The sequence below is a fragment of the Nelumbo lutea genome, chromosome 3, assembly GCF_056320005.1.
Source record: "Nelumbo lutea isolate HS-2025 chromosome 3, American lotus-T2T, whole genome shotgun sequence".
In the NCBI taxonomy this organism is placed as follows: domain Eukaryota; kingdom Viridiplantae; phylum Streptophyta; class Magnoliopsida; order Proteales; family Nelumbonaceae; genus Nelumbo; species Nelumbo lutea.
In genome coordinates, this window is record NC_142686.1 from 12,967,492 (window position 1) to 13,039,580 (window position 72,089).

The 72,089-nt window shown below is 38.4% G+C and overlaps 4 protein-coding genes across 7 annotated transcripts in view; 2 read left to right on the plus strand and 2 right to left on the minus strand.

The window, feature by feature from the left end:
• The first annotated feature begins 3,418 nt into the window (after positions 1-3,418).
• On the plus strand, positions 3,419-14,355 carry LOC148863027 (uncharacterized). 4 transcript variants are annotated; one of them, XR_016109115.1, is made up of 6 exons: positions 3,458-3,785; positions 3,915-4,598; positions 10,242-10,793; positions 10,887-11,172; positions 12,991-13,100; positions 13,925-14,355. XR_016109115.1 is itself a non-coding variant. In XM_088974909.1 (5 exons), the coding sequence occupies exons 2-5, from the start codon at positions 3,957-3,959 to the stop codon at positions 13,002-13,004; spliced, it is 1,494 nt and encodes a 497-aa protein (XP_088831035.1). In that variant the 5' UTR covers positions 3,419-3,785; positions 3,915-3,956; the 3' UTR covers positions 13,005-13,287. The 4 variants fall into 4 exon arrangements, 2 of the variants coding, with proteins under 2 accessions (XP_088831035.1, XP_088831036.1); XR_016109116.1 differs by having other exon boundaries at positions 3,516-3,781; XM_088974909.1 differs by lacking the exon at positions 13,925-14,355 and having other exon boundaries at positions 3,419-3,785; positions 12,991-13,287.
• LOC148863028 (uncharacterized) lies at positions 14,208-47,637 on the minus strand. The gene is given in 16 exon segments (XM_088974908.1): positions 14,208-14,608; positions 14,691-14,777; positions 15,461-15,594; positions 15,692-15,839; positions 15,973-16,248; positions 16,443-16,655; positions 16,778-16,974; positions 26,771-26,884; positions 42,933-43,148; positions 43,264-43,940; positions 44,098-44,147; positions 44,250-44,441; positions 44,525-44,653; positions 44,757-45,560; positions 45,699-46,036; positions 46,039-47,637. Coding segments are annotated over 16 exon segments (5,082 nt in total). The 5' UTR covers positions 47,459-47,637; the 3' UTR covers positions 14,208-14,521.
• Positions 47,638-54,727: 7,090 nt separating this feature from the next.
• On the minus strand, positions 54,728-56,000 carry LOC148863029 (pentatricopeptide repeat-containing protein At1g59720, chloroplastic/mitochondrial-like). Its single transcript, XM_088976248.1, has 2 exons — positions 55,755-56,000; positions 54,728-55,646 (listed from the first exon to the last, which is right to left on the minus strand). Exons 1-2 carry the CDS (start codon positions 55,934-55,936, stop codon positions 54,728-54,730), a joined length of 1,101 nt encoding a protein of 366 aa, XP_088832374.1. The 5' UTR covers positions 55,937-56,000.
• A 12,505-nt stretch (positions 56,001-68,505) lies between these two features.
• LOC148863030 (calcium-dependent protein kinase 10-like) overlaps positions 68,506-72,089 on the plus strand; it is a 7,303-nt gene continuing 3,719 nt past the window's right edge. Inside the window, exons 1-5 of the mRNA XM_088981386.1 lie at positions 68,506-69,392; positions 69,475-69,618; positions 69,723-69,875; positions 71,353-71,468; positions 71,587-71,754. Of these exons, the coding sequence (XP_088837512.1) occupies positions 68,729-69,392; positions 69,475-69,618; positions 69,723-69,875; positions 71,353-71,468; positions 71,587-71,754 (1,245 nt within the window). The 5' untranslated portion in view covers positions 68,506-68,728. The remainder of the gene's footprint in view (positions 69,393-69,474; positions 69,619-69,722; positions 69,876-71,352; positions 71,469-71,586; positions 71,755-72,089) is intronic.

Consider the following 72,089-nt stretch of genomic DNA (forward strand, 5'->3'; position numbering starts at 1 on the left):
CTTTTCTGCATAGATTTTTCCTTTTTCAAGGGACCAAGGCTGACGATCAAATCTAACTTCTGTCCTATGTCCTAAATCTACAAATAAGGCGTCTAGAACGGGCGAGTTCAAATCAGCCCATTATCCCCTACAACGTCCCACGTTACATTCTAGTTGTTTATTGGAACATCTCCCGATCATCATTTCAGAAATGATGATATCATCGGGAGATGTAGGACATTGTGAGGGTCAATGTTGTGGAGGACTGATTTGGTCTCAAGTTACCTAATCCAATCATAGATGGATACGTCAGTAATTATACACTGTGCAGATGTACCTATAGCTGACGTGTTTACTTCCTTTCAGACCATGTAGCCCGTTGTACACTTCACGCCTTGTTTGAAGTGGGTTCGGAGCCGAATTTGGTGCCACTGAATGTGCCCAAGTAGAAGATGCCTTGAAGCAATAACACGTTCAAAGAATTACGATTCCGATATTTTACATAGTACAACTAATTCTAGATGATCCGTCCTTCTCAGGACTGACTTTGTAGGGAGAAATCTAGCTCCATCCCAGGGGTGGATTGAACTATAAAAACCCCTAAATTAAAGGGAAATTACTGATAAAGATATTTTAATTTTTAGTTATAAGATGGGTATTTTAGACATTTAATGGTTTTGTATTAGTTGTTATCAAAGTTTTTAAAATCAGACCGGATAGGGAACTGTTTTTGGAACCGATTCCTGGGTCTAATGGTCTAATTGTGCAATTTGAATAGATGGTCTGTTTTGATAAAAATTTAAAAAGCAAATTCAAAAACAAAAAAAATGGCCAAAACCGTTATTGGGGTCTATGGTTTGACCACCCAGGTCAGCAATTCACTGATCAAATCAATAGTTTTTGCCCAAAAAGCGATTTTGAGGTGAAACAGAATCAATCAGGTGATCGGTTCCCAGTTTTTCCAATCTGACCGTCCAATCCAGTCCGGTTTTGAAAACATTGATTGTTATTGTTGTTTGGGGAACATCGAAGATGAATTAGTTGTTATTATTTCTCTTCATTTCTTTTTTATTTAATTAATTAATAATTTATCCATTTGGGTTTTTAACAAAGTAATTCTAAAATACTGGTTAAAAAAGCATGATTCTAAAAGGACTGAGTTTGAATCATAAGAACACAGAATATAAAGAAACATATTTTATTTTCTCCAATGAAATATGAAATTAATACAAGTGGGTTTGCAACTGGTTTGTGATGACTCCAAAAATCACGAATGAACATGAGGTTCTGTTTAGTTTGTGGGAATAGGGGTTTAGAATCTGAATCGGAATGGGCTATTTCAATTTTTACTGTTTGGTTGAGTGGAATTGAAATTTCATTTCCATTCTTGGTGGAATGGTATTTTCCCATTTAAGATAATGGCAATTCCTTGTCTCTCCCTTGGAAATGAAATTTTATTCCTACTAATTTTTTTTTTTATTTTCATCCCTGAACCAAACAGGAATGGAAATATTCTTGATGGTGTTCCTATCACTGCCACTTGTTCTTGATCATGCACTTTTCTCATTGGAACCGAGATAAATCTGTGCTCATACCATTCTAACAGTCTTTTACAATTTTGTATTGAAAATATCTCTTCATAAAATAAAGCACACAAGTATGGAGATATTCTTGATGCAAGGCATTAAAAGTTGCCTGAATGAGTTTTGCCCTAACTGAAACTGAACTCCACTGAACCGTGGTGCCCAAGGAAGCTAAGGTGATCTGATTGGTGTAGAGTAGGTGACTAATGTGGATGAGAGGTTCAACCAAGCTGAGGTGTCAAGTATACATGTCGGGTTCTAATTGGCTCTGGCTCTCAATTACAACCGTATCAATTTAGAGATCACAGTGCCCCACATGCACATCTCAGGTGCATTGAGAATATTTTTCATATTTGTTATTGGGAAATGTTCTCAGTACATGATTGGGATGTTACTGTATGGACGTAGATGTCATCATGTGAACTTGTCAATTTGTATCCTTTGCCAGGGCTTGAGCTTTAGTTGAGTAGTTAAGTTGCTTTAAAGAAATCACCACTAAAAGTTTCAATGGAGTGTCTTGTAATGAAAGTATGATAGCAAGTATGGACTCTTACCAGGCTTTTCAGATGGACACTTAGGACTTGTGGAATTAACTTCAGAAATGAAGAAAATTGTATAGAAAGTTGAGATTTTTTACTAATAAAACATGTTCCAATCCTCTACTAATTTTATCTAACATGAGACTGGGATGCAATGAAGCATCATAAAAGTGGAATCCATCATATATGAAATGTGTGATGTAAGATTATATTAATAAAGGATTGAAATCTGTTTTGTTGGCAGGTAACCCGGACTTGTTTTCTACATCATTAATTTGGATTAACTGAATGCCATAGATGTTCTGTAATCTATGAATGCAATGGTTGTCACAGCAGGCTTGTGATACAATACATGAACCCACAGTGAAAAATTAAATTTATGGTTGGGGTTCATATAATTTTTATTAGTGGTGTGGAAAATTATCATCCGTTCCACAGCAGGCTGAACAGCTATTGGGGTTCAGTTAATCAACTTTTGACTCTTAATATCAATAAAAATAAAATTTTTAATATAATCTCTAGAATAATTATCTTTTTTGAAAAAATATGAAATAAGGACAAACATATTGTTCACCTCTTTACTCCTACAAATTGTGAAATGGTGGCAAATCTCTCCTACCTCTCTCTCTCTCCTTCTTCTTTATTTTCTTCTTCTTCTTCTTCTCCCTCTCTGCATCTGAGAATAGTGTAGAGATTCCCTCTTCTCTGATCACAACCTATTTGTTCTATTTGACTCAATTCATCGTAGATGGTAATTCAACAAACCCGACGCACTCAGGTACGAAAAATGTCCTGCAGAGTGAAGTGGAGAGGAATCTCACCGTTCTGCTCTGCTCTGTGTTTAGAACAACCTAAATATGAAGAAGAGAGAGAAAGAGAGAGAAGTAGGGGAGATCGAAAGTGGAAAAGGTTTGCCGCCGTTGTTCACCATTCGTAGGAGGGAGGGAGGAAGGAGATATACAGTATGCTAATTAGTCAACGTTTGACAATCTGTGACAAGGAAGCACTCACACCAAAATCAGTGGAGGATACAGCGAAGTTAACGATTTAACGAGTGGCGGGGAACCGGCGACACTACACAACCAATGATGTCCTTGCTGCTGACTGCTGTAGTGTAGAAGACTGGAAGTATATTATTGGATGAGGATTAAACCGGGATCGAGTCGGTTCAACCGAACAGACCATGGGAGTATTTTCTCAATATTTGAATGCTCTTGACCCGACTTCGTCAAAACGTCCATCATGTGTTGGATTCGCAGTTGACGGTGCCCGTGCTTACCACGTATTAAATATCAATCACACCCATTGGACAAATCTGCAGTGGCTACGACTAATATCCTCCGTTGGATTGCAAATTGGGTGAAGACGAATGAACAATGGGTCCTTCATACGTATGGTTTGGGTATGGCGCACTGAGATGAAGTGACCGAACCGAGATGATGCAGCTCCGAAGTTTCGTCGTCAACTTACCAAAGTCGTTCTCTGAATCCGATTGAGTGCATACATGCATCCTGTTTCCCATTTTCTTATTCTCCAGTTAGAAGGGTTACAAAGCCAAAACGCCAAAACCCCTCTTAATCAGACCTCTTTCCATAAAGAAACAAACAATCAGAAGAGAGAGAAGCAAGAAGATCAACCAAACACGTCATCTTCCTTCAGCTTAAGTTTCAGCTTCATTTGGTAGGTAAGAAACAACAATTCCGCCTTTTTTAGTCTTTCATCCTCTTCTCCTTGTTTATATCTCGTTTCTTAAACCCTAAATGTTCAGATTTCGTAATTAATTTCCTGGTCTTGTTGTATTTGGTATCTTCAGACTTCAGATTAATAAATATTTTATATATGAGATATATACGCTATGGAGTTCTTTAACAAAGCCCAGGCCGTTAGACTCCGAAGCCACCTCGGGAAGTATCTATTCGCCGACGACGATGAAGAAACAGTTCGACAAAGCCGTAACAGCTCCACTCGCAGAGCAAGGTGGATGGTGGAGATAGTCCAAGGGAACAAACAGCTGGTGCGCCTCAAGAGTTTCTTCGGCCGATATCTAACCGTCTCCGACGTGCCCTTCCTCCTAGGAATAACCGGGAAGAGAGTATTACAGACCGTGCCGGGAGCAACACCGGAGGCGGCAATCGAGTGGGAGCCTATCAGGGACGGGTTTCAGGTGAAGCTCAGAACCCGTGGCCGGAAATACTTGCGCGCAAACGGAGGTACTCCGCCATGGAGGAACTCGGTGACTTATGACGTCCCTTGTAGTACTGCTACACAGGATTGGGTGTTGTGGGACGTTGAGGTGGTTGAAGTACCAGAGTACGAAGCTCGGTCATTCTCCGACTATCAGTCCCAGTTATCAAGTTTTTCTTCTCTGTCTCTATCGGAGGATTTGGTGGATTCCGAACCAGATTCACCCTGGTCGACGTCCTCAGGAGCTCTGACCCCTAAATTAACCAGCTCGTGGTCGAAGGTTTCGGCCGCTATTTCCCTCCCTTCAAAGAAGGTAATCCATTCTGTCTCTTTCCTAGTTTTTGTTTATCTGAATTCTGAGGCCAATTTCTGTGGTACCGAAAAGGTACGGTACCTACAAGAATCAAACAAACCAGAATCCGAGGTGAGTTTTGAGAGAAAAGACCGGTTCATTGGCCATTAATTTGTTAGGTACAGACTACAGTAGCTTTTCAGCATTATAAGTTATAACCTGAAAATTTGCAATCAAATCTTAGAAGGGACTGTGAAAATTACCTTAATGTTGACGATTTGCGGTTTGATGCGTATTTAACTGTATAACTGGAATATTCTTGGGACCCAGCTGGATTGACAGATGGGTCCCACTTCAACTGAAACAATGGTCCGGATGAATGGTGTACAATGCATGCATTTGTAAGGGATTGCAGTAATGCTACAAAGGAGTAATGCGCAACGCACACACATTCGCAACTTTCCACCCTTAAAATGAAAAGGGGAAAAAAAAAATAAAAAAAAAAACAAAAGTTAAAATTTAAAACGGAAAAGAAGCTTTCTTCATAAAGGTAAGACCACTATAGTCTTTGTATATGGGAACAAAAATAGTTATCTACTTCAACAATTTTTTTATCCTTTAGTTAAATAAACGTGGACTTTACTAGCAAAAGTATTAAAAATTCCATTGGCTGTGTTTGGTTGCAATGCAAATTTATTTGTGGTGATGCAAAATCATAAAAGTGCAAATGATTTTAATGTAAATTATAATTCATTTTTATTTTAAAGTTTACTTTATTTTGTTTTGATTGCAGTACAAACAAAGTAAAGATAGATTTGAAGTAAAGTAAAGTAAAATTCAAAACAAAATTAAACTAGATTTTACATTATTTTCATTTGCACTCCCAAGCATCTGTACTAATACAAGTAAAATTACACTGCAACCAAACACAGCCTTTGGGTTACAGGAGGAATATCCATTTGGGTGATCATATTGTAGATGGAAGAGTTAACAAATTGATTTTCAAAAGAATAGAAGAAAAGATAAAAGCCAAAGTGAGTGGGTGGAAGCAATAAAACCTTATCTCTTGCAAGTAGTGGAGGAGGTAGAAATTTTCTTTTGGGCGAAGTTAAATAATAAAATGAGATAGGGAATAGATAAAGTAGGGTTTGGAGAGAAAGGGGGCAGAAATGCTTGGACCTATTACAGATTTAAAAAAATAAACATTTTTTTTTATTTTAGAAATTGGAGGAATATTACATAGTGATCCTCTTGACAAGTTTTTGGGGGACCGGGGGGGGGGGGGGGGGGGGGGGGGGGGCAATGCACTTTGCTCAAAGCAACAATGTCTAGATGCAAGGAAATCCATCGTTGTGCAAACCAAAACCCTATGGAGGATGGGGCATGAAAATCTAAGTGGTTGAATATGCTTGTTTGGCAACTAAGTTGTAATGTTTTAAATGACCCCTCAAGTTAGTAGGTTCAAGTACTAAAATAAAATTATTTAAAAAATGAAGATTTTTTAAAGTAAAAAAAAAAAAGAAAATTGGTATCTCTTGGGTTTAGAAAGATATTCTAGAATAAATAGATTTATGGAGAGAGAGCCTGCTACAATCTCAGCTGAATGATGTTATTATTCCAAAATCCAAATGCAAAAGTAGAAGAAATTGTTGATTCAGCAAATAATATTGGGATGAGATTAAAACAAGATCTAAATGAGAATATTTTGAATAAAACAAAAGCAGGTGTCACCCAAATGGAAGAAGAAGAAAGAAGATAAAGATGATTTGGAGATTTGAGCCAAAAGGTGTTCTCTCTGTTACCTCGAGATCACATTTCCTGCAAACACCTATTCAGGACAAGCCTGAGACCCCAATGATTTTTGACACGCCAGTGCTATAATTGGATACCGAGTTGATGTGATATTTTGTCTTTTTCAGAGGGCCTCAGGCTTGTCCTGCAACGAGGTCGCAGGAAATGTGCCCTCAATTAACTCAGCACATAGACTCTTAGCAACAATTCAGATGTAGCAATGATGAGGAAAGTAGGGAGGTAAATCCCCCTCCCCCTCTCCATATGTGGAGACCTAGAAGATTGCAGCCATATTTTCCTAACTTGTGCATATACAAAACAAGTTTCGGACCTTATTGACAATTCTATTCGACCACACCCTCATCAGTCTCGTCCCATTTTGGAATTGAAGTAAATTGACAATGGCCAAAATGTGGATGTGGGTAGGCTAAAGGAAGTTTAGGTTTTTATTCTTTGGAGAGTTTGGAAATCAAAACTGATAAGGATTTTAATAATAATATTCTTCCTTCAATTCTCTTAAAAAGGGCTAGAATGGAAGCTAGAGTATGTGGACTATAGTGGTGCAAAGAATGATTCAGATGGAAATGTATATATCAATAACGTGGTTAAATGCGGTCTTGTTTGTAGAAGAATACTCAACCTCCAATATTCCCATGTCTTTAAAAAGCAAACTTCGGCATATTGGTTAGTTACAGCTGGTGTTTTGACATCTTTGTAGTTTTTCTCCTTTATTTGTTTTTGTGATTCATGGTTACCTCATCTTGCGTTCAACCGTATACTCTATTCTAAGTATGTAACTTTTGTTTGATTAAAATATACAAATTTTTAAGTTTTGACCCTTTTCTCTAGTTATAAGAACATAAATGAAATTTAAACAAACACTTTTCTATTCATTTAAATCACTCTCATTGAGTGTTATATTTAAAGTATTAACTCAAATTAGCATTTATTAATTCTTACGTTGACTAGAATACCTTTATTTTTAAATTTGATGACTCTTTAATTGTGAGGCTCAAAATGTAATTTGAATTACTATATTTCTCCTCGTTCAATTATTTTTCATAAACTCTTATGTTTAGGGTATTAGCTCCATTCATTCATCGAATCATATATTAATTAGCCATATTAAAAAAAATAAGTGTGATAAATAATAGCTATTTTTATTGACGATGTAAATAAAATACAAATTTAAAACCAACTTAAAAATGGAATTGTTTTCCTATTTGGTGACAAGTTAAAATAACAACCTTTTGGGTTAAATGTGTCAACTCTCGATGTCATAATTAAATAATAATAAAAATAAAAAAAATAAAAACACACAAAGGTATAAAAATATAAAAAAAAATGTACAAAACATTTTGGGAACATCTCTAATATTGTATAATCATCATATTAAACAAAAAAAGTGTAATAAATAAGAATAATTTTCAGAAATAAAAATATAAAAGATTGTAAATTTTTTTTAAAAAACACATTATTTGTGACTATCATCATAAAAAAAAATTGACATGTGCAAAGCTCATGCAAACTTACTAATTCTATAAAAAAAATGAAAAGAAACATGACCTTCTTTTTCCGTATATGCCCAATGCCCTTCTCTCTCTCTCATTATAATTCCTCTAATTAAATTAAGGGTAAAATATAACTATCTACCCTAAAGTTTCAGTGTAACAAAAATCTCCCCTATAATTAAAAAAAGAAAAAGACATGGGGTTATCTCTCTTTCATCTTTGTCCGTGGTAATGGAGACTTTAAAGTTCCAATATTGCCCTTACAACTTATTAGGACATCTTTCAATGTAATTCAAAGTACCATATTTGTCCTTCTAGACTTCATTAGACTTGACATTTTTGTAGAGTAAAACTAATTTACTACTCTTTTCAATTTAAAAGTTGTTTTGGGGGTATTTTATTAAATTTCCATATAAGGATAAAATAGGTACTTTTGAAATACTAATGCATTACGCCAACATTTTCAATCCGAGACAATAAGATAAAGGGAGGTAATTATAGGTTTTTTGAAAACTATAGGCGAGGTTTTTATGATTGTGAGAAACATCAAGAAGGTGTTTATATTCTACCTTTAGGCCCCATTTGCTTTTGCGTAAGTTAATTACCCGAGTAAATATTCTACCCTCAGGCCCCATGTTCTTTTATTTCTTTGATAAATATGACAATGACCATTTTTAGCCATAAAAATACATAATTAAAAGAGGTATTTTTGTTTCATTCAAGTGTTGATAACTTTCCCCCAAGTGAGAAAGTTATTTACCCACTTGAAAAATAAATTTTTCATGATCCCCACATAAATTTGAAAAAAAAAAAAAGAGCATGGGTTTCTTGATCTATGGGATTCAAATTTCCTCGTCTAAAATCCAAAAAATGAACACCCCCTTAAAGTAAAACAAAATTTTTAGGTGACACTTGGAAAATTGATTAATACATGTCAGCACACTTAGTAGAAAAAGAACCACTTCTCATCAAGTGGTAGAACCCAATGTTTTAAAAAGTGACACAAAATTAGAACTGTTCTGGCCATTGATTTTCAGGTTGATGGTTTGATCGTCCGATTCAAACGAACAATCCATTTTGATAAAAAAAATTAAAAATAATTAAAATAAAAAAACGACTATAAATTATTGAATGGGTTGAACAAATCAATTGCCTGACTCAATGGGTCATTGACCAATTCAACAACTTTTGCCCAATTATCGGGTTTAGAGTAATACGGAACCGGTTTCCTAGACAGTTCTTGGGTTGAACAGTCCGACTATCCATATCAACGGTCGTTTGAAAACATTGATAAAAACCAAATCAAAGTAAAATAACTTTGGTTGTTGTGGACCAACAGCCTTCACAGCATTTTTGGGCTGAAAACTTGAAAAGTGAACGGAGGCTTGTTTGATTCTAAGAAAAATAAAAAATAAAAGAAAAAGATTAGTCAGTCAGCCCAATGAACGAGACCGAATCTCACACGCATCCCACCGTGCATTGAGAGCATTTTCCGTAATTATTCAAAAAAACTACATTAAATCTATCCGTACTTTTTCTTAACGCCCTCGAGTGTGTGAGGAGTATATCCCAATTCGTAACAAATAAGGGCAGCCTTTGTATTATTATTACGAGACCGGATCTGCTCCTCACAGCTGACGTGTCACAAGTACATCCCATTATGTGTTGGGAACATCTCTCGTTACTTGTTGGTTATTATTAACGGGAGATGTTCCCGGTTGTAGTTATGAGGCGCCCATTTGATCATAATTCAGCGTATGAGTTCATCTTATCATCGGGAGATGTTCTCGATACACGACGAGAATGTACTGTTGTAGTACGTTGTGGGGCTCCCCTTATGGGGCGCAGATCTGAACCCATGAACGTTAGGCACCACCCAATTTTTTATCAAAATTAATTTATTTATTTTTAACTTCCGAAACCGCAACTCCGCAGGTATAAGAACGGTTGGAGGGCAAACCGGGAAGAGTGAGGACATTCCTCCCTCGAGGCGGACGGAGCTCCTCCTTCCTTCCTCCTCATTTCTCTTCCTTTTGAGTCTGGGACTGGGGCCCTGCCTCCCTCGACCGGCGCGATTCCTTGTCATTGTATTTGTACGCATTTTCTATTACATCGCCATTTCGCATTTACATGCAATAATCAACCGAAACAATCTCTCATTTCGCTCCTTTTGATCCATTTCTGAACATTGGCACTTTACTTCCTCCTGCTTCACTCGCTTCTTCTTTTCTAGGTTCGAATGATTAATTTGATTGGAAAATGAGGACTGGTGGTCCTTGCAATTTCTTTATTTCCTTGTTTTGTTAGTTCATCTTCGTATCTTGGATCTCACACTCTATAATTCCGATTGTTTTGGTACCAGAGTGGAGGAATGGAATTCTTCCATAGAGCGAAGACCGTCCGCCTTCGGAGTCACCACGAGAAGTACCTTCTTGCCGATGAAGACGAGGAGTCGGTGTGCCAAGACCGCAATGGTTCGTGTCGGAACGCCAAGTGGGCCGTCGAGTTTGTCGATGTGGGGAACTATGTCCGTCTCAAGAGCTGCTACGGTAAATATCTTACCGCCACTAACGATCACGTCCTTCTTGGGGTGACCGGAAAGAAGGTTCTTCAGACTGCACCTAAGAGACTGGATTCCTCAGTCGAGTGGGAACCCATCAGGGAAGGCTTTCAGGTCAAGCTCAAGACTCGGTACGGCAACTTCCTGCGCGCCAATGGTGGTCTGCCGCCTTGGAGGAATTCCGTCACTCATGATATTCCTCATACATCGTCACATCAAGATTGGGTGTTTTGGGAAGTTGATATTATCGAGATACAAGAACCGCCCTTTCATCCGCCTCGAAACGATTCGGATTCCGAACCTCTTTCGCCTTCCTCTATCCTCATCAAATCTAACAAATTAACAAAACTAGAGGTTGGTTTTGATTTGTTTCCTGCGCGACTTGAGTTTTATATAGAGTAAATTTTGGTAATTGCGGCTTTTTATTTTATTTTTTTTTGTTTGCAGTCGAGTGATTGCTTTGACACTTCACCCAAGCCTGATGGTCGGGTAATCTACTTCCATGTGATGGATGAGAAAGGAAAAGTTGACGATAGAACTGAAGGCGCTTCCTTCATTTTCAAGGGCACTGGGGTACATGAGTTGACTAGCAAGTTGGAGGAAGAGACAGGGCTCCAGGATATCATTGTCTGCTCTCGTAATCGGTTGAATGGAAAACTTTATCCCCTACGCTTGCATCTTCCCCCCAACAATGCAACTATGCATATCGTTGTGGTTCCATCCACATTAAAGGGTGAGTTTGCTGCTTTCTCTCTTGAGATGCATTGAGTTGGTGTGGTAATTTATGGCTTCCACTCTGATTCTTTGAGATCTATTTTGCCCACAAAGCAATAGTTTTGTAATGCCTTCTAGGAGACTAGCCCAGACAATCCTTGTACGATACAGCTTTTTGTTTCATTTGATTTTCCTTAGGGTCTGATGCATGGAATTAGAACTACCAAATTCAGAACCCCATGGATGAGACACAGAGTTGCAAAGAGAGAATAAAAACCAATGTCAAATAGTTGAACTACATGAACATAAAGTCAGATGTTGTGTTCTAGCTCGTTCTTTATTTTTTGTCAAAAAGAACTTGAAGTGTTCATAACAAGTTTTACAAAGCCATTTGAATTAAGTGCTATGGTTTTGCATTACCCGTCTTACCCATTGTATATTCTACAATATATTAGATTTGGCATTTCTATTAGATACTGTAACTTAACTCTTTTGCTTGATTATAATTTGATTTTGATAGTGGTGTTTCTACTATCTTGTGTCTGCATGGCGGGTGATTCTACCTGTTCCATCTGGTGAGAGAAAAATCTGCAGCTGTTAAAATCATTGAAACCTAAATCTGTCTTCATGGACTAGGAATTGGGGAACTGGACATCCACAGGGATTCTTACTAAAAGTGGCCCTTAAATGGCTTAGGGTTCATTTGGTTTGCAGGAATAGGGGTCTGGAATCGGAATGACATCCACAGGGATTCTTACTAAAAGTGGCTCTTAAATGACTTAGGGTCCATTTGGTTTGCAGGAATAGGGGTCTGGAATCGGAATGGAATGGGCTATTCCGATTCCAACTGTTTGGTTGGGTGGAATTGAAATCCCATTCCCATTCCTACTGAAATGGTATTCCTCCATTTGAGGGAATGACCATTCCCTGCCCCTCCCTTGGGAATGAAATCCCATTCCTGATGATTTTAATTTCCATTCCCATTTCTGTTTGAACCAAACAGACTATGGGAATGGATCATTCGGTTCCGATTCCGACTATAAAACGGACCCTTGGTCATTACTAAAATGATGGCTGATTAATGAATAATCTAGGTCATACAGATGATGTTATTCAAATAATCTTGATACTAGAATCTTATGGCTAATCAACTTATTGTGGGATTTCTGTTTTTTTTTTTTTTATTATTTCACTTCATAAGTAGGATTTCTGTTTTCTGAAGTGAACGTGCAACAATGCCTTCTGCTGGTCTACATTATAGATGTTTTAGAATAAGAAACCTTAACTGGCTCTTTGATTAGTTGCAGATTTGAAAGTGGTCCACAAGTGATTCGTATGGGTAAGAAACAACCCATGGACACAATATTCTTGCAACATTCTAGAGAAGAAAGGGCAAGTTATTAGTGGTATTGTTATGCAAATACTCTTTGCAAGGTGATGAGTTCCTTTGCATGACTCCAATAATGTAGAAAATGTTTAGTCCCTTTGCCATGGTTGCTTTGTTCGTAAGCAAAGTGCTGCTCATCCATATTCTTCAATTTATTAATTTTATTGGCAATTTCAATGTGCCGGAAAGGTATGGCACCCAAAATAGTTCAACCAAACAGAAACACGTGTGAATTTGGATGAATACCAGTTGATTTGTTATCAGTTTTATACTTTTTTAGATACCATACCTGGGACTCTTCCTTTTTTTACCTTTTCTTTTCCTTTTTGGGATGAAGCATTCCACCGCTCCAACTCAATTTGATACTTCCCGTGCTTCATTTTTCATACCAGTCTGAAATTTTGAATTCCATCCATCTGCTTAACATGCTTATATTTTGCTTTTTATCAGGAACAACAGATTAGGGGCAGGAAATCCAAAATGAGCTGCGCTGGACATTGCCTCCTCATGCACAAACAAATGTGTGCACATGTTCTATACATCTTGCTTCAGGATATCTGGTATGTTTGCTGAAAGACAGCAGAATCAACTTCATGGATGTCACTCAGTTTTTGAATTAAAAACAAACAATCTTCCATGATTGCTGGTATGTTTGGGCAGAAGCTTAACTTTATTCAAGGAAGTAGCAACTTGTCCTTGATTAAAAACAAACAATCTTCCATTATAACCCGGACAGAGATTATTTTCCGACTTTGAATCACTCCATTTCTTTCTGGCGCTTCCAAAACGTTGTATTTGAGAACATCAAATACAGTGTGAAGGGCATGACTGTTAGCACTTAGCAGTATGCAGTAGGCTTTGAAGGATCCTTCTTCAAAACTTTGCACCACTTGCAACACATTTTATTGTCTTGATTCCGCCTTTTGTCAAGGTTAGCCTTGCATGTGAAATTCGGCTTCGCCCTCCCCATATCATGATTCCTAAAAGCCAACGCCTATGGAACACAGAATACCAAACGAATCTCATCTAGGTTAAAGCCTAAAACTTAACGTGCTCAGATGATTCTAATCATCCCCTTTACCCCGGAAATTTCATTCTGACTCAGTTCAGGTCCATATGATCAAGCCGGTAAAAATCAATCTAGAATCTACATTTGTCCCATGGAAGCAAAATGCGGGGGCACATGGAATAGTTTTTCAACCCTTTTGGTTTTGAACCACTTGTAGTTCAAAAATGAATCCGGATTAGCTGTGCTTGATGGCCGTGTTAGGGGCCTATTTAATCAATAATAACGCCCCACGTCAGCTGTGCATGCCAAGTAAGAGATTGTAGTGGTTGTGGGGCACACTTGATGGCTGACGTGGTTCTGAATTTTTTTTGACAGGCAATGTGGATCTGTTTACCAAGGAACATGAAGAAAGCCCACAGTACCACCATTAAGTAATATTTCAGAGATTGAAACGAGAGCACAAGGAAACCACTTTTTTTTCTCTTGCCCGATTTACCATATTCATATACGATGAATGTAATAACTGTACGGTACAGAATTGAGACCCAAAGGGTTGTAATATTCTCTATGCACAAGTGACAGAACTCCTCCAACTTTGGAAACAAACTCCATCTCTGAAAAATCTAGTCCAATAGACTGATAGAATGAACTTCCTGACTAGGACAATGCTGAATCCTCTAAACAATCAGCTAAAGACCTAATATCCCAAGTACACTGTTTCTTCAATCATCTGATTTGCTCATTTCGAAATAAAATCTCTTTTCCTACACTGTTTCTCCGAGGGGACAGTGTAGTTGCTACAAAAATTCTGGTTGCTACAAATTCTTTCGAACTCGCTTCAAAACTTTGGTTGCTACAAAAATTTAAGCTTCGCTGCCGCAATTGCAGGGACGACTATGAATAGCTATGCAGCACTATCGACTGAGAATGTAGGCCAAGTAGCCAAGTATTGACATATTCTCCCGGTAAAAGTTAATTTACAGCTTCGAAGAAAAGAACTTGAGGTTGTAAATGCCCTCTTTCACACATGGTAAGAACATCGTGCCAACTGCCAATTACCTACATGAATTTAACTCAATCATACAACATAGCTCAGGGGCATAATTGATTGGAAGAAATAATAATGCTTCATGAGTTCTACCTTGACAGCTTTGTCATCATACATAACCCATCGTTCAAGCTCATGACTGTAGACAAAACAGTGATAATGTTGCCCATAATAGCAAACCTACAAATTACAGCAACAACAATCAGGGAACAGAAAGACAAGTTCAATTGATTAAATTCAAAATATATAGAAATAACAAAGCACAAAGCAAGGGTAAGGTTAAACAGTTTGCTACGTCTTTACTTTCAGAGGTCATAACAGTTGGGAATTGGGATGTCAAAGATATAGTCCAGTAATGGTGTTTAAGTGAACTCTCAGCTCCTATTGATTTCAACATGCACAAGTAAGGATTCCAACAGTTAAATGGGTAACCCACCACGCCACTTTTGGGATGGGATTGGTAGCATCTAATTGGGTTAGGGTCGGTTTCATGTTGCAGAACACCAAACGATGTTGGTTTCAGTTTTTTCTAGATTTCAATTTTCAAGTTTCTTCACACCTTTTTTGATAGGTAAATCTTACCGTTTTTTCCCTATTAGTCTTTTTTTTTTTTCCATTCATTCGTGTTGCAGAATGCCCAAAGGAAATGCTCCTCATAATCTATTTGGAGAAAAATCATAAGGCAGGACCAGAAGATGGAAATGCTCCTCATAATTACCTAAGTTTCCATTTCAGAATTTAGAACTAGTAGAGACATGCACCTAATGGCTAAAACACATTTTTGTTTGTTGCTTGCAACACACACAAGAAATTCAAACTCATCTTAACCAATGGCTGAAATTAACTTTAGTGTCCAAACTTACCACTGAAACTAGGGAATGTCGGTTCCCTGGATCCAGGCCTCGGTACAAGATGCCAATATCTAACTCAGTGGTAAGAGCTGCCAATGTCGCAGATATGTCATCTGCATTTTCACAGGTATTCTGCCAACCTAGAACTGCAAGATGCAAACAAGACATTTGCATATTTCCAAGCAAGAAAACCATCACTTACCATGAAGAAAATAGGCATGTTTCCCAAAACATGACTATTACCTGTTGTAAAAACATGTGGAGGGCTTGAAAGAATATGATGGATATAGTTGAGTTTACCACAGCCACCTGCCTCTGGGTCACAAGCTAACTGGTGATTCATCTCTACAAACTTCAGAAGCTCGTCAAAAGAGCTATCTGCACACAAAATCTGGGGAATATGGTGTTATGTGGCTCACTGTTAAATAGGCTTAAAACATGGCAATTTTCCAAAACATGAATCGTAATCACTTTCAAGTTTGAAGTGAAACTTTTCAAAATTCAAGGATATCATATGAACATGCCTTCATTGTTCGAAGTGCACTGGCATTGATGTTGTGAAAAAATGATGTGTACTTTAACTGTCTGGACTCCACACCGCAGCTGTAGCAGTTCATTCGTTCAAAAATGTCCATCCCAAAAAGTGTATGCACTATACAAGCATTGTTTACACAATCCCAAGAGCCCAAGCAAATGCTTTCCTCTGATTCAGCATCATAAACACCTGAACCAGAAGTAAATGACCGATGAAGGCAGTCAAAGATTACTGCCAACACCTCAGAAGCATCATTCATTTGTCCCTGTCAATTTGAACACATTTTTCAGCAATTATTAAAATAAAAAACTTTTAACATGTATGAATTTTATGGCTTTTAAGCAAAGGTTGATGACGCAAATTGAAGTCAGAATTAGATATACAGCAAGAGATGCCACTATAGTCCTCTGAGAGTTATTATCCTGCAAGAGGAACCACCAAAGTCCCCTGTGGATTTACCTCTTGGAAGAAATTGCTATCGGGATACAAGTTGCTCAGAGCAATCCTCAGACAAGTAGGAGCAACTTCTTTTCGTGTATCTGTAGAAGTCATGCTCAAGGCAGTAAAAATATCATATAGTGCACAGACAACACAAGGATCACCGACATGCACATGGACTGATTCTGATCTCTTCAAGAATCCATATCTAAACCGCCTTAAATGCCATAATGACTGTATTTTTCACAGAAAGAGTAACCATTTCAGGCTGTAGGGATAAAAACGCAGAAGAGAAACAAATTTACTCTCACATGCAATAGAAATGAAAAGTGACTAGTTAACAATCTAAAGCTAACCTGTATAATTACATTTAAAAAGCAATTGTATTCACCAACTTCATTTTTCAGCCCTGTTCCAAACACATCAATTCCATTTATGTTCTCAACCATGACTGCATCAGGTGAAGCTCCATAATCACCTGCTTCTGGAGAAGTCCTTTGAGGCACCCTTTGCCTTGGAACTGGTGGTGAACCTTTATGTGCTTGGAATGTGTCTGGAAATAAAATAATGAGAATACAAGATATTAATTTTGACTTCACGAAACAAGAAGTGACGATACAAGTACTCAGTGACATGGTCACTACTGTTCTGACAAAATAAGTGCTTATCAATCAGAACATCAAACATATCATGTTCTTTTATTTGAGTTTGAAGATTGAACAGTTGGAAAAATTAACCAGAAAAAAAGAACTAAACAGTTTAATACAACTAATTACATGTACAAACCAAATGCAGCAGCAAGGGTGACTAATACTTTTCTCAGTCAGATGCTACTTTTTTGTATCAAAAGGAGGGAGGAATCTCTTTCCTCTGTAATTGTACAGAGGACCAAGCTATAAGTAGTTTTTTATCTTCCAATTCAAATATCAATTTTTCACTGATAATCCCATTTAAGAAGTTTTCTCCACATGCCACAGTTTTTCTTCTTACACAATTGACCAGGTAAGAGCTAGTCAGTTTTATTTTCCTATAGCTCACTAATGCCCACATGTACTTGACAAACACACACACACACACGTATAAGAGAAGTAATTACAGGAGACCTGCACAGTAAGACACTGAGCTGGAAAACAAAGGAAACTTTATACATCCCAAGGGTTCTATTCAGCTAGATACAAAAATATTGCAGTTCTCAAAAAAAAGTATTGTATGGAGTGTTCTTGAATAATTTGTAAGAAGCCACCCAAGAGTAAATTCTTCCCCAAAATTTTTAGTACTGAATCATCCGAATTGTACTTGTCCTCAAAAGGGCCTATTATTCCTCTCTGTCCACACTGTCCACAACACTGCTGGTGGAATTACTCCCTAGGGGTGCTCACGGTTCGTTTAACCGAACCGTGGGCCCTTTTTTGTGAACCGAACCGGTAGTACCAGTTTTTGGAAAACCGGTAGCCGGAACTAAACCCGAAACCAGTCGGTTAACCGGTTCGGTTAACTAACGGTTTGGTTCATCGGTTTTTCGGTTTTTTTTACTTTATAATATTTATTATAAAAAATACATATAATAAAAAATTATAAATATATAAAATATTATATTTATATATAATGCGTATTTATTAATTTATAATATATATAATATATATAAATATATAGAAAATATATAGAAAAATATGTATATCGGTTAGTTTGGTTAACCGCCGATTTTTTAAATTGGTTAACTGAAACTGAACCGGTACCTTCGGTTTTTTAAAAACACCAAACTGACTGGTTCAGTTAACCGATTTTTCGGTTAGGTTTTGGTCGGTTTGATTTTTCAGTTTTTTTTGCTCACCCCTATTACTCCCCAGATGGCTCTTCCTGTTTTAGATAAGCCAGCTAGGTTCCAGCTCCAAAGTAACTCCGAAAGACCTTTTGGGAAGCACAAGGACACCTCGAAGCATCTCAAAGCCTTCAACCAAAGCTCCCTTGCAAACTTGCAATGTAGAAAGAAATGTTCCATGTCTTCACTTGAAGTTACTGCAGTTAGTATAACTTCTGGGTACAAAACAAAACAGAAATCAAAGAAGAAGAAGAGAGAAGAAGAGAAGAGGAGAAGAGGAAGAAAGAAAGGAGAAGAGAGAGCAGAGGAAGAGCAAGAGACTGATGGGCTAAAAATCACTTACTGCCACCCAAGGCAGTATTATTTATATGTTCAACATAACATTAGGTAAAAGGACAAAAATGCCATGCTACTTACAATAGTACAAGTAAGCAAGCATAAATGCAAGAAATAAGAAATAAAAACTGAACTTATGGGACCACATAAACAAGGAACATCATGTCCGGTCCACTGTATCACTACACTCCCCCTCAAGTTGGGAATAAATATTTATCATTCCCAACTTGCACAAGTCTGATTCCAATTTGACTCTGGTGACTGCTTTGGTGAAGAGATCAGCAAGCTGCATATCAGAGACGACATAGGGCAAACAAACATCTTGAGAAGCAACTTTCTTGTGGATGAAATGACGGTCGACTTCAATATGTTTAGTTATGTCATGCTGGATGGGATTATGAGCAATATTGATAGCAGCTTGGTTATCATAATACAACCTCAACGGTTTCTCATACTCAATCCCTAGTTCCTCGAGAAGAGATCTCAGCCATAACACTTCAGCCACACCATGGGCCATAGACCTGTATTCTGCCTTAGCACTTGAATGGGCAACAACATTCTGCTTCTTACTACACCATGACACAAGGTTACCTCCAACAAAAGCACAATATCCAGAAGTCAATTTTCTATCATTAACACAGCCAGCACAATCAGCATCAGTATACACCTCAATTTTCATATGACCATTATTTTTAAAAAGTATTCCCCGACCTAGACATTTCTTCAAGTAAGCAAAGATTCTTTCCACAGCCAATAGATGAGTGGTTCGAGGAGAATGCATGTATTGGCTGACCACACTGACAGCATAAGAGATGTACATTGCTTTGTCTTCAAGAGGCTCACCCCTTTCAGGACTTATCTTATGATTAAGCTCAATGGGTGTGTTTACGGGTTTAACCCCTCGTTTCCCAGTGTCCTCAAGAAAATCGAGGACATATTTCCTCCGGGAAATAAAGATACCATGTCTAGAGCGGGCCACATCAATTCCCAAGAAATAGCATAGATCACGAAGGTCTTTCACTTCAAATTCCGCATGAAAGAATTGTTTGAGAGAATCAATCTCATCAACATCACAACCAGTCACAACAATGTCATCAACATACATTGCAAGAAGGGTGAGAGAAGCACCATTTCTCTTAATGAAAAGAGTATGATTGGAGTGGGCCTGTACATAGCCAAACCTTTCAAGAGCCAATCTAAATATGTCCAACCAGGCTCTTGGAGATTGCTTTAAACCATATAAAGCCTTTTGCAATTTGCAAACTTTCTCCATTAAGGAAAGCATTCTTGACATCGAGTTGAAACAGAGGCTAGGAGATATTTTCTACAAGGGATAGTAGAACTCTAATAGTATTCATCTTGGCAACAGGTGCAAAGGTTTCAAAGTAGTCAATGCCATAAGTCTGAGTATACCCCTTTGCCACCAGCCGAACTTTATACCTCTCAACTGAGCCATCTGCATTATGCTTCACAGTGAACACCCAACTGGTTTTTTTCCTTCTGGCTTGTCAATTAGCTCACAAGTCTTATTTTTAATGAGAACACCCATCTCTTCTTTCATTGCATTCTTCCGCTCATGTATTGCAAGAGCTTCTTGTAGAGATCTAGGAATAGGTATAGCAGAGATAGATGCCAAGAAGGACCTATAGGATGGAGAAAGATGATCATAGGTGATAAACTGAGATATGCATGAGCAGTAGATGAAGTGCACCGACGCTTTCCCTTGTGGACTGCAATGGGAAGGTCAAGATCATCTAGAGGGGGTAGAGGATCAAAAGATAAGGGTAATACATCAACAGGCAAGGGGGGAGAAGTACCTGAATCTGGAACCGCATAGGAGAGAGGAACTGGCCTAGACTGATTATGAGCACCTAAATCAACCTGCCTCCACCTCCTGTGGTAAATTCTCAACTCCCCACACCTCTGACAAGTACCCTCATTACACAACTCTCCTTCAAGAATAGGGATAGGTAAAGGAACTCCAGGACAGGGACAATCCTTCTCATTATTCTCCCCTTGATAAGAAACACCTGGGTAATAGGGGACATCCTCAAAAAAGGTAACATCCATGGATACAAATCAAGAACCAAAACTAGGATCATAGTAGCAATATCCCTTTTGATTCTGTGCATAGCCAAGAAATATACATTTAGTAGCTTTAGGATCAAACTTAGAACGATGGGGTACACAATTGTATTAATAGCGCCCCCCCCCCCAAAAAAAAAAAAAAAAAACGGATGGAAACATGAGAATGCAGCATAATACTTCTTGCAACTTCCAAGATATGCCTATTTTTCCTCTCAGCTACCCCATTTTGCTGAGGTATATGAGGACAAGTACTTTGATGAACAACCCAATACTCAAGAAGATATGAATTCAGATGTTTAGTGAAATATTCTTTGGCATTATCATATCTGAAAATTTTGATTCTAACTTCAAATTGAGTGAGAACCATTTGATGGAAGGCACGGGTTAAGGTAAGAACCTCATCTCGAGAACGCATAAGATAAACCCATGAGAAGAGAGAGTAATCATCAACAAACAATAAGAAATACTTGTACCCCCCTAGCAGTAATACGATATGGCCCCCATACATCAATATGCACAATTTCAAAAGGAATATTGCTTCTTTTATTACTCAAAAAATATGAAGATCTACAATGTTTTGCAAGTTCACAACTCTCACACTTCAAAAAGGACATCCGAACTGACTTAAACAAAGTAGGAAACAAGTTTTTCAAAGACCCAAAAGACAAATGACCTAAACAATTATGCCAAAGCATAATTTGACTCATAGACTGAGAAACAAAAGACTTCGCAACTCCTTTATCACTTTCAGGGAGCTCAAGCAGGTAGATTCCATTCATCTCATGGCCAGTCCCAATCACCTTCCTTGTCATTAGATCCTGGAAAATACAATGGTCAAGAAAGAAGGTTATTGAGCAATTTTGGCTTTTTGTAAGGTTATTGAATGAAAGTAGATTAGTGCTAAGCTTAGGTACATGCAAAATTGAGGATAAAGTAATGGCATCAGAGATTTTGATATTTCCCTTGCCATAAATGGGAACAAGGGAACCATCAACTATGGATACTTTATCCCTGCCTGAAGAAAAGTTGTAAGAAGTAAATAATGAAGACAAACTTGTCATATGAACTGATGCACCAAAGTCTATAATTCAAATAGGGTTAATGTTACCTGGAGTAGTGGCATGAAAAGCAATGGCTCTTGTACCTGAGTGGGCAAATGCTGATGTGGATGAAGGAGGTGTAGTAGTAGTAGAGACAGACTGAGATGATCCTGCAAGCCCAACTTCATTCTCCAAGAGATTGGCTTCAATTAGTGTAAGGTCCATTCGAACAGTCTTTACAACCTTGCATTGGGAAGATCTCTGTATTTATATACTTAATTTCATGGGGAGATATTCCCAATGCAAGGCCAAAAAGACTGTTCAAACGGGTTGTGCACTGACTGAAGCCGGGTTCATTCTCCAACTGAGTCAATGCTGCCCTAAATGCAGCAATGGCCTCTAAAGAAATGGATTGAGGCCCTTGATGGGGAGAACCATCTGATGTAACAGCAGCATTTGCATTCCCTTTCTGATTCCTGAGTCTTTTCGGTACAAGATTCGGGTGAAGCTTCCAACAGGTGTCTTTTGTGTGCCTAGGTTTCTTGCAATACTCACAAAACACACCCTTCTTTCCTTCATTCTTCATCTCTTTCTCCCTCTTACCACTATACTTGTGTCTTGCAGCTGCTAATGCCACTTCCGTCTGAGAATTTTGAAGCATAACCTTCCTCCTACTCTCTTCACTATGTACTAGAGAGTAGGCTTGAGACAAGGTAACGTTTTCCTTAGTGAAAAGCTGTTGTCTAACAATGTCAAAATCAGAATTCAGACCCGCAAGAAATTCAAAAACTCTATTTCTTTCAACCAACTTGTTAAAGGTTGCTGCATCTTTATTACTCTCCCACTCGGTTGTTTCAAGGTGATCTATCTCATGCCATAGGGATTTCAGAGTGGAGTAATAAATTGATACGGGTTTCACCCCCTACTTCAGATTGTTAACTTCCATCAAATCTGATTGTGGTAACCTGGAAAGGGTTGTTATCAGTCATACTAACAGCCCTTTCAGCACCCTCTCCAGTAGGTTTCTGTTCACCCCCAAAGAACTCCGTACTGAAACCAACACAAAGAAGAACAAAACCACACTCGGCTCCCCTTCGGAAACAAAAAATAGATAGAATAGAGGAGAAGCAACTATTTGGTCCAGGAAAAAACTTCAGAAAAAAATGGGCACACTGCTCAGAGGTATCAGAAACCCTAATCAGTTCGCACACCGCTCAGAGATATCAGAAACCCTAACCAGTCCAGTGAACTCCAAAAAACAGCCGCACTTTCAGAGGTTTCAGAAAAGAGCAACCTTCAGAACCCTAATCAGTCCAGTAAACTCCAAAAGGTAGCTGCACCTCTCAGAGATTTCAGAAGAGAACACCCTTCAATAATAGTCCTTTGGAGGGTTAAGGAGAAAGAAAACTACCCAGAAATTTTTGGGTGGCACCTTCAAACTGAGATTTAAACCCTAAATCTCACCTCAAAAACTTTTCTCTGATTCTTCCTGACTGCTGGGCAAACTCCAAGAACAGAAACGTCCTAGGCAAGGCTTCGAACTCCACCAATCTCCAAGAATCAGGCCACGAACAGAACTAGAACTCCAGCCCTATTTAACACTCATGTAGCCAGCTGGGAAGAGCCTACATGAGATTCACGAGCAGACCTAAACCTGCTCTGATACCAACTTGAAGTTACTGCAGTTAGCAGAACTTCTGGGTACAAAACAAACAGAAATCAAAGAAGAAGAGAGAAGAGAAGAGGAGAAGAGGAAGACAGAAAGGAGAAGAGAGAGCAGAGGAAGAGCAAGAGAGTGATGGGCTAAAAATCACTTACTGCTGTCCAAGGCAGTATTATTTATATGTTCAACATAAATAAATGCAAGAAATAAGAAATAAGTTCAGTATTATTAGGTAAAAGGACAAAAATGCTGCTACCTACAATAGTACAAGTAAGCAAGAATAAATGCAAGAAATAAGAAATAAAAACTGAACTTATGGGACCACATAAACAAGGAACATCATGTCTGGTCCATTGTATCACTACATCTTCAAAGCTTTCTCCACACATTAAACACTTGCTAGGTTCCACCAGTCTTCCTCTTTTCGTCAAGTTCTCAGGAGTCAAATATTTTCCTAGAGAAGCTACCCATGTGAAAAAGGCAACTTAGGTGGGGCTGCAGTTTTCCAAACTTTATTCGAAGGAAAGCTAGTCCCCTCTTCAGAGAAAAGTCTGTTGTAGAAAGATTTAATGAGAAAGAATCCGAGTTCTCCCACGCCCAAACTCTTTTGTCATGTCTTGAACTGTCCAACCTGATAGTACTCAGAAGATGCATCAAAACCAGCCATTGCTCTATTTCTCAGTCATTTAGATTCCTTCTGAAGAAGGGGCTTCAAACTCCAGCCCCTTGATCCTGCGAGAATGTCTCTGAAACTAGGCAGTCTTTGTTGTGTGATATCTTGAAAAGGGTCCGAAAGCTCTCTTTGAGACATCTGCTGCCACACAAGATATCATGCCAAAATCTGATTCTTGTTCCATCTCCTGCAACCAGTTTTATTCCTTTCTTGAAATCTGATTCTGATTTTTGAATGCCTCTCCAGACTGCGCATCCATAGGACAAGCTGGATTCTCCCAGCTCCCAACCATGATTCCTTGAGCCGTATGTAGCCAAGATGGTTCTTGTTCATTCCATCTCCAGTACCATTTGCCAAGGCAAGTCAGGTTGAAAGTTCTAACTTTTCTTATCCCTAATCCCCCCAATTTTCCTGGTCTGCACACTTTGTTCCAATTGACCGAGCGGAATTTGAAATCCTCTTTCCACCCTTGGCTATGCTGGCCGGAATAGGGAAGAAAGATGAAAGGTAAGTAGGAAAAGAAGAAAGCACACCTTTTAACAAGGTTAATTTTCCACCCTTTGACAGGTATTTTGGCTTCCAAGTAGCTAACTTCCTTTCAATTCTTTCCACCACAGGCTCCCATATCAAAGTCGCATACTTATGCAGTAGGGCTGGAATAAACTATCACAAGAGAGAGAGAGAGAGAGAAGAAAGGGTAGAGAAAGAAAGACAAAAATCCCAAGGAATCACTCCAAGGATCCTGGAATCACACTAGGGTTTGTAGGAATCACTCCATACAGCAAACTTGCAAGAGAGCTCTAAAGAAATATTCATTCATTCATTCATTAGCTTTAAAAGGAAGAGAATACATCTATTTATAGAGTGACGTGTGGCTCGGAATACCGTTCACCATAATTACAAGAACACAACTTTCTATCTAATAAAGCAAACAAACTGAAAATTGAAAGACAAGCACTAGTAAGCTAGAGGAACATGATGCTATAGCCCAAGCCCACATGGGACTGGTAAAATGACGAAAATACCCCTGACCAGATCAATCCAAGTCCCAGGAGTCTTCCCCATGCCAAATCAGAATCTGTTTGTTGGCCTTCTTACGAGAATATATCTTATAATGCCTGGGCCAATCCCCATCGCATACTTTTCTGAAATTGTAATATGATATTGTTACCTTTATTATTTGATGATAAGGGTGTCATGCATCACAGTAAACAGTAAAATAAGGAAACTTAAAAGCTAGAATCCGGAAAGTAATTCCCATTTCATCCCAATTTAAATTTTGTTTATTGATGCAAACATTCATCGAAGATCCTTATAGGGACTGTGATTATCAATGGTGCTGCTTCAAGAAGAAGTTTATGTGTATCATCTCCAGATAAGAAAGGCAATCAATCAGCCACATAACTTTGATTTTCATTTTGACATTATTTTTTTTTCCTTCTGGCACAGGCAGGTTGGGTGATAGCTAATAATTTGGGCATAATAGGGCTTGGATGGAATTTATAACAATGTTTCTTTTAATGTTAATCACTTTTACGGTAAAGGGAAGAAAAAACTGCTTGGCAAACCCAGATTCCAAGGTAAACTTATATGGTAAGAAGAAACTTTGTAGCCACGCAGATGCTATCTACCCCAAAACATTTTATACATCAGATTCCCCTTGGAACCTGTCCCTAAAATAGATCTGATATGTCTACCCTTGCTGGCTAAGGCATCAACCATGTTTGTTTGCACATCTAGGGACCTATTGGTAGGTGGCCATCGGTTCTGCCAATGATCTGACTTCCCTTAATATCTATATGTCCATGTTCCCAGGGCAATATTTCTCAACCACCTCACAACTACCTTGGAACTCCCCTCCACTATTATATTTCTGTCGTTTAGGTTCCTGCAATCTAAACCCATGTAACACTGCAATCAGTACTGCCCTAGTTGAACCTCCATGAGCACTGGATCCTGAGTAGAGTTCCATTACAGTCCCATCAAATCATCTAAGTATTACTCTAATACTTTAACCACCTGATTTCCCTAAACTATAGCCATCAAAGTTCATTTTGACATTCTGTAAGGCTGGTGGCAGTCAAAGGATGCTTATTCTCAATCTTGCTGTAGAGGAGTTGGCAATGATTTGCCAATTTAAAGCAATATCATCAGAAGATGCATGAGCAAGACTGGATAAAGTTTTGACCCAACGCACCATCCATGCCAGGATTGTTTTCATCACTGCTTCCTCTAGCATTTATCATCAAAGATCCTCTTATTTCGTTCTTCCCATGCTGGTACAGAGATGAGTTGCTGACAGTATAGCACCTACCAAATTAAGCCAAACGCCAAAGCTTATGGAGAATGATACACTTTATGACAGGTGGAGAGGGAGGAAATAAAAAAATATAAAATATTAAGTTTTGGCCTATCACAAAAATTAGTATGTACATTCACCAATGTGTATGTCTGCATGTCAGCACATGTATTGACTGGCTTCTTTAGTTTTACATTTTTAAAGAGACATTTTTCATTAACAATTAAAAACAAAAACAAAAATTAAAGTATACAGGTAGAATGAGTAAAAAATGCAAAACTATATCAAATAGTGTAACCAGTCAACCAGCTAAAGAACTAAGCCGAATCTCACAAAATCCCAAAGAGAACTGCATATAGAATCTCATTCTACAGAATCTACACAAATAGGTAAAAGTGCAAAATCAAATAACAAGAATAAAATAGCATTACCAAGACTTTGGCGTACAGCCTTTTGAAGGTCAGCCTGGAACCTTTCCTCGGCATCCTCATTCACATGTAGTTGTCTCAATGTTTTGGTTGTGATGTCTCCTATACATGGGTCAACTAATTTTACCATAAAAAAACCATGTCAATTCATACTCCATAGATATTATATAAATCACTAATATAATGCATGAGAACAATCTCTTAAAAACACATGGCAAATCTAAGTGACACATAAAACACAGCATTAAAGAGAACCAGTGTTTTAAAAGTGCAAGGGGCAATTTGTGCCTGAGGTGCAAGGTGCAAGGCGAGGTGCATGCCTTTTTTAGGCAAGGTGCAAAAATACAAAACAAAAGGCCAAAAAAATCAAAAAGAAAGGTGCGGCCCTTTTTTTCTTTTTTCTCTTCTCCTTTTTTTTGAACAAAAATAGGGGCTGTCCCTTCTTTTTTTTTGGAACAAAAACAGGAGCTCCACCCCTTCTTTTTCTTTTTTTTTTTTTGGAACAAAAACAGGGGCTCCACCTTCTTCCTTTTCTTTTCTTTTTTTTTTTTCGAACAAAAACAGAGGCTCTGCCCCTTCTTTTCTTCTGGAGCAAAAACAGAGGCTCAGCTCCACCCCTGGGACAAAACAGGGTCTCCGCCCCTTCTTTTTATTTTGTTTTTGGAACAAAAACAGGGAGGAGCCTCTTCTTTTTCTTCTTCTAGAACAAAAACAGGGGCTCCATCCTTTCCTCTTCATCATTTCTAAGGATTATATTCATGCTTTCTTTTTTCCATGACAAAAACAAGGGCTACACCTCTTCTTTTACTAATATTTCTATGACAAAAACAGAGGCTCAGCTCTTTATTGTTCTGCCCTTTTCTGAACATTAAGTGGCGCTTAGGCAGGCACCTAGGAGACTAAGTGCTCTCTTGTCACCTAGGTTTGCCTTGGCGCCTTGAAAACTATGGTGCCCCTTCATTTTTCACATCCTGCTCTAATTCTATGGGCAACATCCTCAATCTCTCCTTCTAATGGATTATTGAAAAGTCACATCGAGTAATCTATTCATCTCCAATCCTAAATGTACCTTGATTTGAACTCCTATTGTTGTTAAATTTAGAAAGCATATATTCTGATTTAGCCCTACTTATTCTAAAACCTCTCAAGGAATGTCCATAAATTTAATTTTGCATTTAATCATTCATTAGTTTCATCAATTAATAATATTTGAGAAAATTTAACCAGAATTTATTAAGAAAAAGGGGGGGGGGGAACAAGGGGAGATATACAAAGCAGGGGGAGAACCCCTACAAGTTACAAAGGAGGAAGCTTGTCGCTATACAAATGCTCCAAGTACACACCAAATTTAGCTAGGCCATATGCAGTATGATTGTGTTCCCTAGGAATTCAAACTAAATTTACATTCAAACAATCCAAAGAATCCCAAGCATCAGTCAGATAATGATTCAGTCTCCAGGGCCCCCCTCTTTGTCTCTTAACCATTTTATTGTATTTGCTGAATCACCTGCAATGATCAAATTCTGAATTCCCAAATTTTTTATTATCCTGATTCCGGTGAGAGAAGCCATCACTTCAGCCTTTGTGGAGTCAGCCCAGCCAATTGGACCACTAAAAGTCCAGCATATATTGCCCCTTTCGTCGTACCTCCAATACCAACAAGGCCAGGATTACCTAAGGCACACCCGTCAAAAATAAGGGTTATCACTCCTTCACTGATGGGTACGGGATGCCTCAAGGATGTTTGCTGGGGATGAGGAAGAAACAGAAAAAGGTGAACATTTCTGATAAGATCATTGACTGAAAGTCCTTTGAACAGAGCTGAATTCACCATCCAAAGGATGCAAAGGTAGGTAAAATCTGAGATTAATTCCTCCAAGGTTCTGCTTTTATTGCCAAAGAGGCGGTTGTTTCTTTCATCCCAAACAACCCACAACACTGCATGTAGCACTGATTGCCAAAATACTTTACCCCTAATGCTTAGCCCTGTTCCTTGCCATTGATTCAATATGTCCATAATGTGTTTTGGAAAAGCCCAGCTATAACCTGCCATTTTCAAGAAGTGGGACCATATCCTCTGAGTGAAATTGCAGTGAAGGATGTGATCTGCAGATTCACCCTCGCTGAGGCATAAAATACAAACATGAGGAGATATGGAGCGTCTTCCCAAAAGTTTTTTTCTATAGGAGATCACAAGTATTAACTTTCTAGAGACAAGCTTCCCAAACAAAGAAGCCAATTCTTGAAGGGATGTGGCTACACCAGATTTTCTTGCAAGGAAAAGAGGAATGCTTTTCATCAGCAATCAAAGCACTGAACATAGACTTGGAAGAGAATTCGCCATTTGGGTGAAGGGTCCATATTCGGGTGTCAGAATGAGAAGGGGATATGTAGGCATCTTTGAGGGTTTGAATTAGGGCTATTAAATCAGAAATATCCGAGTCCCTTAGGGGTCTTCTGAGGTGGAGGATTAAAGAATTCTCGATAATTTGGTTTGGGAGACAGGAAGAAATAGTGGCTTCTTGATCAAGGGTAAGGTTAAACAGCCTAGGGAAAGAGGCTTCTAGGGTAGATCCCCCCCACCAAAGATCTTTCCAGAATTTAATTTTAGAACCATTTCCCACCTTGTAACTTATAAAAGGAAAGAAAGAAGTATGAATGGAACAAATACCTTTCCAAGGATTTGTGGCCTTTATCCTATTCAAATGGAGATTGCAATCCCACCCGTTTGTATTTCGTCCATATTTACTTGAGATGACAGCTGTCCAAAGAGCATTGGGTTCTTTCGGAAATCTCCAAAGCCATTTTCCTAGGAGAGGAAGAATTTTTCTCTTTAAGCTGTCCAATACCCAAACCGCCTTCCTCTTTAGGTCTACATACTTGTTTTCAGCTGACTAAATGGTTTCTCTTATCTCCACCACCTTCCCAAAGAAAGTTCCTTTGAAGCTTCTCAATCTGATTTCTAACCTAGGTTGGAATCTAGAATACTGAAAGAAAGTATACTGGCAGATTTGATAAGGAGGCCTTTAAGAGAGTAAGCCTACCCCCTTTTGAGAGATAACACTTTTTCCAAGTCGATAGTTTCTTCTCACATTTCTCCATCACTGGTCTCTAGAAGTTGAGGGATTTCGGATTCCCTCCAAGAGGCATCCCAAGGTAGGTAATGGGGAGATTCTCCTCTTTGCACCCCAACAAAGATTTGAAAGTTTCTAGTGGTTCCACTTCCACTGAGTTAATAGCAACAATAATACTTTTGCAGAAATTAACTGTCAAACTAGTGCGAAGTTCGAAACATTCAATTACCATTTTAGTGTTTGTGATGTTGGTTGTGGAGGCATCCAAGAATAGGATTGTCATCGGCAAACTGTAAGTGAGAGATGTGAATCTTATCCCTACCCACTTCAAATCCTTTCACCAAGTTGAGAAGAATTGACTTGTCAAAAAGATAGTTAAATATATCCATCACCAAAGTGAATGAATAGTGTTGAAATAATTTAGTCATTTGTGTTAGGGTCTGTTTGGCTAGTTAAAGCCTTTTTTTATTTTCTGTTATCGTACTTCACTTATAGCAGGGGCACAAGAGTCTTTTCCCTTCTTATTTCTGCCACCCTATATAATATAATAGAAGTTGGCGCCACCAGCACTGTTCCAATGCTCCAAACCTTTTCTTCTTCCCTTCTCTTCTCTACTTCCTCATATTTCAATCGGATTTATTGCCAAGATGGTATCAGAACAAGGCTGTTGAATCTGGGCGACCAAGTTTTCTCTTCAAGTTGCTGAATCTAGGCGGAACAGAGGATTGAATCTGGGCTGATCAAATCAGATCTGCAACTGGTACAATCCTAAAGTTTTCTTTCTTTTATTTCTTTCCTTGGTCGTGTACCAAGTGGAGAACAAACGAATCAAAACCAAGTCGGTAGAATCAGAAAAAGTATAACTCAACTAATATGGCATCTCAAGAGACTGGTCCATTGGTAACTCGGGAGAGGCATCCCAATTCTGACCCTAAGGAAGAAATTATCAACTCCTTTTGTGACCATTTGGAATTGTATGGTAGGACTCTCCACCAGATGGATTCTGGTCCTACTCCCTCTACCTCTTTCACATCTACATCAAGTAACGCTGCCACTGCCTTCCATGTGTCATCTCATACCACTGATTCTCCTTGGGTTATTGACTCCGGAGCCTCAAACCACATGACTGGTAAGTCAAATTTTTTTCAGACATATAACCTTCTCCCTGGGAGAGATAAGTGAGACTAGCTGATGGTTCTTTCTCTACCATAGCTGGCCAAGGTACCATATCTCTCCCACTCGGCCTCACCCTTTCTAATGTAATGTTGTTCAAGACTGCTATCAGTCTTGAGCACTAAGAAACTTCAGGTTCGAAAAGAAGAGAAAGTGAAGAAGAAAGAGGAGAAGAAAGAGGAGAAAGAGTAGTGAGAGAGCAGTAGAACACAGATTTTGAAAGGAAGGACTGAATCTCAATATTCTGCCACCCCCACTTCAATTTAATATTTATATGTTATGCTAGTTACATAAAAGGACACATCTGCCCTTGGTGTTTACATCATAACACATAACAATATAAAACTGAAAAGTAAATAACAACTAGAATAACAGAATAACAGATTGACCATCAGCTATGACTGGATACATTCTACCCTACGGATAGAGTGGGACCACAGCTGTGGGGCCCACATCAGTGTTCTCTACACTCACCCTCAAGTTGGGAATAAATGTTCATCATTCCCAACTTGGATAGATCCGCTTCTAACTTCTTTCTTGATACGGCTTTAGTGAGGATGTCTGCTAGTTGCATACTGGATGTGATATAAGGGAGGCATACTTCTTGAGATGAGACCCTCTCTCGTATAAAATGGCGGTCAACTACAATGTGTTTGGTCCTGTCATGCTGCACTGGATTATGTGTTATATTAATAGCTGCCTGATTATCACAATACAGCATCAAGGGCTTCTCATACTCTATACCCAACTCCTCAAGTAGTGATCTCAGCCATAAGATTTCAACCACTCCATTAGCCATTGACCTGTATTCCGCTTCAGCACTGGAGCGGGAAACAACACTCTGCTTCTTACTCCAAGAGACAAGGTTACCTCCCACAAGAGCACAATATCCGGAGGTAGACCTTCTATCATCAACACTCCCAACCCAGTCGGCATCCGTATAGACCTCCACCTTCATGTGGTTATTGTTCTGGAACAGTCTACACCTACCCGGGCATCTCTTCAAGTATGCTAATATTCTTTATACCGCAAGAAGATCTGTGGTTCGAGGAGAATGCATGTACTGACTGACAACACTAACAGCATAAGTAATATTTGGCCGAGTGAGGCAGAGATAATAGAAGCTTCCCTACCAATCGCTAGAACATAACCTTGTCTTCAAGAGGCTCCCCACTCTCTGCACTAATCATGTGGTTCTATTCAATGGGTGTATCCGCAGGCTTGACACCTAACTTTCCAGTTTCTACTAGCAGATCTAGGACATACTTCTTCTGCAAGATAAAGATCCCCTGTTTGGATCTAGCAACCTCAATACCCAAGAAATACCGAAGTGCACCAAGATCTTTCACCTCAAACTCTTGATGGAGGAGCTGTTTGAAAGTCTCAATTTCATGGCTGGCATTTCCTGTCACCACAATATTATCAACATATACTGCAAGTAGTGTCAGAGAGGACTCCACCCTCTTGATGAACAGTGTGTGATCTGACTGGGCCTACACATAACCGAACTTCCCAAGGGCTAGTCTGAATCTGTTGAACCAAGCTCTAGGTGACTGCTTCAAACCATACAATGCCTTATTGAGCCAGAGACCTTCTTACTTGTCTCTGTATCATAGAATCCAGGAGGCAACTGCATGTAAACCTCTTCCTGCAGGTCTCCATTCAGAAAAGCATTTTTAACGTCCATTTGGTACAAAGGCCAATTGTGGCTTGCTGCAAGGGATAATAGAACTCGAATGGTGGTCATCTTGGCTACCGGGGCAAATGTCTCCAAGTAATCAATACCATAAGTCTGGGTGAACCCTTTTGTAACTAGTCGAGCTTTGTACCTCTCAATTGAGTCGTCTGCATTGTGCTTCACAGTAAATACCCATCTGCATCCAACTGGTTTCTTTTCTTTGGGCAAATCAACTAGCTCCCATGTATTATTTTTCAACAAGGCATCCATTTCAACTTGCATTGCACCTCTCCACTCCGGGACTGATAGGGCTTCTTGCACTGTTATTGGGATAGGGGCATTAGCAACGAATGTAAGATAGGATCCATAGGAAGGAGATAGGCGATCATAGGATAAAAACTGGGAAATGCAATGGGCTGTAGATGTGGTGCAGTGCCGTTTTCCTTTACGGATGGCAATGGAAAGGTCAAGGTTGTCTGCAGGGGGTGAAGTGGGAACAATGGAAGAGGTCTTTGTGGACCTTGGGACTGTAATACCTGGACTTGGAGCCGCAGAAGAGGTTGGAGCTAGCCTGGACTGCCGATGACCGGGATCAACCTGCCTGCATCGTTTGTGGTAAACCCTCAACTCTTGATCCCTCTGACCACCCTCACTATGGTAGCCCTCATCACCCAATGGAATAGGTAAGGGAACAACCCCAAAAGTATGAACCCTACCCTCACTGCGGTCCCCCTGAAGAAAGTGACCCAAATCCCGACTCGCACTGCTCTCCCCCTGAAGAAAGTGACCCAAATCCCGACTCACACTGCTCTCCCCCTGAGGAGAAACCCAAGAATAATAGGGTGTCTCCTCAAAGAAAGTGACATCCATGGGGACAAATCTTTTCCCTGAGACAGGATCATAGCAGCGATAACCCTTTTGAGTTTGTGCATAACCAAGAAAAATGCATTTGGAGGCTTTTGGTTCGAACTTGGGGTGATGGGGTCCAAGAAGCTGAATAAAACAGGTACAACCAAATGTTTTAAGGGGAACAGTGAACAACTCCTCATCTGGGTAAATAAGGGAAAAAGGAGATGACATATCAAGAACCCGAGAAGGAACCCGATTAATAAGATATACCGTCGTGAGGATAGCATCACCCCAGAAGCAAATAAGGACATTGGAGGTAAACATAATACTTCTATTCTTCCTTTCTGCAACCCCATTCTGCTGAGGTGTATGAGGGCAAGTGCTCTGGTGAATAACCCCATGATTAAGAAGGTAAGATGCAAATGGCTTAGCAAAGAATTCCTTTGCATTATCAGATCTAAAAACTTTGATCTTGGCATCAAACTGGGTAAGGATCATTTGGTGAAAGTTTTGGGTCAGGGCGAGAACCTCATCTCGTGAACGCATAAGATAAACCCAAGAAAACCGGGTATGGTCATCAACAAATAACAGAAAATATCTGTACCCACCCATGGAAGGAATGTGATATGGCCCCCAAACATCCGTATGCACAAGATCAAAAGGACGATTGCTCCTTTTATTGCTCAACGAATAAGAGTGTCTACAATGTTTAGCAAACTCACAACTTTCACATTGCAACTGGGACAACTCAACAGACTCAAACAAATTAGGAAACAGACTCTTAAAGACCGAAAAGACAAATGATCCAATCGGTTATGCCAAAGCATAACCGAACTCACACTCTAGGAAACAAGTGACTTCTTATCCCTTGACTCTTTCCGACAAGAACTCTCCCCGAGCAGATAGATCCCATTCGTCTCATGGCCAGTCCCAATCACCTTCTTTGTCTTCAGGTCCTAAAAAACACACCGGTCAGGGAAGAAGGTTACTGAGCAGTTCATGTGTTTGGTAATACTACTGACCAAAAGAAGGTTAGTATCAAGCTTAGGGACATGTAAGACAAAAGACAAGGAGATGGTATCCGATAGCTTGATGTCACCCTTGCCAGAAATGGGGACAAGAGAGCCTTCAGCAATAGATACTTTGTCCCTACCAGAAGATAAATGATAAGTGGTAAACAATGAAGGCAAGCTAGTCATATGGTCGGATGCACCTGAATCTATTACCCAACAGGGTTCAGTGGTACCTGGAGCTGAGGCATGGTAGGCTGAGGCTCGAGTACCTGAATGTGCGAAAGCAAATGTGGCAGGAGCTAATGGTGACTACAGTGGCTGAGCTGAGTTCCCCACTTCCCCTTCCAACTGTATAAGAGCAGCCTGAACTACGGCTAAGGTCTCTAAGAAAGTGCCAGACGAGGATGTTGAATTAGTATTCACTGCCACATGAACATTACCCTTCTTGCTTCTTAACTTTGACGGGACCAAATGAAGATGTAGCTTCCAACATGTTTCTTTTGTGTGTTTGGGTTTCTTACAATGCCCACATACCACATAACTATTGTTCCCAAAACTGCCTTCGGCCTGATTTTTAAACTCCATTTCGGTCAAGTCTCAAAAAAGCACTTGGACTACCAATCACAATCAAAAAAAGTATAGGCCTGATCTGTATTCACAGTGTATGTGCACAAAACTGGGATAATTCTGATCTGAAACCAACTAGCCAACACAACAGTAGCTGTTCGTAGAGCTCTAACCCCTTAAGAGAGTTCGAAAACCCCAAAAAGACTCCGAAAAACAGCTTAAAAGTAGGTCTGATATGCTTGGCAGAATTAGGGTTTTAATCAGTCCTTAAAGTGAACAATTCAGTTGCACAATCCAATAAGTACCATATAGATAGACTTGCAGTAAGGTTAATATGAAACCCTAGAATCTGATCAATGCTAACAATAAACTTGAGGACAGCTCTAGGTAGATCGCAAGGCTCAATCTAACACTAGAGCTTGCCGCAAGATCACTTTGAAACCCTAGAGCAGGCAGAAACAAAGCTGAAACAGTTCGGCCCAATAGTAGGGTTTGCTGTAAAACCCTAGAGAATCGAAGAGAGAAAAACCCTAGAATGGTTCGGCCTCCCTCTCCAGATAGGTCCAACCTATCTTCTCTGATAGAACTTCTCTTAGAAAATAAATAACTTACAAGGAAGAGTTGTTCGCTGCCTTCTAAGGTTACCCAAACCCTAGTCTTCTCTGATCCTTCCTAACTACCAACACTCTGCAACCGTAACAAGCTTCCAACAGCTGCTAGCACTTCTGGCAATCTCCAATAATCAGTCTTCAAACTCCTCCTTTTCAGCTTCCAGTCTTAGGAGATTCTCATGTGGTCGGCCGGTATTAAACTCACATGAAAAAACCCTAACTTGGTTCTGATACCATGATGTTGTTCAAGACTGCTATCAGTCTTGAGCACTAAGAAACTTCAGGTTCGAAAAGAAGAGAAAGTGAAGAAGAAAGAGGAGAACGAGTAGCGAGAGAGCAGTAGAACACAGGTTTTGAAAGGAAGGACAGAATCTCAATATTTTGCCACTGCCACTTACAATTTAATATTTATATGTTATGCTAGTTACATGAAAAGACACATCTGCCCTTGGTGTTTACATCATAACACATAACAATATAAAACTGAAAAGTAAATAACAACTAGAATAACAGAATAACAGATTGACCATCAGCTATGACTAGATATATTCTACCCTACGGACAAAGTGGGACCACAGCTGTGGGGCCCACATCAGTGTTCTCTACATAATGTATTGTGTGTTCTGAAATTACCTATAAAATTGTTGTTCATTAGTAGTATTACTCACTCCTTGAACTGTTCAGTCACTTTCTTTCCGTCTTCATGTGTGTTTCAAGATTTGGCCCCGAGGAAGACGATTGGTAGAGGAAGCATGGTGGATGGTCTCTACGTGTTGGAGAATAAAGATGGTCTTGTGGCTACAGAGTCCATAAGTTCGTACAATGAGAGTCAAGCCTATTTATGGCACAGTCATCTTGGTCATCTTTCTTTTGAGTCATTAAAAGTAATGTCCCCAAAGTTGTTTAAGTCCTTGCCAGTGAGTCAATTACAGTGTCAGACATGTCAATTACAATGTCAAACATGTCAACTGAGTAAACATTGTAGAAGTTCTTTTCCTTTGAGAAAATAAAAGATCTGAATTTCCATTTCATATTGTTTATTCTGATGTTTGGGGCCCTGTTACTCTACCTACTGAGGCTGAATATAAGTACTTCACTACATTGATTGATGATTACTCTAGATACACTTGGGTTTACCCTATGCGATCTAGAGATAAAGTGCCAAAAATTGTGAAAGACTTTCAACGCATGGTGTTCACTCAGTTCCAAATTGAAATCCATATCTTCTACTCAGACAATGCGAAGGAATACTTCCATAGTGATCTCACGGAGTTTTTTGCTTCGAGTGGGTCACTTCAACGAAGCTCTTGTGCTAGGACACCCCAACAAAACGGTGTTGATGAACGAAAGAATCGTCACTTTCTCGAAGTAGCTTGTTAGAGTTAGCCGAATAAGGGTAGATTAGTCATCTCACCTTGGTTAAGTTATGAGCTTATGTGGCAGTCTTATTAGAGGTTCTTTGTCCCATACTTAAGTAGGGGCAGTTTAGTCCTTGTACATTTAATTAGAAGCCTAATCACTATTGAGAGGTCGACTGATAAGGTTTAGCTATCAAGTTCGATAGTTCTTTCATCTTCTTCTCTTCTCTTTCTTCTTCTCCTTACTGGTTCGGACTACTGTAGCTACAGTAGCTACAGTAAAAACATGGTATCAGAGCGTGACAACTTCAATTCGTGACCTGTTTCAGTTCGTGACAACTTCAGTTCGTGCTTCAGTTCTCTCCTTTTCTTCTCTGGGCTGTCAATGGAGAAAAGTGGTTCGTCCCAGGCCTGAAACATCACAGCTCTTTTTTTTCTGGTGCACAGAACCTTCTTTCCTAAGAAAACAACTTCAGTAGTGAATGGTTGGCTGAAGCTCTCAAACGAAGGTTGGTTATCTCTCCTCTGTGTGTTGTTGGTATTTCTGGGTTGAAAATCTTCAAGAACTTGAGAGGACTGATCAGAACCTAGAGAACTAGGTTGGTTGTTGCCCTGGTTCTTGGAAAAATTCCAAGAACAGGTTGTGTTTACAGTGACCAAATGGTGTAAAGGCTGCTACTGTAGGTGGCCGAATGGTGCAAGGTGTAATGCAATGGTACTAGTTGAGTTTTTGTTGGTCTTGTGGTGCCCTCTTAAAAGCGTTAAAGCAGGTCTGTATTGTGGGTGACAGCTATGGCTGTGTGGTGGTGCTTGTAATGCACAAACTCTTGACAGCAGTAGTGGTGTGGCAGCTAGTTGAGTTTTTGTTGAGTAGTTGTAAGAGAGCTTGCATGTGGTTAGTAAGTGCTGAATTAATGTCAGTGTAGTCTGTGTTTTTTTTTTTTTTTGAAATCAGAAGTGGTGTGGATAAGAACAAAGGCGCGTGTATCTATCATTGTGTTTAGGAACTGCTATAGGTTCTAGAACATCAAACTCTTGACAGCAGCACTTAGTTGGTGATTGGGAATTCAGATTAGAGGCAGCATTGAAAGAGTATCATGGCAGCAATGGGAGATGGTTGTAGTGATCAGAAACCTAGTGTGGTGGTTTCCTCTGACTATCTAGGTGTACAGATGACCTCAATTAAACTGAATGGTGAGAACTATGTTCCATGGGACAAGTCGGTGGAAGTTTTTCTCAAGGCAAAGAGAAAAGTGAAGCATGTGAAAGAAGATCAACCACCGGCTGACTCTCCAGGGTTTGATGATTGGGAACAGGAGGATGCTCAAATCATGACATGGCTATGGAACAGTATGGAACCCAAAATAAGTGCCAACTTCATGTTCTTAGATACAGCTAAGGACATATGGGAACATGCCAAGAAGCTGTATTCTGGGCAAGATAATACTACAAGGGTATATCAGCTCTATCAGGAGTACTTTGGTCTGCAACAAGGAAATAAAACCCTGGAAGAGTACTATGCCAGTATGAAGAACCTCAGAAATGAACTCAATGTCTATCATCCTCTCACTCCAGATGTTAAGGTTCAGCAACAACAGAGGGAACAACTAGATGTCACAAGGTTCTTAGTGGGGTTGAAATCAGAGTATGAACCAGTTAGAGCCCAAATATTGGGGGGCTCTACCCTTCCTACACTCGAGGAAGTGTTTGCTCGGCTTCGCAGGATTTCTTTGGGACAGATAGAGAATCCCACACAATCTGATAGATTAGCTTTTGTAATAGCCAGAGGAGGTGGACGTGGTACGAAAGGGGGAGGACATGCCTCCCGAGGAGGTCGTGGTGGTTCCATATTTGGCCGTGGTGGTGGTCGTGACTCAGGGGGAGACCGTGGCAAAGAAAAAGGTAGCTCTACAAGGAAATGTACCCACTGTCGCAGGGAAGGACATTCCGTAAATTTCTGTTATGATCTTCATGGCCGCCCTCCCTCTAAATGGGCCAATCATGCTATTGTTGGTGGGGTTGATGTCAGTGATAATCAATAGGCAGACCTAACTCCTTCCACATCTACATCTGTTTCCGGAAGGGAGATGGTGAGTGTACCGCGTGATGAGTATAAGTGGTTCCTTCAGTCCACTTCACAACACACTACTGCTACTCTTGCCCACTCAGGTATAGTTTGCCTGTCATCTAAAACCTCTCATTGGATTATTGACTCTAGAGCCTCTGCTCACATGACTGGGACTCCAGGTGTGTTCTCTTCTGTCTCTGAAACTTCCACATCTCAAACTGTTACCCTTGCCAATGGTTCCTCATCTCCCATCTGTGGTGTTGGCAATGTTGACATGGCTTCTCTTTCTTTATCATCTTTTCTATGTCCCTAAGTTTCCATTCAATCTTATGTCTGTTAATAAATTAACCAAGACTCTTAACTGCTCTGTTACTTTTTTCTCTTCCTCTTGTGTTTTTCAGGATTTCTGGACGGGGAAGACGATTGGTGGGGGGCATGCAGCTGGTGGATTGTATTATCTTGACGGTGGTGGATCGTCAGTTGCACTTCAGACTTCACTCACTCCTCTACAGTGGCATTGTCAACTGGGACATCCTTCTCTCAAGGCACTCAAGATACTAGTTCTGTCTTTGAGTCATTTGTCAGTGTTACAGTGTGAGTCGTGTCAGTTTGGGAAACATCGTCGTGTTTCCTTCAGTCCTAGAGTTGAAAGTCGTATGTTGAGTCCTTTTGCTTTGGTTCATTCAGATGTTTGGAGCCCGATCAAAATAGAGTCTTATAATGGTTACAAGTATTTTGTCACTTTTATTGATGATTGTTCAAGAATGACATGGATTTATTTAATGAAAGAAAGGAGTGAATTATTTTCCATTTTTCAAAAATTCCATGCTAAAATACGTACACAATTTGGTGTTCCAATCAAAGTTCTTCGTTCAGATAATGGTCGTGAATATTTTCTAACTTCCTTTCAACAGTATTTAGAACAACATGGCATCATTCATCAAACTTCTTGTGCATCCACTCCTCAACAAAATGGGGTGGCTGAATGGAAGAACCGTCATCTCCTTGAAACAGCTCGGTCTATTCTTCATCATATGAGTGTTCCTAAACGGTTTTGGAGTGATGCTATACTTACTGCGTGTTTCCTCATTAATCGGATGCCCTCCTTTATTCTTCATGGTCGGTCTCCCTTCTCTATCTTGTTTCCCACGTTGTCTCCCTTTCCATTAACACCCCGTATCTTTGGCTGTGTGTGCTTTGTTCACAATCTGAGTCCTGGAATAGACAAGTTGAATGCACGCTCCATTAAGTGTGTCTTTCTTGGTTACTCTCGGACTCAAAAAGGGTACAAGTGCTACAATCCCATTACTCGGAAGTGTTATATCTGTCCTAATATCACCTTTTTTGAGTTTGTTCCCTTCTTCTCAGGAACCGAAGCATCTTCGTCTCCACCTCTACTTCCTCTTCCTCTTCCGGTCAGTGATCCCGTTCCGGGTGTTCCTATTGGAGTTGACTCGTCATCTCATCCAATGCAGATCCCTATTGAACGACCACCAATTCGGCAAGTGTATACACGTCGAACGACACCGGCCCCTCCTCCAGCTTCTACCTTGTCCGCGGATCCTGTCGTTGCTCCTATTGCTGAACCTTCAGGACTTGACCTACCCATTGTCTTACGGAAAGGTAAACGTAGTTCTACTCTCCATCCCATTTCCAATTTTGTTTCAGTATCTCGCATTTCCGCTTCACATTGCCAGTTTGTTTCACTATTGTCATCTATTTCCATACCTAACAATGTCCAAGAGGTTCTTAGTTCACCTGGGTGGAGGCAAGCAATGGAGGAGGAACTCTCTGCTCTTCAGCATACTCACACGTGGGAGCTCACTACTCTTCCCCCTGGTAAGCATGTTGTGGGTTGTAAATGGGTGTATACTATTAAATACTTGCCAGATGGTAGTGTGGAGCGTCTGAAAGCCAGACTTGTTGCTAAAGGGTATTTACAGTTGTATGGAGTGGACTATATGGAGACCTTCTCTCCAATGGCTAAGATTAGCTATGTCTGTGTGTTAATTTCCCTGGCAGTTATGTATGATTGGCCCTTATTTCAACTTGACATAAAAAATGCCTTCCTTCATGGTGACCTTATGGATGAGGTATATATGGAGCAACCACCTGGGTTTGTTGCTCAGGGGGGGGCTGGTAAGGTGTGCAGATTGAAAAAGGCAATTTATGGGTTGAAACAATCGCCTCGTGCTTGGTTCGGGAAGTTTAGTGAAGTGGTGAAGAATTTTGGAATGAAACAATGTCAGGTTGATCACTTAGTGTTCAGCTATGACTCAAAAGCTGGAAAGATTTTATTAGTGGTCTATGTGGATGATATTGTCATAACTGGCAGTGACAAATTGGGGATCGACAAACTCAAGGTCTTTCTACAAAATCATTTTCAAACAAAAGACCTTGGGACATTGAAGTATTTCTTGGATATAGAAGTTGCTAGATCAAGACAAGGTGTAAACCTATGTCAAAGAAAATATGTTCTCGATCTATTGGACGAAACAGGACTGTTAGGTGCAAAACCGGCTGAGACTCCTATGGAACCAAATGTTAAGTTGAGCGGTGATACAGGGGAAATATTTGATGATCCTGGAAGGTATAGACAACTAGTGGGGAAGCTGAACTATTTGACTATCACGAAACCAGACATCTCCTTTGCAGTCAGTGTGGTGAGCCAATTTATGCAGAACCCTCGTATATCTCACTGGGATGCAGTTCTTAGAATTGTAAGATATTTGAAGGGAGCTCCAGGCCGTGGGCTATTATATAAACCAGGAGGAAAACTTGAAGTAGTTGGGTACACGGATGCAGATTGGGCGGGCTCTGTGTCTGATAGAAGATCTACTACAGGTTACTACACATTTCTTGGAGGAAATCTTGTGACGTGGAAAAGTAAAAAGCAGACGGTTGTGGCTAGAAGCAGTGCTGAAGCCGAGTACAGAGCCATGGCACACACTACATGTGAATTAGTGTGGTTGAGGAATCTCCTATAATAAATCGGGTTCCACATGGATAAACCTATGAAGTTGTACTGTAACAATCAAGCTGCGCTCCATATCTCATCCAACCCTGTTTTTCATGAGAGAACAAAGCACATAGAGATTGATTGCCACTTTATGAGGGAGAAGGTTTTTACTGGAGAGATAAGCACAGAACATGTAAGCTCAGGTGATCAGTGGGCAGATTTGTTTACAAAATCCTTAAGCTCGGGGAGAGTGAACTATATATGTAACAAGCTGGGATTATATGATATATATATATATATGATATATATTCTCCAGCTTGAGGGGGAGTGTTAGAGTTATCCGAATAAGGGTAGATTAGTCATCTCACTTTGGTTAAGTTATGAGCTTATGTGGCAATCTTATTAGAGGTTCTCTGTCCCATACTTAATTAGGGGCAATTTAGTCCTTGTACATTTAATTAGAAGCCTAATCACTATTAAGAGGTCGACTGATAGGGTTTAGCTATCAAGTTCGACAGTTCTTTCATCTTCTTCTTCTTCTCTTCTCTTTCTTCTTCTCCTTACTGGTTCGGACTACTGTAGCTACAGTAGCTACAGTAAAAACAAGATGTAACATTTGTCATTTGCTGTTTATCAAATGAAAGACAAAATTGTTCGAGTTTTTCTTTAAATCGTGTCTTTCACACATTTAGAGATGTAGATCAATATTAACAGAATACATGGTACCCAAAAATTTTGATGGCAATATACTCCACTGAGGCAAGGAAAGAGAGACGAGAGAACATATCTACAACAACAAACATGGTCGTACTTACTGTTTCCATCATGAAGATTATTCTGAACCCTGACTTGTGTTTTGGTGCAGCTCCCAGTTTGCAAACTCAATTCTTCATTATTTTCTTTCCCAAATGGCAAACCTCGATGATTTCCACCCAACATTTTGGTAGAACTACTACGCCGTTTACCTTGCCTCCCTGTCCATTGATCAGAAGGCAATGAACAATTGCCTTGAATTCCTAGGTCAGGTAAGCCTGCAAAAAATAGATAATAGAGGAAACATCTTATCAACAAGGAACCAAATCAAAACATGCACTAAAATTTAACCAGTTCCAGTTAAAATTGGAGCTTGATTAAAGGAGTGCTAACCTTGACTAACTTGGCTATGAGAATAATTATGTGTTTTTTGAGTCTTTTGGTCCCTAGAGTTGGTTGAAGGTTTGCCAGGCACCACATTTCCCTCAGTATTTGTTGTAGGCATTCTTGATAAATCGATTAGCACCCCAGATGCCAATGAATCCTGATCAGTACAAGGCTCATGAAGCTCCTCTTGATAACTAATTGAAATCTTCTCATGTTCATTCAGTTTCATGTCATGCCTAGAGTGTTTTGTGGAGTTATCCAATTCAGCAGTTTGGTCTTCCATATGGACATTAATTTGAGAATAAGAACCACCAGAGTCTAACCCATTCCAGCTAGCTGAAGAGCCATGATTGCTAGGCAAAGACACTGGCTTACAAGATCTCAGCTGCCCATGCACATCTCTAGCATCAGGATTGCACTTTGAGCCTAGAACTGATAATCCCTCTGTTACATTATCTAGAGTTATCCCATTAGCCTCCCTATGTTGCTCTGCAAGGTGCTTCTGTTTTGCCTCATTCTCAATTCGCCTTTGATACTCCAATGTTTCTTCTAGCTTTCTTTCCTCGGCTCCAAGCTCTATCCTACGTCGAAAGTCCTCTTCCTGTTGTTGCAGAACATCACAACTTACAGAACCAACAGCCACGGAATCAAGATGGTTTTTGTCCAATAAAACTGAAGAGTAACTGCAGCATAACATTAATTTCAATTATGCATAAATATGGTGGATGGTACAATTTATCAAAAAAAAATGTTGGATGGTACTAATAAAAAGCAGAAAAAGATCAAATATGTTCAATAGTTCACATGCATGTGTCAAGCAAGAGAACAAGAAGGACATACGTCTGTTCCTCAGATTCCTGACAGAGAATCTGCTCACTAACACCAGCAACCTGCAAAACTCTAAAAATATTAGCCCTACTTAATGGAATTTGTATGCAACATAACTATGGCTCTAATGAAAGAAACAGAACCAGACCCAACACAGTTAAAACCTTTAAATCCTTTGCTTTTCTGTAATCCTTGTTCTTTTTCCTATCTTTCGATTTCTCCTGTATCTGTTTCAAATGATCACCTCCTCTACTAACACTTTTCTTGGCATCAAGTGCAAGTTCAGCTAAAAATGCTTCTCTTGCAGCATCAGACTTTTCCATAGCATCTTTATCAACCAGATTCTCTAAGTATGCCTGGAGAAGAGAGATAACAATGAAGTATAAAAATCACTTATGCAATGATGGGGAATATAAACTTAAATCCTTAAAATACAGACCCGCATGAATGACTTTAAAAGAGGTAACATAATTGCCCGGTAGTCATGAGCCAATAAGGGCCCCAGCTTAAGCTCCAACTGTTGCATGCCACTGACATTCCGCATGATTCTTGCATCAGTTTTACTGAGCTGCAAGACCAATATGGTCATATATAAGGAAAGCTGGGAAGGGAAACCATATTAATACTTCTGTTTTAAACATACAACAAGAAACCAGAACCAACAGACTTACCTCCACAGATAACTGATCTTTCTGTTTCTGGATTGTCACTTCTATGCATGTGTCTGCCTGATGCAGGTAGTCCTGCATTCGCCAAACATCATCTTCACCATAGTCCAAGTCACATAAACGAGAAGTCATACCATTCATAGGTTCATCATACCCGAACTGATTAGCATTCAGACTCTTTGCTTCTTTAAGAATATTGGATATTGCATCCAACTCAAACCTACTGCTGATGAACATAACATCATTGTCCATCTGAACAAGTTCTTCTTGCCGCTTCCTCAGGGCTGTTTCATAACTTTGAGTGACAAGTTCTGTGACATGTTCCCTTCTCTTAAGTTCTTTAAGACAGAGGCTCTCAACTGCCTGTAATGCTTCCTCATAGCTCAAATGCTCACATTTCCTATCACATAAGCTCTGTAGGAGGTAGAATTCCTTCTCAAGCATCTGGAGAACTCCCATTCCTTTACGTGTTTTCTCTTCTCTCAGATGTGTCCATGACGACAGTTGCTCCACACTTGATGGACCTGTAAACATCCAGGACAACAGAGCATCATTCTCAGGCAGTACCCCGTTCTCATGATCAACAAGAACAGAATTTGTTGCAGAACCATCATCCGCATGAGCACTATCATAGGTAAGTGGAGTAAGTGTCCCCCGTAGTAAACGCTCATCCAAAAGGAGACAAGAGGAATCATTAGTAAAAACAATCCTCTCTTTGATTTTGAAACCTGGAGAAACAGTATGTGCATCATTTGTAGAGGAGCTCTTCTCAGAATATCTGCCTAAACCACATGAATGAGAAATCTCCTGCAAGAATTTGACGATTTTTCTAAGCTGGGAGGCCCCTAAGAAGCATATGCACAATGGTGTTTGGTCCAAACCATGGTTCAGAAGTTGTGAACCTGAAGCAAGACTCTGAAGTTCATTCATTGTGTATTGAATTACCTTGTTAAGATGGCTCACAGCAAGACATTTATGTCTCAGAAGCAATTGGAGCATGCCATGGATTCTTTCTAGGAGCTTTGCACGCTCAGAATCATCTGACAATGGCCAATTCTGGGCATGGTAACATCCCCTTGATAACCGGTTCCCACTATATTCCCTCGACTGGAAATTGGAAATGTAATCATGGCTTGTGTTTTCCAGAGCATTTTCATTGCCAATATCCCCTGCTTTGAACTCTTCATCCAGTGGTTGTACCTTACCCTCATCGGGGGAAGAATCCGATGGATCTTTGGAGCACCAATCATCAACTAGACATTCCTTATTCTTGTCCCTGTGGTTCCTGATGATTCATTGAAGAGCTTAGGAGATTGGCATCTCAACTGATTTTCAAGCATACTTAGTGCAGCAGAAGCATCGACAGGTTTCCATGAACCATTAACAAGCATCTCTGCCCAATCAGTATCAACTTCTTGAGGCAAGACTGACTGCAATTTTGGAGATAAGTTTCCCATGTGCTCCCGCACAATATGCTGCATGTATGAACTGCAATCAGTAAATTTCTCGTTGCAACGGCAGCACAACCAAAACTTCCATGTTTTATGGGACTCCGCAAAAGATAGAGTTTCTGATAAGACCTCCGTCGCTAAGCCATCCTTAGATGAACTGAAATGAGCCTTGAGATCGTGAACACTTACTTCAAGCAAGCTTTGCTTCTTATCGAGACTCATAGAATTCCAATAAGATCGAACCTGATCCATTCTGTCAACCGAAGAGGCAACTTTCCGTACATTTGCATACTTGCGACGCTCTCCCAGTCGATGTGACCCAGAAGATGACTCCGAAGCCTTCTCTTCGTCTTTTGGGGATTGGGGAGAACCAGATTTCTGCTGCAATAGCCTGGCAGCAGCAACGCGCAACTCAATCTCCTTCCTTCTTTCTTCAGGCGTCTTCGTCGCCTTCTTGATTTCATTGGGCCGCCTAGTTTGAGCCAGCCTGACCTCCATGGGGTCTTCCGATAGCCTCCTCATCGGAATCAAACGAAACCTCTCCTCCCCAGTCCCACCTCCGAGATTCTTCATCCACGTAGAAATGGAAGCAATGTTGGCTTTCTGGATGAGCGAACGGAGTTCCTGCTGCACATGAGAGATTCGTGCCTCGGGCGTGGACAGCTTCTGCTGGTTCTCATCCTGCAAGCTCTCTATGGCAGGATCGACAGGGTTCTGAATCAAGAACGCTCGCTCACATTCCTGAACAACCTCCTCGTAGCCCTTGCCATCATTGGCTGCCTCATAGAGCAGATTCGCATAGAAGTGGGCGAACTCAATTGAATTGGGAGAGAGCGCAACCGCACGTCGAGCAGACTCAATTGCGTTCCTAAGGTGTCGCTGCTTGGCATTGGGGTCATCAATCAGGGAAGCCACCTTAACACAGACAGTACCCTGGACGCGGTGGAGGAGAGCAGAGCTCTCGTGGCGGAAGCAGGACTCCTTCATCAGTCTCAAAGCCTTGGAGTGGTTTCCCCGCCGAAGAGCAATGAGGGCTCGCTCGCATTCGATCTTGACCGCGGAGTACGACGAAACATCCGATTGAACAGCAGCTTCGATCTTGCTCTGCTCTTGCCTGGAGTCATCGGAGTGACCAAGATTCGGCGTCTTTTCATATTCGACGGAGCCCAGACCGTCGAGATTATCGGCGGGAACCACCGTAGCAAGTGCAGAAGGTCTAGAGCGGGGAGCAACATTCCGCTTCTTATGCCCCATTAATCAATTCAGTTTGAACGCATACCAACAACATCAGAAACAGAGGCAACACAGCAGATAGAAAAAATGGATAGTTTCTTGAAGAAACTAACGGACAGACAGATTTAAATGGATGGAAACGCATTCAAGAACGATGGATAGAGGAAGAGATGGTGAAGAACGAAGTTGGAATTCTCGCCTGCAGCGACAGCAATTTACGAGTTCTGATATTTATATCCCAGCAGCAGAAGCAGCAGCGTGTGTATGTTTCTGTCGAGCTCTCATCGAACACGTCGTCTTTTTACAAATTTGTTTAAAACTAACAATCAGTTTTCAACATTTCCCTCACATAAGACTTTTTAAAATGTATAAAATTCATCATGTAAGTAAATATTTATTTTTAAAAACTCACTTTTCTTTAGTACACCGTTAATATTTCTTAATAGAGATGTCCATATCAGCATAAATAATAATTTTTATGACTAAATTACCCTTGAATAATGAGTTAGAAGGAAAATGGTCTTTTAAGTTTTTAATTTTCTTTTTCTTTTTTTTGCACTTTTAATGTTTTGTTATAATTTTCAATGTTTTTTATAATTTTTGTTTTTTTACATTTTTCTATTTTCTACAATTTATAAATTTTCTTGTATTTTTTGTTATTTATTTATTATTTCTTTGATTTTTTTTATAATTTTTTTGTGTTTTTTCTACAATTTTTATTTTCTGATTTTATTTTTCAATTTCTATAGTTTCTATAATTTGAAAATATTTTTTTTTTTGCAATTTCTATAATTTTTTACTTTTTATAATTTCTATGTTTTATGTATTTTATATTTGAAAATATTTATTGAACTTTTTCCTTTTTTTTAATGTCTAAATATTAAAATGGTATAATATTAACAGCAGTTAATTTATTTTGTATATATTTTATATTTTTCTGTGAATGTTAAAATGGCAATATATTAACACCGTTAGTCTGTTTAATGTCAAGTTACTGACATGGTGATATATAACACTAGTGAAAATATTTTTTTGAACTTTTTCCTTTTTTTCATCTCTAGATATTAAAATGGTAATATATTAACACATGTTAGTTGTTTAATGTCAAGTTAAAGATATGGTGAGTTTTAAACATTTTAAAAAATTGTGATGAATTTAAGAGAAATGCTGAAAACTCGATATGAGTTTTAGACAGTTTCGCTTTTGTAAATTTTATAATTAACGGAGTCCATACTTTAACAACAGTCCGGACTCCAAAGACTTGTCAATTTTGGTTAAACAGCCCCCATAGCCAGTAAGAGTGTTCTGAGCTACATCGAACCAATTCAGCATAGTGAGACTCGCAAGACTATCCGACAATCCGCCGTGGAATAGATTGTTGAAGACTTGAAGAGCTCAATCTATTGTGTGCTCTTCAATCCTCCAATGCTCTCCGGTATTTTGTCGGAAAGATGGTTGTTGGAAAGATCGAGATTTTTGAGCAAGATGAGATTTCCAAAAAACTGGTGTCTCTCTATTGAGATTACATTTAGGAAGCCACTTGGTGAGGTTTCCAATATGTAATGGCAAGGGACCTGGGGTGAAAGGGTTGTAGGTCAGTTCGAATCTAGTGAGCGGGGTGAGATTGGTAAAGAAGGAAGGGATGACAGTGTCTTCTATAAGAGAGGTGGCTGGAAAACAAGGGAGGAGGAAGAGGAGCAAAACAGGGAAGAGAAGCAAAAGGGAGCGATGATGTGTCATTTTTTAGGAGAAAAGAAAGAGAGATAGAAAGACAGAGAGTATATTAAAGTTTAAATCAAAATGGGATTTAGTTTCTGTGAAAGAAAAGTTCACTGAGAAATAGAGAAAGAGGATATGGGTTCAGGAAAATGGAAAATCTTCCAATGAGGCAACAAATGATAAACAGTAGCCGGTTTTCTGCTTCTGCTACTGGGGAATACAGTCCCAGGCTTTGGGCGGAGGGAAGGCTCGATAAATGAAAAGAGAATAATTGCGTGGGGGATTTGGACTGAGTGAATGCTCTGTTTTTCTCTCTAATGAAAGAAAAGGTCTGAGTGAGAGTGAGAGCACGAGAAAATAATGGTTTCAGTGTGGTTAATGAACAACGAAGGTATTCTTTGCCTTATTGTTTTTGCTGATTTTTTATTAGTATTTTTTTTGATAATTGACAGGGTAGGTAATGAATGGCGAGTTATTTGTAGTCTTTGCCGGGGACATGGTCGAAGATCCACCTACTAGAGTCATACTTGGAATTATATCTGACATAGGATTTACCATGGTCATCTTTAAAGCTCCATCTATAAGAATCCGGACCTCTGCTGTTTTTTAAACGCTACTCTATTTTAAATTAATAGTGGAATTGAACATCAACGATTGAGTGAGAGAGGGGAAGGGGGAGATGGCGGACGAGAGAGATGAAAACGAAAATGAAAAAGAGTGAAAATGAATGAGGAATGGAGTTGGGCGCCTAATTCAAAATTAAAAAGAAGTTTGGAGCCCAGGCTAATACATTGGCGGGATGTGCTGTGGGACACTGGGGTGCCCCACATGGGCGCCCCCTTGTGGGGCACAGATCTAAACTCCAAGAATCCACGTCAATTGATGAATGAAGTAGCCTAAACGGCCCGTGGGTCGTCCAGATTTCTTTTTTTAGAAATCCATCATTCCATCTAATATCAAAAAAAAAAAAAAAGGGAACTAGGATAGGATCATTGCAGATTTCTGAATCTCACTTCAGAATTATTAACTTTCAAACTATCAAATACCCCCATTTTATGCATCAATGCCCTTCCCTAATTGGCATCAATTCCGAATTGTCACCTATTCCAACTATACTTTTGGCTTAAAAATTCTGATCCTGGACTAAACCATAATTCTCTCAAAAAAATTAAACTGTTTTATACAGTACACCAATACACACTACTATCCGATCCCAACTCCTGAAATATTTTTGCTCTATCGGTTGCATTTGTTTGGAACTCAAAATAATTTACTAACAGAATTCGGGTCAGATTGAGTATTTATTATTAGAAAATTTCTTTTATTTATACTTTTTAAAAGTCATTTTTCTGGTTTTTGAAGTCAATTCAATTGATCTTGGTAAGAAGAATACTTTGTATTTCTGTTACTCACATGACCAGGAAAAGAGGTTACAAAGCACAAACAAATAAATAAATAAATACAATAAATTCACTTGAAAGTCCATGCATATCATGCCCAGCACCCTTGGGGAGAACTTCAAAGTTCTAAAATATTGCATAATACTTTCTAAAAAACCTAGTCACAAACTAAGGTTATCAATAACCTCTGATTTAATAAAATGGGCAGTGATGAGATACATGGACTGTGTTACAAGAGTCAGATTCCCAAGAAGAAAATCTTAGATCACTTTTTTATATAAATAAGTAGTTGCCTAAGTGAGAATAGGTCGACACCTAGTCACCTAGGTGACAAGGCATTCTCTCATCACCCAATCTCAACTTAGCATCTTTCTGTGCAAATGCAAATATGTATATTACATGTTTATCCATTTTTTGGTTCATGAATGTAAATACTGTACATATTTTAAATCTTTTTTGCATTTATTTTATTTGTTTGAAGCCGGTGCAAAGGTGTGGGTTCTTCATTAAATATTCCAACTATCTTATGTTTCAATGTCTTAACTTTGATCAAAAAATTAATTATCAAAAGAACACAAAATTGTATCTAAAAAATAGGTACAATAATACTCTCTTCTCAAAGTGCAAAAGTGTCAAAAAATAAATTTTTACTTTGATAATTATTACTTTTTTACGTATCAAACAAATGCTCGCAAACACAAACCGGGGTACATAAATACCCTAATTCAATGTTTGTATTGCAAACAAACGGAACCTTACGCTCAAATTGAAAGGAGTATAAATGCAAATATATAGAGTACAAAACCTTATATTTTATATTATTTTATATGTATGCATTTGTATTCTTTCCAAAGTGAGCATTAATTGAAAATAATGTCCATCAAACAGAGGTGTTAGATATCGATTTGACACTGGAAAACAAAGCAGGGAAGTTCTTCCATACATGTGCTTGACAAATTCCTCATAGTAGGTAAAGCATTCAAACTTTTAAGTAAATACTTAACAAAAATTAATTCATATCCTCCACATCAATGCATAAAACCTCCAACAAACTGTGAGAACAATCTAGGTTTCAGAAATGACTGGGCATGAATTGCATGTTGAAGCAACTTGCCTTGATTCTAACAAATTCTGGAAGTATTTGATAAAAGTCAGCAGAGTAACTTCTAGTACTGTCCAACCTCCAAACCTAAAACAAGTCTAAGTGGATCATAGAAGCTTCACTCTCGGGTGGAACGAGTAAAAAAGTCTTATTTAAATATTGTTTTGCACCACTTCCATTTTTAAGGATATAGGACAAGGCAAACTATACACCTCAAAAAGAAAGGGGGGCCACTCTATAAACATTGACACCTCTTCTTATCATTCCCAACATACATAAAAGGTGCTTTCAAGAATAAAAACTATGGGGAAACATCTCCCCTGGCTCCACCCCATACAGGGTGGTTCCAAATTATATGGCATTCAACAAATTTCTTAGTAGTTATTGTTGTTCATTGAATTTTTTTAATATAACAAAAAAATAATTACAAGTAAAATTATATTTTTGGAATCATGGGGCTATACAACAGAGGTAGTCACTGTTTTCAAAACCGGATCAGATTGGACTGGACGGTCGGACTAGAAAAACCAGGAACCAGTTACCTGATCGGTTCTGTTTTCTTCCAAAACAGCTTTTCCCCCAAAACCGTTGATTTTGGTCAGCAAATCGCTGAACCGGTCAGTTAACCATTCGAATAGTTTTGACTGTTTTTCAAATTTTTAATTTTTTTTTTTTGTCAAAACGAGCATACCATTCGGGTCGAACGGTTGAACCATTCGAACTGGTAACCAGACCCCTGACCAGTTCGTTTTTAAAAACCATAAGGATAGCCCATCCCCATCCGCCTAACCCCCCCCCCCTAAAAAGTGGAACTGGATTAGAAAAAGCATAAGCTTTAAAATAGTTGTCAAGGTGTCTAGGCACCCTAGGAGGCTCACTTGGCGTAATCGCAAAGCAATTTTGTACATTGTGTTATAAAATACTTTTATATTCTTGATTTTTTGAGTTTATCTCATTATAAAATAGACATTATTAAACTAAAATATTAATTCTATATGTTCATATACTAATTTATTTTTATTATTTTCTTATTTGTTAGGATTTAATCAACACAGACATTGCTATTGCTGTATTGAACCCTAAAAGACTTTCAAAACATGAACCAATACTAATTTTCCTAAAACAAAAATAGGGGTTCAGTCGTTATATTTTTTGAATTTTCATTGCTTTATTATTTTTGTTCTCATGAATATATTGATTTTCTATAAAACATAAAATTTATATTTTTCTTATGAAATTTATGGATAATTATTAAGAAAATATGGTTATGGAACCTAGGAACTACCTTAGATATATATGTTTTTTACTTAAAAAATTCATTTCCTAGGCGCCCCCTATCACCTAGCATCACCTTGGCGCCTTGAAAATTATGGCTCTAATGTCTAGTGCTTCATCTCCCTCTATCTCATGCACACAATATATTTGGTGCATTAATAAAGACCATACGCCATGGCTATCTGATTTACAAGCATTTTCTCTACAATTTTGTGGAGTTGTCTAGAATAGTGTATAATTGCCTAAAATATATATAGAGATATCTTGACCAATCAAGAGATTTGTAGGATGGTTTGGGGATTGTAGAGAGGTCCAAGTTGGAAGATGCGAGAGTATTTCAGAAAGAGGTCTAGAAAGTTCCAAATCCACCAATTGATCAAAAAAAAATGTTCCAAATTCACCAATTGTCTAACACATATAGAACGCATGTTGTAACAACCAATCACAATAAATAAGAGGAGCCTCCGATTCACCAGGCACCTCACAAGGGTTGTGCACTTTCCATATTGGTAAATTAGCAATTCACTTATGTACTCTCTCTTTCTCTCCAGAGTTCTCTTAATTTGGACCTTCAAAAAGGTCATAAATACATCAGGTTAGGGTATTGTAGAACTGCTACATGGCAAGACTCAAAGAAGCACTTAGGGGAATTGTAGGATGCCTGAACTAGAGCTAGCACTAGTGCAAATCAATAGTCTACAATGCATATTGATGGAGCGCGATCCGGATGCTCTCAACTGGAGGGCAGCTCGGATGAAGGCTCAGAGGATTCGGGGTGGCTTACCCGGTGTGGGTGCTCAAATGCTTAAGTTAGCATTTGGTAGTCCGAGCTGCAGTCCTAGAAGTCAGGCATACTCTTGTTAAGCATAATTTTTTGCAAGTATTAAAGCATCATATATTGGAGAAGTGTGAATAGTGTACGCATGATAGTAGAAAGGGTTTACAAGTATAGGTCAGAATTTCCCTTTCCATGTACAATTAAGTGAAATTTAATGTTAACTTCTCAGCTTGCAAGTTGAGGGAGGTAAATAAAAGTCAAGTTTGTTCTATACAACTTAGCAAAGAAATTACAGTTTATGGAAAATAACTAAAACTTAATTTTCTCACTACTGGGGGGAATTGTTCCTTTATTGCATTACTAAAATAAACATCCCGGAATAACAAAAGTGCAAGTTTTCGGTATACAGAACTCACAATCTGTAACACATGCCCTGTTCTTCAATTATATTGGCATTTATGCATGCGTGGACATAAACAATCACAATTTTTGTGTCTATGCAAAAATCTGATGTGGAAAATTATCTCAAAGCAACACATGGAAAATAAACGCAACAATGTCAAACACCCTCAAGGTGATCGCCAAGGGCCATTTGATATGCTCCGAATCCTCTCCAGGCCAGTGAGGAGAGGATCCTTTACTGGTGAATTTAAATAAGTTGGCATGTATCATTGGACCAGCAAAGGATTCTCTCCTCACTGGCCAGTAGAGGATTAAGAGCCCATTTGATAACAGCTGACGTGGATAAAGTGAATGACTTATTGATTTATCTTTTAGTTAATAAGCTATTCAAGAGGGTGCAAATTCCTCAATGGCTGAAGATGAAGTTGGATTGATTATCATATCTTGAATATTTAATTGTTGATTTATTTTATCCACTAAAGAACAAAGCAATGAGTCATTCAGTTTAGTTTTAGTACATTAGTCATTTCAGCCTTTTCAAAGGGTCCCCTGAGCCCGAGGTATGACCAAAGAATACCTCAAATGTGTTTACCAAGTAGGGACTTCTGGAGCAATCAATTGAAACTTATAAATGCAAAAGGCTGATTGTCAATACAAAAGAACAGAGCTTCATCAATGAGCCCAGCACGAGCGAGGAGATCAACCATGCACCCATAGTGCTCTAATTGAGGTTCAATCTCATACTGACTAACCATCAAATTGAAGTATCTGCGGCCCTCACTCACTAGACCCCCATGATTACACGCACTCAGAGCGCCGACGAATGTAATCGAATTGGGCATAAGCCTACCCATCCTGCACATGGAAGCAAAGGATTCTAGAGCCGCCTCCACCCGCCCGTGCATGGCGAATCCTAAAATCATAGAATTCCAAGAAGTCACGTCTCGTGGGCGCATTCTCTCAAAGACTTGACGAGCCATGTCTAAACACCCACATTTGCAATACATATCCAATAGTGAATTATTCATTAAAACATCGTTAGCTGCATCGTCACTGAAATTTTTTAACACATAAAAATGAGCCCACATCCCTAAAGACAAAGCCCCCAAGCCACCACAAGCGCATATGACACTCTGCATTGTATAGCCATCGGGTTGATACAAACTCTGCACCTCGGAAAATAGTTGCAAGGCAGTAACGAAGTCACCAAACTGAACATACCCATCTATTATAACATTCCACGAGACCAAACTTCTAGAATGCATTCTTTCGAACACCTTCCTAGCCAGATCCAAACATCCACAAGATGCATAGAAATGAATGAGACTGTTATTAACGTAGGTATCAGAATCGAACCCAAGTTTCAAAATCTGAGCGTGTATCTGTTTGCCTTCGTATATAGCTACCAAGAACGCGCAGGCCTTGAGAACAAATGGGAAGGTATGTTTGTCCTGTGCAACACGTCCTTCCTCCAGCATTCTGCGATAGAGTAGGATGGACTGGTCCTTACGATCGACGCTCCACGCGTATGCCCTGATAAGTGTATTCCATATGAATGAATTGGGGCTCTCAATTTGATCGAAAAACCGAGATGCGTATTCAATATCAGAGAAGGCAGAGAAATGTAGAATTCGACTGTACAAGAAGAGTGTCTCTGGCTGACTGGCCGAAGTAGTCCGCAGTGTCTGAGCGTGGATCTGTTTGAGCTGTGAAATGCTCTTGCAATCTCTTACAAGGGTCAGGAGATGGTGGCATCGATTGCTGCTACTGTTGTTGACAGTGAGTAGACGAGAGGAAGGGTTTGCTGTCAGCGCCAGAACCATAACGAACAACGATATATGGTGGGCAAATGCCTGTGGACAGACAACGAGATAAGAAGAAGACGAAGAATGTGCTCAACATTTTGCATATCCCCAAGTAAAGGCCTAAAACATTTGTTTTAGCTACAAGGTCCCTCTTTATTATCGTTCAGTAAAAATTTAACATCATTCTTCGAGAAAAAAAGGTTTTCATTTGTTAATTCCCGGGCTGAGTTGATCAATCATCGGTTAATTGACCACGGTCCCTTGCTTGTATACCTTATAATAGGTTGCATGGTGAATTAAATTTTCAAAAAGTATTAGTTACTCGGCTAATCGATACCCTTAGGCTCTGTTTGGAAGAAGTACAAATACAAATATATATTGTATAAATACATATAAAATAATATAAAATACAAGGTTTTTCAATACAAATTTGTGTTTATATTGAGCCTAATAATCGTCTCCCCCTCCTTCCAAATTGAGCCTAATAATCGTCTCCTCCTCCTGCCTCTCTCTTTACCCAAATGTCACCAAATTAGATGGAAAGGGGGCGATTATTTCAGACAAAGATTCGACCTTCAAAAGAAAAGGGAATCGAAAAGCCAGTGGTGAAATTATGCGCTTATGTTTTTGATATTCAAGTCAATAATGGGGCTGTTTCGCAAGTCTTTTTGAGAAGATCTTCTAGTAATTTTTTACAGTTAAAAGATACATTGAGCTTTTGCATAAAGATCTGAGCAGTTCGAAACTAGTTTAGCTATCATGCACTTTTCCATGCCTTTCCACACGAGAATAAAGCGAGAAAAACGCAAAAAACTCGATTTCAAGCTTTCCAAAATCAGCCCAAAATTGACTTCTCACATCTTTTTTGGCGCATCGGCTTTTGACAACTATATATATTACAAACCAAATAGAAAAGGACTATGGTGTGGGATGTCCGGCATGTAAACAGCCAAAAGACTGTACAAAAAGACACACCAAACAGGTCTAAGATGGGGTACGAGCTGTCCAATGTGATTTAAAGGCAATAAATGTGTCTTAATCCCTTTGGGTTTCAAAGATTAGTCAATTACCTTTATATAGGCAAGAATGTTTATCTGGTCAACATGTAGTGGCAATCTATGGGACACTTGTTCGAGAACAGTGGCACTTCTCAATACATGTGGGAAGAGCCTAGGTCCCACTTCATGCCAAAGTTGGTGAGGTGGATGATTGTATTGCCCATGGTTGTTGTGACTACTCTACATGGTTTAGTTGAGGGCGCCTTACAGGCACAACCGTCATGAATTGAGAACATCTCCCATGAATAATAACTTATAAGTACGAGAAATATACCCAATGCTTGGGAGGATGTGCATGTGAGATTGGTGTGAGGCACCTTTTGTAAGTAGCAGATTCACCCACGTGTCAGGATTCCATTGATGTCTAGTTCGACCCGCATCAATAACGTTAGAACTGTACTTACCCTAGGGTAGAAAAACCACCAATCTACTTGGGTCTTCCCTCTTTAGTAGACAAGACCAAATGCAACACCTTCAATTACCTGGTTGAAAGGGTTGAGAAAAAAACAAGTGGTTGGGCTACCATCCCCTTTTACAGCATGTCCTGTCTTCTCTTTTCCAACAAAACCTATGAAAGCCCTCAAATGGGCCCATAGAGTTTTCTGGTGGGGATCTTCAAAAAAAGAATGAAAGAAAAAAAACCTTTAGATTAATTATAACCAATTTAACAAGAACGAGCCAAGTGGAGGGTTAGGATTCAAAGATTCAACAGTGCTTAATAGAGCTCTTCTTTCTAAACTTGCTTGGAGGTTAGTTGTGGATTCTACAAATTTGTTCGAAAAGTAATAAGAGCAAAATACCTAAGAAATAATTGTTTTCTTTCATCAAACCTAAGCTCTCATGGCTCTTGGGGATGGAAAAGTCTTTTAGGTGGTAGAGTTGTTCTCCTTGAAGGAATCTGTTGTGGAGTTGGAAATGGTGAAAAATTAGATATTTGGAACTCCCCTTGGATTCCAAGGTTGTGGATACAAAATCTATGTCCCTAAACCAAACAATCCTAAGTTGTTCAAAGTTTGTGACTTAATAGATCCAAACTAGGTGGTTGATTAATAAGTTAATAGAGGAAAATTTCATGCCACCAATTACAAAGCAAATTCCAAGTATCAGTGTGCTTCTCATGGATGGGAGGATAAACTCTTTTGGAACCCACAGCCACAAGGTAAATTTACTGCTAAAACAACCTACTTTCTAGCCAAAAAGGTTATACATGATTTGGAAGGCTCAAGTAGTAATCTATATAAATATATTAAGTTGAAATGTGTACGAAGGACAGTATGAGGATACAAGAAATGGAATTTAATATTAATTTTTTGCCTTTTTCTTTAGAAATTATAAGAATGTCACATAAAGACAAACCTCCTTATTATTATATATGCATTTATTTATTTAATAAAATTAAATAAATTATTTATAAATCAATAAAATAAAAGAGATTTGACATTGAGAGAAAGATTTTAATAGACATGTATTTATTTATTTTACTAAATTATTTATTTTCTTATTATCTAATCATTTATTTATTTAATAAAATTAAATAAATTATTTATAAATCAATAAAATAAAATAGATTTGACCTTGAAAGAAAGATTTTAATAGATATTTGTTTATTTATTAAATTATTTATTTTATTATTATTATCTAAGCATTTATTTAATTAATAAAAGTAAATAAATTATTTATACATCAATAAAATAAAGGAGATTTGACATTGAGAGAAAGATTTTAATAGACATTTATTTATTTATTTTGAAATAATTTACAAACAAATTATTCTCTCCGCCCGAGCCCAATATTTAGGTAGGGTTGTCAATAGGTCGGGTCCAACCCAATGGACCCGAATCAATTGAGCTGGTTCTAGTTCTGGGAACTAGAACCAACGGGTCTATTCCAACTCGGGTCCCAATTACTATCGATTTGGGACCCGTTATATATATAATGTATAATATATTAAATAAATAAATTATATATATTATACATATAATATATATAGAATATTTAATATATATTACGGAAAAGTACAAACAGGCCCACTGCAGATTTCTAAATTCCATTGCATATTTATAAACATTCAAAATGTCAAATACCCCCACTCTATGCGCCAATGCCAGCTTGTGAATTGGCGTCAATTCCAAACCGGCACCTACCCCAACTGTACTTGGGCCTAAAAATTTTGACCCTGGGTTGAACCGTCATTCTCCCTATATATTATACATAAATATTTATTTTTTATTTATTATAATCGAGTCTGTCAAGTTAGACTTGATTGTCTCGAAAACCAATTGGTTCGGTTCCGATCCAAAAATTATAGACCCTATCGGGTTCGGGTCCATATCTGGATCCTCAACATTTCATGTTGGGTCGATTCTAGTTCCAACCGATTCCAACCTAGACCAAACCTGTTAACAGTTCTATATTTAGAGCTATCAACAGGTAGGTTTGAGCCCAATATTTATGAGGGGGGCCAAAATGTAAGTGGAATAGGGGGCCATGGCTCCCTTGGGTCCCCTTGGCTCTACCCATAGGCTTGGGAAACCTATTCATAGTTCACGTCAAGATGTGCACTTTGCCTTTATATCAATCGAACATATTCGAGTCCAAGTTTGAATATGATGAGACCATCAGGCCTAGATCTTGAGCCCAAGCCCGACCCCCATATAAAGCCCGAAGCTCGACCAAGAAATTGAGAAAAAGATTTGTATTATTTATTTAACAACAAAATTGATTTATTTATATCAAATTGACTTCAAAAGTGAAAATTTTAATTATTTGTTTATTGTTTTATTTTATTAAAATAAATATATTATTATCCATAATTTTTATCTATTTAATTGAACATGCACCCAATATTTAGTGTTGCCAACAGGTCGGGTTTGGTTCTAGATAACTTGGACCAGTCGTGTCCTAATAATAAATAAATACTTACTTATTTATTTTATTATAATAAATATTTTATTTATTTATTTTACAAAATTAAGTAAATTATTATACATTGATTTCTATTTATTTAATTTACTAAATTAATCTTTATTTTACTAACAAATTATTTCTCTTTCTCCCCGAGCCTAAAAATTTAGGGCTATCAATAGGTTAGGTCTATGTTGGGTAGGGACGAAGCTAGGAATTTATGAGGGGGGCTAAAATATAAGTGGATTGGGGGGGTAATTTAGGGCTATTAATAGGTTAGCTTTGGGTTGGGTAAGAGAAGAGCTAGGAATTTTTTATGAGGGGTACCAAAATCTAAGTGGATTGGAGGGTAGGGGGAATAAATATGGATGGTCATTGGGGTGGGGAGTGGGGGAGTGGGATAATATACATGAAGAGTGGGGATTTGTTGGGCCATAGGGGGGACATGGCTCCTTGGGGTCCCCATGTCTCTTCCCCAGGGTTGGGATTAAACCTATTCATAGGCCACACTAGGCTTTGCCTTTATACCAACGGAACATATTCAGGCCAAAGCCTGAGCATGACCGGACCATCAGGCCTAGATCTTGAGCCCAAGCTCGATCCCCATATAAAGCCCAAAGCCCAGCCAGGAAATTGAGAAAAAATATATTTGTATTCTTTATTTAACAACAAAATTGATTAATTTATATTAATTAAATTGACTTTAAAACTGAAAATTTTATTTATTTATTATTTTATTAAATTAAATTAAATATATTATTATCCATAAAATTTCTACTTATTTTAAGTAAATTTTATTTCTAAAAAATATTTATTAAAAATTTTACTTTTTGCAAATTCATTTTTTCCTATATAATAATTTAGCTTTTACAACGCAGCCCCACCGTTAATATGGATAAAGACAAAAAGCTTTGGAGTACAATTTGGTCTATTCCTGTACAACCCAAGATCAGAACACACCTATGAAAATGTTATATTGATGTTGTTCCTGTTGAAACCAGACTAAAGGAACATGTGATTTGTGTGAATTGCATGATGAAACTTTAACTCACTCCTTATTGTTCCACGACTTTGTACATGCAGTTTGGTTTTAGTAGTGGTCAAGGTGCAAGATTGTCCACTATTAACATGAATATGTCCTTTTAAGTGCTGGATTAAAAATTGAGTTGACCAATACAATAACCACATGTCTGTGAAAGCTGATTTGCAAATGTTCCCTGCTCTCCTTTTATGGAATATTGATTACCCAGAAAGGCAGAAACAATTAATGTTTCAATGCTGAAAAATCTGATCTAACTAAACTCTTATACATGGTCTGCAGGATTTTGGGAGGAACAGAAGAGGAATCTGAGGATGGAGTAGCTATGGTCAGCTATGGTCCTTTGCAAGCCTCTTCCCTAGCTCACTCAGAGGCTTTAGCCATTAATCTTGCAAAGAGTCAAGGTTTCTCTCAAGTAGCTAGAGATTGAAAGTGACCGAAAATAGGTGATCCTCTCCATTTTGAAGAAGGGTGCTGACTGTCCTAAGGATTGTAAGTTCAGTTTAAAGGACATCTTGCTTCATAGCTAAAGGCTTGGATGCTTCCTTTACCCGGGTCATTAGGGAAGCAAACAAAGTTGCCCACAGAGTGGTGCATCATGCAAGACCTTTTTGAGCCGAGTCCAGATTATTCACCCACAGATAGGGGTGGTCACGAATCGAGTTCTTTACGAGTTATTCGAGCTCGGTTTGATTCAGTTTCAGTCGAGCTTCGAGTCAAGTTTAAGTCCAATTTACTAGCTCGATTAATAAATAAGTTGAGCTCGAATATATATATATATATATATATATAAGAGAGAGAGAAAATAATGTATATAATAAAAATATTATAATTCTTAATTTTTTAAATATTAAATAAAAATACTTTTTATATATAATTTTTTATTTTTATAAAATATTTTTTTTCAAATCAAACTTGAGCTGAGCCGAGCTTGAGCTCAAGGTTCTAGCTCAAACCGAGCTTGATTGTAGTACCTTGGCGAGCCAAGCTCGAGCTTTATACTATTTAGCTCAGTTCGACTCGAATTCACCCCTACCCACAGACAACTCTACCCACGCCTACTCACATAATATCACAGCCACACATGAAAAACACCTTATATTTTATATGTATTTGCACTATATATATTTGCATTTATACTCTTTTCAAACTAAGCCTAATATGCATGGGGATATGTTCCCAAATCCCAATGAAGGAAGGTATAATATTTATTTTTGTGGGTAGGCATGGGTATAGTTCTTGTGAATAGAAGATTTGTAGTCTTTAATTTTGAGTCAGGGTCTTCCATTAATAGTAATGCTCCAGCGTGGTTATCCGAGTTCGTGGCATTACAGAACTTTGTTCTCACCTCGTCTAGTTCTGTTGTTGTATTGTCTTTTGGCGTTGTTGTGTTTTTGTTTTTCTATGTTCTAATGGGTTGCTGTATTTCCTTGTTTTTTAATTGATTAGCACGTAAGATTGCATTGGGAAAAAATGTAAATGGAGTGAATCCCTATTTAAGGTAAATTGGCATTCTGATTCATTTTTTCCAGTATTTGATAATATTATATTTTTGTATTGACAAATGATAAATCAATGCATATTTATATTAATAATAAGATGTAAAAGTATATTAATAAAAAATAAGTAAATTTGCATTCAAATAGACTTTTAATATAATAAATAAATAAAATAAAAAACTTAAAAAATATATAGAAAATTTTATTTACATCCATTATAACTAAAAGTCTATTTAGTAAAAAAAAAAATTATCAATACAAAACTAACCATGCAACGGTTGTTGCAGTTGCAAGCAGACCAACTCGCCGCAGTCATCATCATCTCGTTCTCGTGTTCATCGCCAACATTAAAAACAAATAAATAGGTTTTTGAGAGGCTCGCCGCTCGCCATGGCCCATGGCATAAAGTTGTGCTGCATGGGGAGGAGGGTTTCATCATTACTGCCCAGCTAGCTGCCCTCACATGGACACGGGCACGGGCACGGACCATCGAGGGTTAATTGATCGATATCCTAATCTCTTCCTCTGCATTTCTTTTGAAAAACTTATGGATTGTTTGCCAAGAAAGAATCCAAAGGTTTTGGTTGTTTGTTTTTCTTTAAACGGTGACGAGGTATGTGTTTGATTCAGTTTATGTTTATTGAATTAATGCTTGTACTTTATTTATCGGTAGAACTGATAAATGCAATAATTATAACCCTTTATAACAATGAGGTGCTATTGGACACCACCGGGCTCTACATCAGAAACAATGTTTGCGGAAGTTTAAAAAAAATAGATTCTATAAATAACTGACATGCACATAAACTAAGATAGATTTTTTTTCAATTTTGCTGCATACTAAAAGTAAAATAGAGAAAATGCTTAAATAACACCTATTTAAACATTCTCAATAAACCTTTAATGAATAAACATAAACAAAACCAAACACCCCAAAATATTTCTTTTGAATCATATATATGCCAGTAAGATATTATAGATGTGTAGTTGGATACCATGTATTATACAGTACACAGATTTTGCTTGTATGATATCTGGGCTTCCTTAAATGCCCTTATGATTCCAGAAGTCAACGGGTTGGGCTGAGAAATTCCTATTTGAATCCAACCCGGGTAGATAAATATAGTATCATTTCCGTTTTACCTAAATTTTTTTTTTATCAAAAATCATTGATTTGGTCAATAAATTATTAATCCGGACAATTAAATCATTAATCTACCACTCAAATAATGGTTTTTTAGCCCTTTTTTATTTTTTCTTTTTTATTTTTTATTATTTTACTTTTTATCAGAATAAACCATTTATTTAGACTGGACAGGACAGTGGGATCATTCAATCTAAAAAATATTTTCTATCCGATTCAGTTTTAAAAACCTTGGTATCAAGTATCAACCCTACCCTGCCCCATCTTGCATATAATACAATATAACTGAACCAAGCCACCTCTCACCCCTCTCCCTAGGATATGATATAACCAATCACTAGGATTATGGAAAAATAATCTTTCTGATACTCTAAGGCATTGACCAATCACCAACCTTGTGAATTGTGATGAAAATCCACTAACCACTTTTATGATGTCAATTGGTTGTTCCTCTATCATGTCTTTTCAGCATTATAATCAAACCCATATATGTATAATTAAAAATATATATTATTTTCTTTATTTTATTAATAACAAGAGTGGAATGGAGTAAATCCAAATCCAATGTGAAATCTGAAATTCCGGACTCAGGTGAGATACTGAATTAACTTTCAATAATCGGACCAGATTTGGGTGTAGCTCTAACTGATCCAATCTGATTACCTGACCCTGATTACAACCCTGACTGGGTTTGGGATAAGCAATCCATTGACCAAGTGACATGTCAAACGGTTGGACTATTGGGATCAAGACCGATTAAAAAAAAAACACTGTTATACATTCTTGGGTTGTTTAGGTGACAGGGAAGTTGGATGTCCAAAACCATGCATTTATTATATTTATATAATAATAAAGAGCAAAAACAGTAGAACACAAAGCAAATATATGACTAGTTACTTGTTAGGTTCTTTTGAGTCATGATTAATGCAAAACCTATCAATTATTAAGGTTGCATTTGGAAACAATGTAAATGGAGTGTAAATCCTAATTCAGGGTAAATTTACATTCTGATTTATTTTTGCCTTGATAACATTACATTTTTATATTGATAAATAATAGACTAATGCATATTTACATTGATAATAAGATATACAAGCACACCAATAAAAAAGAAGTAAATTTGTATTTAAGTGGGCTTTTGATAAAAAAAAAAGTATATGGAATTCGTGTTTGCATCCATTATGGCTAAAAGGTTATTTGGTAAGAAGGTAAATTTGTCAATACAAAACTAACTCAACTTTACAATTTATATGAACAGTTTTACACTCTATATATTTGCATTCACACATATTTACATCATTTCCAAATGCAGCCTAAACATTAAATAACGGAGATAGAGAGAAGGAAAACTGGTTTAGATTTTAAAAAAAGTGTGCTCTTTTTTTTATGTTTTTGTATTTCCCAATCCAGCCCTCTCTCAGCCAAAAAATCCAACTATTGAGCTTGATCTACAGTTGTGTACTTAAGAATGTCAATACACTTCAAAATTCCAACACTCCTTAGGCTAAGTTTGGGAAGAATGCAAATACAAATATAAGGTATAAAAATACCTTATACAAAGTTTTGCACTGAATGTATTTGTTTATGCACTCTTCCCAAACTGAGCCTTAAGGTATTTAGATAATATGTTGATAAATGGATCTTTTTCAACATGATGTCATTGATTATACAATAGAAATATCAAAAAATAAAAAATGGATAAAATGTAACAAACTTACAAAGATATAGTAGATTGCAAAAGATTCTAAGAAACATAAGACATATAGTTTTATATATTTATTATATTAAACAAATACGAGTGAAAAAAAAGTCATTGTTAATTATCAATGATAGCAATGGAAAAAAATACAGCAAAAGTGTAAAGAAAAGGACTTAGTTGGATATTGGGTTTTGGGGATTTGGATGAATGATTCTTTCAAATAGAAAGATATTTTATAGTTAAGAAAGGGGTTTAATATCTAACATATGACCATGTCATGTGGAAGGTTCAATTGCCTGAATGGTTGGGTCCGTGGGTTGTTGATTCAAATCATATTACAAAAAATGAAAAAAAAAAAAGGTCAAGGCCTCAAGGGCCAAAGAGATTAAGGGACTATTTGGTGCGTTCTTTTTTAGAAGATATTCTTGCATTAAGATAGGAATCGGAAAATTTACTAAGGACCCATTTAGTTGGCAGTCAGAATTAGAATTGAAATCCATTGGAATCAGAATTGGAATGATCTATTTCTCCCATATGCTTGATTTGGAAGAATCAAATTTAGAATTAGAATCAGAATCAACCATTATAAATTCTCATTCTCAAAAAAGGGGAACGGTATAGCTATTCTCTCAAATTAGAAAATGTCATTCTATCAGAAATGGGAATAAAATTTCTATTGCATCCAACGAAATAGTTGAAATTAAAATTGATTATTCCAATTTTAAATCCCTATTCATATGAACCAAACATAACACTAACTCTCTAAAGGATAAAACGAACCCAAATTCCCAATAGGTTGTGGATTGACAACGGAATTGGACTAACAAACAGTTGAAAATCTTTATGTTTTTATCTGGATTAGCTTGCGTCCGTTTAATAATGCAAACTTGCCCTCATATGATTTGATTAAAATCCGAGCTTAATGAAATAAATATAGCTTTTCCTTATAGCTAATTTCATTGCTCTTCTAAATATACCGACATCATCTATATAGAGGCTACTTATTAATAACATCTAAAGTAGTCCAACTGAAAATTTTATTGCTTTGTATTTTAGTGAATAAGTTTTAAGTAGTTGCGAGCTCTTTAATCGCTGAATCTGAAATTGTGTAGATTATTATATTCTTTAATTTTTACTATTTAATTATTCTATCAACTAAACAGACAAAGCAATAATATTCAGCCAAAATAATATAAAGCAATATATCTTTCAGTGTCAGCAACTCCAGCCTATGAATGGCAACGGAATGGGGAACCACTCCCCATCCCGGTCTCAGCTATCTCCGCTAGTGGCCTTGTGGGAATAAGGTTATCCCATCCGGGATCTCCACTTCTCATGATTTTTTTATAATATTAGTTATTTTGTTTTTATTTTATTTAAAAAATAAAAATAAAATAGTTAAAAATTTTACATTCTTATTAAAAAATTATATATATATTCAAACATATTCAATTATATTTTTAAAAATATTAATATATATATATATATAAATATATACATATATAGATATTTATATATATGGGATGACCCCGAAACGGGGAGTGCTCTCCCCATTCTCGCCCTCCTTTCTTGCTAATGGAGATGAAAATTTCTCCATTTCCACCCCATTCCAGATAGGTCCCTCTGGGGAACAAAAAATAGAGAAATTGCCATCCCTACTTCAACCGCTATTGAACAACACCTAACATTGTGTTTGGTAATTGGTAAAATGGCCAACCTGTTTTTATTAGGGGTGCAAGTCAGGCCAGTTGGGTCGGGTTTATAGTCAACCCATGCCTAGCCCTAAAATTTGGGCTTAAGGCCAAAGCCCAGCCCGAGCCCGATTTTCCCAACTTGAGCCCAATCCGCCTTATAATTTGATGCATTCAAGTTGGGCTTGGGCCCGGGCCGGGCACAGGTTGGGGTTGGTCAATGAACCCACCTTAAAATTTTATATGCATATATATATATATATATATATACAAATATTCATATATGTATATAAATATGTATATAATATTTATATATATAAATGTATATAATTGGGCCGGGCGCTCGGATTAAATTCGGGCTACCTAAGGGCTAGGTCCAAATTCGTCCCAAAAAATAAAAAAAGCCTGACTCCTTAGGACCTAACCCAGTCGAAGGACCCAGCCCGTATAAAATCACCCCTAGCTGTTATTGTAATGGGTAGGAATCTACTACCAACAAAAGAAATGCTCCGAGCACTGTAACAACAGGCCACTTCAACGCACCCTGTTACTGCTTAAAAGTTGCTAACCATTAAATTATTTTAATTTTAAATATGGATTGTCTCTTTCGTATAAAAAAAATAGGGACTGCTCTTTAACGTGATTAGCAATAATGCTTGCAGTAATTCCATTGGAAATTATTGACAGGGTCCAGGTCTATCACCTCCATGATAATTCCTGAAGGATGGTTAGCTAATTGATTAGGGCGCCCCTATTACTTTGACCGCTCTTCACTTATGACCTTGGCAACCCCTGCCAAACGGTTTCTCTACTAAGTATAACGTGGGTAATTTTGTCTTTTTGTCAATAGTGCTGCCACGGTGGCAAACATTGGTGAAGTGGCTGCATCATTTTCTTTTAATGAGCCTGCTCCTTTATCACGTCGTCACTGCCCACCTCATCATCACCTACTTCTTCTTCTCTCTGCGGTTAGACTAGACCAAGTCTCACAATTCCCCAGCCCAACACCAGATAGACACGCACAAGCACGCGAAGAAGGCTGGCTAATTCAGACATCAATGTCAAACGTTGAAAACGAGAGAGTTCAGACGTATAATCATTCTTGACCCGACCTTGCATATATTGTGGATCAGTTGGACAGAATTAAGCCGGAGCGGATAGGGACCCTGGATCCCCCCCCCCCGGAAAGCTGCTATCCACGTTCGACGCCTCGATGCTGGAGTAGCTTATCCACAATCGGTTGGATCCAATCCGACCCGAACATAAAATTGTCTCGGGACCATTTGATCCATATTCACGATCCAATTAAATTGACCTGAGAAATACTGTACCTTACCCATCCATATTTTTTCTAGGAAAACCATCCATAAAATAATGACGCGATGATTAGATTAACGACATCAATTAAACCAGCAATTCATCGTTCTCCGAACTAATTATCATTTAGGTCAGTTTAGTACACTTAACAATTCCACATATTGTAATTAGAAATGATTTATTATTAATTATGCGTCTGAACTGTCTGATAAGCCCATAGAGTTTAAAGAGACATTACATAAACTACTTTTAATTATAACGTTTTTTTAAAAAGCCTTCCTTTTTCATTTTTGCTTTTTTTCAACCCGCGTTTCGTCTCCGCCGGACAGTGGCTGTGATATGCCGCCAACACCACCCCGACCACAAGAAAAAAGAGAAAAAGGAAAGAACGGGAGTTGTAATACGGTCGCAAATCGAAACAACACATAATTCTGGCGTGATTTTTCGTGAGCTCTCGATATGGGCAACTGCTTCGCGTGTGTGACAGTAAGAAGTTTGGAAGATGGAAAAACGTCAAAGAAGAAGAAACCAAGAAAGAATGAACGGACAGAAAGAAGACCCAACCCTTTCGCCGAAGACCCGATTCGTTCTCCAGCACCGGTCCGTGTCCTAAAAGATTTTGTCCCACTTGGTCACCGCACTCGCATCAGCGACAAGTACGTTCTGGGTCGCGAACTCGGCCGAGGCGAGTTCGGCGTCACCTACCTCTGTACCGATAGAGAAGCCAAGGAGGCCTTGGCTTGCAAGTCTATCTCCAAGAGAAAGCTAAGAACGGCCGTTGACATCGAAGACGTTCGCCGTGAGGTTGCGATCATGTCCAGCCTCCCTGACCATCCTAACGTGGTAAGGCTTAAAGCTACTTACGAAGACAACGAGGCTGTACACCTCGTTATGGAGTTATGCGAGGGTGGTGAGCTCTTCGATCGGATTGTAGCGCGGGGGCACTACAGTGAACGCGCAGCTGCAAATGTGGCTAGGACGATTGCGGAGGTTATAAGGATGTGTCATGAGAACGGAGTGATGCATAGAGACCTCAAGCCCGAGAATTTCCTGTTTGCCAACAAGCGGGAGAACGCTCCGCTTAAAGCAATCGATTTCGGGCTTTCCGTATTCTTTCGCCCTGGTCTGCTATCAATCTTGTGTTTTGATTTATGGCTTTTTTTTTTTTTCAAATTCTCATTTATTCTTTTAACTTTGGTGAGCAGGGGAACGGTTCTCGGAAATTGTGGGAAGTCCGTACTATATGGCGCCGGAGGTATTGAAGCGCAACTATGGACCAGAAGTTGATATTTGGAGTGCTGGAGTTATCTTGTATATTTTGTTGTGTGGTGTTCCTCCGTTTTGGGCTGGTATTGCTTGAAAAGTTGTAAATTTTAGATGACTTTATGCTGTCGGATTGCAGGTTTTTCATGGTCTCTTTTCTCTTTTCCTTACCTTAAATCGTTTGTTGCAGAGACTGAACACGGTGTTGCTCAGGCAATTCTGCGAGGTGTAATTGATTTCAAGAGGGATCCATGGCCGATGGTTTCTGAAAGCGCTAAAAACCTTGTCCTTCAGATGCTGGAGCCAGACCCGAGAAAGCGTCTGACTGTTCAACAGGTGCTTGGTAAGTCAATTTTCAGATTATGGCACTGAGAATCTGGGAAGAACTCACGGATGTTGTCTTTCGTACATTTTAGCCCGTCAGAAGCTGCCCCTTTTCTTCATTTTCATTGATCTGCAAATCCTTTGTAACAGTGAAAGTAAATGGCGCATTTTATAGTTCCCTTTAGCGTTGACCTGTAGCTTACCTCAATTGGTGGACCATCTTAAATGAGATAAATCCAAAGTGATCAGATTGACGGGAGACTGAAAATGAGTAGAAGAACATATTGTTTGTTTGGTTCCAATATACGGTCCGGGATTTGGGCTAGTATTTAGGGTTCATGGTCAAGAAAAAGGCCACCTAGGGGGCAGTAATAGTATCCGGGCCATCCAATTATCAACTTGCTCTCAATCCAAGAGGATTGAACAATAAGTTGGGAATGTACTTCAATTCATCACTTTGCCCATAAACAATGGCTGTTATATTGGTAATTCATCTTATACATGTGCACAAAATGGTTCCTATGCCATCTATGATCCAACCATGTATGTATATATATGGTGGTATTTTTTACTGCTCTCATTGTTTGAATTCCTAAATTCTCCCTGGAGTTAGTGGGCCATTGGAAAAATTCTGGATTTTCTGTTCAATGGAGTACCTGAAATTGCTTTAGATGATCCAAAAATTTGAAAATTTGCATACTAATGCATATTTAGTGATAATGAAGCTGTTTTTGAAGCTTGTTTCTGTTGGATTTTTAGTAGCTCAATGTCAAGGTTAGACATAATCCCAAAACTGAAAATTGTTTGAAAATTTTAACAACTGAGAAAGTAGTCTAAATTCCTTGTAAAATATGAGCTTCATAACATCACGGTATCCTGGCCAAAGACTTTTTGTATTATTTTAATATTAAAAAAATAAAGAACATTATTTTATATTTTATAGTGCCGTGTACAAAATAGTGAGGTGAGTCTCTATGGGCGCCTTGTCGCCTAGGTGCCCACTTAGGCAACTATGTTTTGGCTATGTTTTAAATTGATATGATGGCAATGGTAAGGGTGTAGATTGATACCCTGGTGAGTCTGAGATTCTGAGCTTGGCTGCGGCTTCTCAGTGTTTTATTAATATTAAGCTCATTCTCACCCAGATCAATCAAAACTCATTAAAATCTGAGGCTGTAGCTCCTTCACAAGAGAGGAAGAGAGAGGGGAGGCAAGGATAATGCCTCAATGTCTATATGGGAAGGAGGGAGGGTTGTCCTGCATCTCCAAGTGTAAATTTTACAAATAAATGATACAAAAAAATAAAGAAACTTATGACTACCACTATAAGTAAAAGTTGTTTTTGCCAAGTATAAGTTAAAGAACCTAGCACTGGAGGTGTTTTCTTCCAAATGTATGGTTACAACTATACATGGAATCGTGTGGAGAACTTCACTGCTACTTGTGAATTTTGATTATTCTCCTTAAATAAATGACCTTTTTTTTTCCTTCGGCAGAACATTCCTGGCTACAAAATGCAAAAAAAGCCCCAAATGCCCCGTTGGGAGATATTGTAAGGACAAGACTTAAACAATTCTCTGTGATGAATAGATTCAAAAAGAAAGCCATGCGGGTTGGTATTTAATATAACTAATAAGTTTCATTGCAATATCAGATTCTGATATTTATCCATATATTGTGTGGCTATGCTAATGCATGAAAATGGTTCTGATGTCCATTCAATACCTTAGGTAATTGCTGAGCACTTATCTGTTGAAGAAGTGGAAGTTATTAGTGATATGTTTAAACTAATGGACACTGATAACAATGGAAAAATAACATATGAGGAATTGAAGGCTGGACTTCATAAGGTTGGGTCTCAATTGGCTGAACCAGAGATGAAATTGCTCATGGAAGTGGTAAGTTTCTGCTATTTAACATAGGGTAATAGTAACTCCATTTGCTTTATCTTCTACCTCAACTTCGCCATGCTTGAGTGTCATAGCATGTTAATGTATTGTTTGGGTTTTGGATCTGAAGTTCCAACTGGTTTATTATCTTGTTGAATATTACTCCCCTGGTGGGAATTACCCAGAAAATTTGAGATAAACTACTGGTTAGCTTTGGAAAGAGAATCTTGTAATAGATAACACTTAAAGTGTCTAGATCTTCAGAATCCAGTGTAAACATCTGATTCAAATTATTGCCAAGATAAGCCAATTTACTAGTTGACTGCTTGTGGGTGGACTGGGGA

What these genes read in the sequence shown, in the direction of transcription:
- LOC148863029 (XM_088976248.1), bottom strand. Translation starts at nt 55,936, where the DNA reads ATGGTTCTGGCGCTGACAGCAAACCCTTCCTCTCGTCTACTCACTGTC. An exon ending in CAGCCAGAGACACTCTTCTT is followed by an intron (nt 55,647 to 55,754) that starts GTACAGTCGAAT and finishes TACACTTATCAG; the next exon opens with GGCATACGCGTGGAGCGTCG.
- LOC148863027 (XM_088974909.1), top strand. Translation starts at nt 3,957, where the DNA reads ATGGAGTTCTTTAACAAAGCCCAGGCCGTTAGACTCCGAAGCCACCTC. An exon ending in TTTCCCTCCCTTCAAAGAAG is followed by an intron (nt 4,599 to 10,241) that starts GTAATCCATTCT and finishes TTTTGGTACCAG; the next exon opens with AGTGGAGGAATGGAATTCTT. An exon ending in ACAAATTAACAAAACTAGAG is followed by an intron (nt 10,794 to 10,886) that starts GTTGGTTTTGAT and finishes TTTTGTTTGCAG; the next exon opens with TCGAGTGATTGCTTTGACAC.